At 45.5% G+C, this 72089-nt stretch overlaps 2 protein-coding genes and 1 pseudogene across 2 annotated transcripts; 2 read left to right on the plus strand and 1 right to left on the minus strand.

Annotated features, from left to right (window-relative positions):
• Nucleotides 1–32120: 32120 nt before the first annotated feature.
• On the plus strand, nt 32121–32935 carry LOC123165994 (uncharacterized; annotated as a pseudogene).
• Nucleotides 32936–34868: 1933 nt separating this feature from the next.
• LOC123165993 (uncharacterized) lies at nt 34869–35764 on the plus strand. Its single transcript, XM_044583755.1, has one exon. The coding sequence runs from the start codon at nt 34869–34871 to the stop codon at nt 35598–35600; it is 732 nt and encodes a 243-aa protein (XP_044439690.1). The 3' UTR covers nt 35601–35764.
• Nucleotides 35765–36674: 910 nt separating this feature from the next.
• Nucleotides 36675–39874, minus strand: LOC123165992 (protein HIGH CHLOROPHYLL FLUORESCENCE PHENOTYPE 244, chloroplastic). Its single transcript, XM_044583754.1, has 7 exons — nt 39360–39874; nt 39166–39264; nt 38860–39054; nt 38349–38441; nt 38146–38241; nt 37763–37903; nt 36675–37062 (listed from the first exon to the last, which is right to left on the minus strand). Exons 1-7 carry the CDS (start codon nt 39843–39845, stop codon nt 36886–36888), a joined length of 1287 nt encoding a protein of 428 aa, XP_044439689.1. The 5' UTR covers nt 39846–39874; the 3' UTR covers nt 36675–36885.
• Nucleotides 39875–72089: the final 32215 nt, after the last annotated feature.

Below are 72089 nucleotides of genomic sequence, written 5' to 3' on the forward strand. Positions count from 1 at the left end.
AAGTAAATTCATTTTTCATTTCAGGGCTGGGCATCCCTAATATCTTTGTCGTACTCTCGTGCAATGACAAGTGAATAAACACTCATCGTGAGAATAACATATCTAGCATGGAAATATATTAGCCACCCCCTACCATTTCATGAGCGGTACGAGCACACAAAAGAGAAGTTTATTTTGAAAATTAGAGATGGCACATACAAATTTGCTTAGAACAGCAAAAGAATACTGCATATAGGTAGGTGTGGTGGACTCATATGGCAAAACTGGTTTAAAGGATTTTGGATGGACAAGTAGTGATCATACTTAGTGCCAATGAAGGCTAGTAAAAGATTGAGAAACATCCAACCAAGAAACGAATAATATCATAAGCGAGCATTAAGCATAATTAACACCGAATAATGCACCGCAAGTAGGATATAACTTCATTGCATAACTATTGACTTTCATGCTTGCATAGGGAATCACAAACCTTAACACCAATATTCTTACTAAAGCATAATTACTCATCAACATGACTCACATATCATATCATCATATCTCAAAACTATTACAAAGAATCAAGTTTATTTTGTCCAATGATCTTCATGAAAGTTTTTATTATATCCTCCTTGGATATCTATCACTTTGGCACTAGATTTCATATGTTGCTTTTTATAAGCTCAAACAAATATAAGTGAAGATCATGAGCATCATATTTGTTTCTCTCAAAATAATTTAAGTGGAGCAAGAGAGAATTTCTTAAAAAAAATTACTAACTCCCAAATAAATCTAAGCGAAGCATGAGAGCATTTCTTTCAAAAATAACAAAGCACACCGTGCTTAAAAAGATATAATTAAGTGAAGCACTAGAGCAACTCCATAGCTCATGAAGATTTAAGTGAAGCATAGAGAGCAATTCTAACAAGTCATGGCATAATTTTGGCTCTCTCAAATAGGTGTGTCCAGCAAGGATTCATGACTCAAAACAAAAAGCAAAACAAGCAAAAACTCATATCATACAAGACACTCCAAGCAAATCCCATAATATGTGACGAATAAAAATATAGTTCCAAATAAATACTGATGGAGGATGTCACTCGGGCATCCCCAAGCTTAGTTGCTTGCTTCTATTTAGATAATAGCTTGGGATGCCATGGGCATCCCCAAGCTTAGGCTCTTCTTACTCCTTATTCCTTCATCCATCGTAATATCACCCAAAACTTGAAAAATTCAATCACACAAAACTCAACAAAACCTTCGTGAGATCCGTTAGTATAAGAAAACAAATCACTACTATAAGTACTGTTGCAAACCCATTCATATATTATTCTTGCATTATATCTACTATATTCCAACTTTTCTATGGCAAAAAATCTTCAAAGAAAATCATAGAATCATCAAAACAAGCACACAACGCAAAAAAACAGAATCTGTCAAAAACAGAACAGTCTGTAGCAATCTGGATATTTCGAATACTTCTGTCACTCCAAAAATTCTGAAAAATTAGGACCACGTGAGCAATTTGTATATTAATCTTCTACGAAAATAATTGGTATTTTATCACGCTTCTGTTAAAAATGTGAATTATTTTCTTGAGCGCAAAAGTTTCTGTTTTTCAGCAAGATCAAATCAATTATCACCCAACATGATCCCAAAGGCTTTGCTTGGCACAAACATTAATTAAAACACAAAAAACATGCAAACACTCAAGAACAGAAAGCAAAAGACAAAAATAATTTTATTCATTGGGTTGCCTCCCAACAAGCGCTATAGTTTTACGCCCCTAGCTAGGCATAAAGCACGGATCTAAGTGTTGTCATCTTTGTTTCTATATCCATAAGATGCCCTCATGATTGATTCATATGGTGTCCTAATTCTTGTTCTGGGGAAGTGCTCCATACCCTTAATTAGTGGAAATTGAAATTTAATATTGCCTTCTTTCATATCAATCACGGCACCAATAGTACGTAAAAACGGTCTACCAAGAATAATTGGACAAGACGGATTGCAATCAATATCGAGAACAAGAAAATCTATGGGCACATAATTCCTATTTGCAAGAATAAGAACATCATTAATTCTTCTCATAGGCTTTTTAATAGTAGAATCCGCCAAGGCAAATTTAGAGAACACTCTTCAATATCGGTAAGACCAAGCACATCACATAAAGATTTAGGAATTATAGAAACACTAGCACCCAAGTCACATAAATCAAAACACTCATAATTTTTAATCTTGACTTTGATAGTAGGTTCCCATTCATCATGTAATTTTCTAGGATTTGAAACTTCTAATTCCAACTTTTCTTCTAAAACTTTCATCATAGCATCAACAATATGTTTAGTAAAAGCTTTATTTTGTTCATAAGCATGGGGTGAATTTATCATGGATTGCAACAAGGAAATACAATAAATCAAAGAACAAATGTCATAATTAAAGTCTTTGTAATCCAAAAGAGTGGGCACATCACTAGTTAAAGTTTTGACCTCTTCAAACCCACTTTTATCAATTTTCTCAACAAGATTTTCACCCTCCGAATTATCGGGACGCCTTCTAGCTAAAGTTGACTCTTTTTTAGTCCCTTTTTCATCAATATTAATTTTACTAAGCAAAGAATCAATAGAAAAAACAGCAATCATTTTAAGACCTTCAACACTTTTATGAAAGCAATCACTAGAAAATGCTTTTTCTAAAAATTCTCTTCTATCTCTAAGCATAGCGATTCTTTTCTTACTTTCATCCATAGAAACATAAAGAGCCCTAATTTATTCCTCAACCTTAGGCACAAAATTTTTCATCTTGAGATTTTCTGCATCATGAGAAATTCTATCAATACTTCTAGACATATCATCAATCTTATTCAGCTTTTCTTCTATTGTAGCATTGAAAACTTTTTCAGTATTGATAAATTCTTTAATATTATTCTCAAGATCAGAGGTGTTTCTATTATTATTATAAGAAGGATTACCATAGGAATTATCATAATTATTAGAGGAATTACTAGGAAAAGACCTAGGATTAAAATTACCTCTGTAAGCATTGTTATTGAAATTGTTTCGCGAGATAAAATTCACATCTATGGCATCACTATTTTTCTCAATCAAAGTAGACAAAGGCACGTCATTAAAATCAATAGGAGCACTTTTATTAGCAACCAATTTCATAAGAGCATCAACTCTTTCACTCAAAGAAGAAATTTTTTCATCCGAATTAACTTTTTTTACTAGTAGGAGCTCTTTCGGTATGCCATTGTGAATAATTTGCCATAATATTATCAAGTAATTTGGTGGCTTCACCCAAAGTAATTTCCATAAAAGTACCCCCCGTGGCGGAACCTAAAAGATTACGAGAAACAAAATTTAACCCCGCATAAAATTTTGTATGATTATCCAAAGATTTAACCCATGAGTTGGGCTATTCCTTAGCATCAATTTCATCTTTTCCCAAGATTGTGCAACATACTCATGTTCAAGTTGCTTGAAATTCATGATTTGGGTTCTAAGGGAAATAATTTTTTGGGCGGAAAATACTTAGTAATAAAAGCATCCTTGCACTTATCGCAAGAATCGATACTTGCGCGGCAAAGAAGAAAACCAATTTTTTGCACGATCTCGCAAAGAAAACAGAAATAATTTCAACTTCACAACATCATTGTCCACATCTTTTTTCTTTTGCATATCGCATAATTCCAGAATGTGTTAAGATGGGACGCGGCATCCTCATTAGGAGTACCGGAAAATTGATCTTCCATAACAAGATTTAGCAAAGCGGTATTAATATCACAAGACTCCGCAAGTGGCGGGAGGAGCAATTGGAGTGCTAATAAAATCATTGTTGTTGGTATTGGAGAAATCGCACAACTTGGTGTTCTCTTGAGTCATTGTGACTACGCAACAAAATTTGCACCCAAAAAACAGATCTGACGAGAAAACGGCGAACGAAAAAGAGGGCGAATAAAATGACATTTTTTTGTGAAGTGGGGGACAGGAAAACGAGAGGAAAATGGCAAATAATGTAAACTTCAAGGAGATGAGATTTGTGATTAGGAACCTGGTAGATGTTGATGATGTCTCCCTGGCAACGGCGCCAGAAATTCCTTTTGATGTCTGCTAGAACTACGTCGGTATTTCCCCAAAGAGGAAGGGATGATGCAGCACAGCAACGGTAGGTATTTCCCTCAGTGATGAGACCAAGGTTATCGAACCAGTAGGAGAACCACGCAACACCACGTAAACAGCTCCTTCACACAAAGAACATATACTTGCAACCCGACGTAAGAGAGGGGTTGTCAATCCCTCACGGGTAAAAAGGTAGATAAAATTGTAGTAGATTGGATAAATAAATCTCACGTATAAATAACAATAAATTGCAGTAAGTTATTTTTGTATTTTTGGTTTAATAGATCTGAAAATAAAGCAAATAAAAATATATCGCGAAGGCAAATATAATAAAGAAGAGACCCGGGGGCCGTAGATTTCACTATTGGCTTCTCTCAAGAAAAATAGCAAACGGTGGGTAAACGAATTACTGTTGGGCAATTGATAGAACTTCAAATACTCATGACGATATCCAGGCAATGATCATTATATAGGCATCACATCCAAGATTAGTAGACCAACTCCTGTCTGCATCTACTACTATTACTCCACACATCGACCGCTATCCAGCATGCATCTAGTGTATTAAGTTCATGGAGAAACGGAGTAATCAACAAGAATGATGACATGATGTAGACAAGATCTATTTATGTAGTAATAGAAACGATACATACGTGTCCGTTCCCCTTCAGTCACTGGGATCAAGCACCGTAAGATCGAACCCATCACAAAACACCTCTTCCATTGCAAGATAAATAGATCAAGTTGGCCAAACAAAACCCAAATATCGGAGAAGAAATACGAGGCTATAAGCAATCATGCATATAAGAGATCAAAGAAGACTCAAATAACGTTCATGGATAAAAACATAGATCTGATTATAAACTCAAAGTTCATCGGATCCCAAGAAACACACCGCAAAAAGAGTTACATCATATGGATCCCCAAGAGACCATTGTATTGAAAATCAAAAGAGAGAGAGGAAGCCATCTAGCTAGCTACTAACTACGGACCCATAGATCTACAATGAACTACTCACGCATCATCGGAGAGGCACCAATAAGGATGATGAACCCCTCCGTGATGGTGTCTAGATTGGATCTGGTGGTTCTAGAACTTGCGGCGGCTGGAATTGATTTTCGTCGACTCATGTAGGGTTTCTGGAATATTGGGGTATTTATAGAGCAAAGAGGCGGTGCGGGAGGCCACCGAGGTGGGCACAACCCACCTGGGCACGCCCTGGTGGGTTGTGCCCCCATCGGGGCTCCCCCCAGGTGCTTCTCCGGCCCATCGGGTGTCTTCTGGTCAATAAAAATTCCACAGAAAGTTTCGTTGCATTTGGACTCCGTTTGATATCGGTTTCATGCGATGTAAAAAACAAGCAGGAAACAGCAACTTGCACTGGGCACTATGTCAATAGGTTAGTACCAAAAAATGATATAAAATGAGTATAAAATGATTGTAAAACATCCAACAATAATAATATTACAACATGGAATAATAAAAAATTATAAATACTTTGGAGACGTATCAGCCTCACGGGGAGTTTGTATGGAGACATAAGGGAGAGAGGATGGCATCTAGCTACTGCTATGGACCCAAGGTCCTAAGGAAACTACTCACACATGTACATGGTAGCAGTAGGTTATGGATTCCCCCTCCGGAAGCACACCGGAACAGGCCTCCCGATCGGATCCCAGAAACGAGAACCTGCGGCAGCGGAAAAAATCACAAAAAATGGTATAGAAGGTTTCGGGGAATATGGATTTTATGGGCGATAGATGGACCAAAGACTGCCTCAAGTGACACCGTGCCCATGTAGTTTCTGACGATACTGATTGCACGGCCACACCAGTTCGACATTGATGATAGCGTCACTGCACCTCACCGCTTCCCGCTTGTCGACAACCTCCTCGGTGCGCCTGTCAGACAGCCGCAATTGGCGAAGCGCCTCTTGAACAACAAGGTGTTACATCTGTTGCACGAATAGGAGCCAACCACGCCCGCATAGGGGGAGCGCGAGGACTATTGGCGCCTAGCAATGTTGGACGAGCTCCAATCGATTGATGATAACGACACATGGATGCTCACGACACTTCCTACAGGACACCACGTCATCGGTCTCAAGTGGGTATACAAGGTGAAGAAGGATGAGTGGGATGCCATTGTCAAGTACAAGGCCAGGCTCATTGCGAAGAGTTGTGTATAATGTGTAGGGTGGACTTCGAGGAAGTCATGCGTCGGTGGCAAGGCTCGAATCTGTGCGGCTGAACCTCGCTCTTACTGCGCACCGTATTTGGGAGGTCCACCACATGGACGCCAAGTCGGTGTTCCTCAATGAAAACCTCGAGGAGGAGATCTACGCATTATAGTCATTCGGATTCGTTGCTGATGGGCACTAGCACCACGTGTATAAGCTTCACAAGGCCATGTATGCAGTGGCGGAGCTATAGCAAGGCTGAGTGGGCCACGGCCCACCCAGTCCATGAGTTTTTTCTATTGTATACCTACTATTGGGCCATGCAAAATAAACCTAAATACTTATTTCCTTCAGCCGGTCCGCCCAACTAATTGGGACAAGCTCCGCCACTTCATGTATGGCCTTCGGCAAGCACCAAGGACGTGGAACGTCGAGAAGGACGCAAGCTCGGCTTTGTTTGGCTTCACATGCAACCCTCATAGCACGATGTGTAAGCACGAGGGACTAGGGAAGCATTCTCATTGTTGGTGTCTACATCAACAAACTTGTCATCATCGAAGCCGAGCAGTGCAAGGTGCACCGCTTCAAGGAGGAGACAAAGCGGCTCTTCTACGTGAACGACCTTGGGTTGCTACGGTACTACCTTGGGCTGGAGATAAGAGCATCACTAGCCGATCCTGCAAACCGGGTTTTCCAGTATAATAACCACCGATATAGCAGCACACAGGGACCATTTTTTGCCCGGAACAGATCCTCTAAAACCGGTCGTTCGCTAATTTTTTTTGCGGATCCTGCAAAGTACTGGCCGATTCCGCCATACCTACCGGATACCTCCCTCTTTTTGCTGGTTCCCCTATCTCTCCCATGTCTAGGCGCCAAGGAAATTTCAGCTCATGCGTCCTTCACCGCCGCTGCGCGCCGCTGCATCTCCCCCCGTATCTTGCTCCCCCCGGCCGTCCAGTAGTTTGACCACCGCCCACCGCACCTTCTCCACCAATTTTAGAGGCCCGGGGTGCCCAATTTTCTCCGCGGGCGAGCACCCGGTGTCGGCTCCATGGATCCGCCCCGAAGCTTGCCGTGCGGCCTTGTAGCGGGCGGATCCGGTTGGTTCCAACGACGGTGAGCCTCGGAATCGCCCGAGGGAGAGACTCACATGTCGGCGCCGTGGATTTGGGGCCGTGGTGAAGAGGGGGTTTAGCCGATTTGCTCGGCTGGGCCCGGAGAAGAAAAGGGCGGCTCACTTGATTCCAGCCGGCAGAATTGCATCGGGGGAACGTAGGTTCAATGCCTAGCAATTTATTGATTCAATTTCGACTGGCAAGATTCTCAAAAATTGTAGGCGTGCATTTTTTTAGATGGATGCATGGAGTTCCTCGTCGTCGTCTTCGTCAGATGATTCCGACATAGAGGTGATGATTTTGGACGACAACGTCGGCAACCTAGTGTTGTTGCTGTTGGGGAACATAGTATTTCAAAAAAATTGCCTACGATCACGCAAGATCTATCTAGGAGAAGCATATCAACGAGCGGGGAGAGTGTGTCCACATACCCTCGTAGACCAAAAGCGGAAGCGTTTAGTAACGCGGTTGATGTAGTCGAACGTCTTCGCGATCCAACCGATCCAAGCACCAAACGTACGGCACCTCTGCGATCAGCACATGTTCAGCTCGATGACGTCCCTCGAACTCTTGATCCAGTTGACGCCGAGGGAGAGTTCCCTCAGCACGACGGCGTGGCGACGGTGATGATGAACTTACCGGCGCAGGGCTTCGCCTAAGCACTACGATGATATGACCGAGGTGTGTAACTTGGAGGGGGGCACCGCACACGGCTAAGAGAAGACTTGGTTGTCTATGGCGTGCCCCCTCCCCCATATATAAAGGAGGGGAGGAGGAGGCCGGCCGGCCCTAAGGGGCGCGCCCAAGGGGGAATCCTACTCCAAGTAGGAATCGCCCCCCCCTTTCCTAGTCCAAGCAGGAGAAGAAGGAAGGAGAGGGAGAGCGAGAGGGAAAGAGGGGCCATGCCCCCCTCCCCTAGTCCTATTCGGACTCCCCTTGGGGAGGGGGCGCCAACTCCTGGCTGCTGCCCTCTCTCTCCCCTAAGGCCCACTAAGGCCCATTACTTCCCCGGGGGGTTTCGGTAACCCCTCCGGCACTCCGGTTTTATCCGAAACTACTTGGAACACTTCCGGTGTCCGAATAACATGGTCCAATATATCAATATTTATGTCTCGACCATTTCGAGACTCCTCGTCATGCCCGTGATCTCATCCAGGACTCCGAACAACCTTCGGTACATCAAATCACATAACTTATAATACAAATCGTCATCGAACATTAAGCGCGCGGACCCTACGGGTTCGAGAACTATGTAGACATGACCGAGACACATCTCCGGTCAATAACCAATAGTGGAACCTGGATGCTTGATACGTCTCCAATGTATCTATAATTTTTTATTGTTCCATGCTATATTATATTCTGTTTTGGACATTAATGGGCTTTATTATACACTTTTATATTATTTTTGGGACTAACCTATTAACCGAAGGCCCAGCCCAGAATTGCTGTTTTTTACCTATTTCAGAGTTTCGCAGAAAAAGAATATCAAACGGAGTCCAGATGGAATGAAACCTTCGAGAACGTGATTTTCGGAACGAACGTGATCCAGAGGACTTGGACCCTACGTCAAGACATCAACCAGGAGGGCACGAGGTAGGGGGGCGCGCCCTCCACCCTCGTGGGCCCCACGTTGCTCCACCGACGTACTTCTTCCTCCTATATATACCTATGTACCCCCAAACTACCAGATACGGAGCCAAAAACCTAATTCCACCGCCGCAACCTTCTATACCCGTGAGATCCCATCTTGGGGCCTTTTCCGGAGCTCCGTCGGAGGGGGCATCGATCACGGAGGGCTTCTACATCAACACCATAGCCTCTCCGATGATGTGTGAGTAGTTTACCTCAGACCTTCGGGTCCATAGTTATTAGCTAGATGGCTTCTTCTCTCTTTTTGGATCTCAATACAATGTTCTCCCCCTCTCTTGTGGAGATCTATTCGATGTAATCTTCTTTTGCGGTGTGTTTGTTGAGACCGATGAATTGTGGGTTTATGATTAAGTTTATCTATGAACAATATTTGAATCTTCTCTGAATTCTTTTATGTATGATTGGTTATCTTTGCAAGTCTCTTCGAATTATCAGTTTGGTTTGGCCTACTAGATTGATCTTTCTTGCAATGGGAGAAGTGCTTAGCTTTGGGTTCAATCTTGCGGTGTCCTTTCCCAGTGACAGTAGGGGCAGCAAGGCACGTATTGTATTGTTGCCATCGAGGATAACAAGATGGGGTTTATATCATATTGCATGAGTTTATCCCTCTACATCATGTCATCTTACTTAAAGCGTTACTCTGTTCTTATGAACTTAATACTCTAGATGCATGCTGGATAGCGGTCGATGTGTGGAGTAATAGTAGTAGATGCAGGCAGGAGTCGGTCTACTTGTCGCGGACGTGATGCCTATATACATGATCATACCTAGATATTCTCATAACTATGCTCAATTCTGTCAATTGCTCAACAATAATTTGTTCACCCACCGTAATACTTATGCTCTTGAGAGAAGCCACTAGTGAAACCTATGGCCCCCGGGCCTATTTTCCATCATATTAATCTCCCGTCAACAAGTTATTTCTAGCGTCGTTTTTATTTTGCTTTCTTTACTTTGCATCTTTATCATAAAAATACCAGAAATATTATCTTATCATATCTATCAAATCTCACTCTCGTAAGTGACCGTGAAGGCATTGACAACCCCTTTATTGCGTTGGTTGTGAGGATTTATTTGTTTGTGTAGGTGCGAGGGACTCGTGCGTGGCCTCCTGCTGGATTGATACGTTGGTTCTCAAAAACTGAGGGAAATACTTATGCTACTTTGCTGCATCACCCTTTCCTCTTCAAGGGAAAACCAATGCAGTGCTCAAGAGGTAGCAATGCTCATATTGGCTCCTACATATTCTACGAAGATCTTTATCGGTCAAACCGCATAACAACATACATTGTTCCCTTTGTCATCGGTATGTTACTTACCCAAGATTCGATCGTCGGTATCACCATACCTAGTTCAATCTCGTTATCAGCAAGTCTCTTTACTCGTTCCATAATGCATCATCTCGTAACTAACTCATTAGTCACATTGCTTGCAAGGCTTATAGTGATGTGCATTACTGAGAGGGCCCAGAGATACCTCTCCGACAATCGGAGTGACAAATCCTAATCTCGATCTATGCCAACTCAACAAACACCATCAGAGACACCTGTAGAGCATCTTTATAATCACCCAGTTACATTGTGATGTTTGATAGCACACTAAGTGTTCCTTCGGTATTCGGGAGTTGCATAATCTCATAGTCATAGGAACATGTATAAGTCATGAAGAAAGCAATAGCAATAAACTAAACGATCATAGTGCTAAGCTAACAGATGGGTCTTGTCCATCACATCATTCTCTAATGATGTGATCCCGTTCATCAAATGACAACACATGTATATGGCTAGGAAACTTAACCATCTTTGATTAACGACCTAGTCTAGTAGAGGCATACTAGGGACACTTTGTTTGTCTATGTATTCACACATGTACTAAGTTTTCGGTTAATACAATTCTAGCATGAATAATAAACATTTATCATGATATAAGGAAATATAAATAACAAATTTATTATTGCCTCTAGGGCATATTTCCTTCAGTTGCATCTCGTGGACAAATTCGAAAGGGCCCGAAGAGAAAGCCCGGCGGATCCATGGTTGGTCGGCTATGCATTCCACGCAACCGAGCTCTCGGTGACAAGTTGCTCTTGAAGGACTACTTCATCGAGGTACCAACATATCCTGCTCACCTTTTCTGTAGGCGATATCGAATGTGTGGGCCTCTTAATATTCGCCTCGTTGAAGCTTGCAAGCAAAATTGCCTTTTTCACTCGCCGGAGGAATGCCTCCAATTTGCTTGGGTTTAGTGCATATCAAAAAATATCAGTGGCAATGAAAGTGATTGCATATGGCATTCCCGCGACTATACCGATGAATATCTTCGCATTGGCGAAAATACGACCATCAAGTGTGTGTGGATGTTTGCGAAGACAATGATCCGGGTGTTTGGCCCGGAGTATCTTCGAGCTCCAAATGAGGACACAAAGAAGTTGATGGGGATGAACGAAGAGAGGGAATGGATGGGCATGCTTGAGAGTATTGATTGCATGCATTAGAGGTGTAAGGACTGCTCGGTGGCTTGGGCAGGGCAATAAATCGACCACAATCGTAAACCTACCATTGTGCTTGAAGTCGTGGCATCACGTGATTTATGAATTTGGCATTGCTTCTTTAGTTTGTCGGGGTCTCTCAATGATATCAATGGCTTGCATCGATCTCATCTTTTTGCTCAGCTAGCTAGTGGTAAAGCTCGGGCTTGCAACTATACCGTCAATGGCCATGACTATACCATGGGGTACTATCTTGACGACGGTATTTATTCTCTAGGTGCAACATTTGTGAAGACCATTAGTAAACCTAAAACCAAGAAGCGCAATTTTTTTGCCGAAGCACAAGAAGCCTGCCAAAAGGATCTTGAGAGGGCATCTGGTGTGTTGCAAGCTCAGTTTGCGATTGTTCGAGGTCCCGCTCGCTTCTGGGATAAGAGCATCATGACTGCATGTATAATTTTACACAACATGATCATCGAGGATGAGAGTGACTTGAACTTAGAGTTTTATTAAGATAATGTCGGTAGTCGTGTGAAGCCTGCCAGGGACGCAGATGAGATCACTGTATTTCTTGACACCTACCAAAAGATTGAGACCAGTGCTTCACATGGCAACTCTATGGGAGATAGACTCCCATTTTAATTTGAACAATTTGTTGTTGTATTTGTGTGAGATTTGAACAATTTGTTGTTGTATTATTTACTTGAATATGAACATTTGTAATGAAGACGATTGTTGTATTGTGAAATGCCTTTTAGACCATTTGTATTCGTATGTTATTAATTTATATTATGATTCTATTCGGTTTATATTGTTGAAAAACAAGAATTTGCAAAGCTCCGGATTGTGGTACCGCGAGGCCTCCAGCGCCGAACAGGTCTTCTAAACCCGTCACGCGAAAATTTTATGGGATGAGTTTAGAGGACCTGTTACTTACCGGATACCTCCCTCTTTTTGTCGGTTCCCCTATCTCTCCCATGTCTTGGCGCCAAGGAAATTTCAGCTCATGCGTCCTTCACCGCCGCTGTGCGCCGCCGCATCTCCCCGCCGTATCTTGCTCCCCCCCGGGCCGTCCAGTAGTTCGACCACCACCCACCGCACATTCTCCACCAATTTTAGAGGCCGGGGGTGCCCAATTTTCTCCGCGGGCGAACGCTGATGTCTACTATGCAACCTTCTTCTTGTAGATGTTGTTGGGCCTCCAAGTGCAGAGGTTTGTAGGACAGTAGCAAATTTCCCTCAAGTGGATGACCTAAGGTTTATCAATCCGTGGGAGGCGTAGGATGAAGATGGTCTCTCTCAAGCAACCCTGCAACCAAATAACAAAGAGTCTCTTGTGTCCCCAACACACCCAATACAATGGTAAATTGTATAGGTGCATTAGTTCGGCGAAGAGATTGTGATACAAGTGCAATATGGATGGTAGATATAGGTTTTTGTAATCTGAAAATATAAAAACAGCAAGGTAACTAATGATAAAAGTGAGCGTAAACGATATTGCAATGCTAGGAAACAAGGCCTAGGGTTCATACTTTCACTAGTGCAAGTTCTCTCAACAATAATAACATAATTGGATCATATAATTATCCCTCAACATGCAACAAAGAGTCACTCCAAAGTCACTAATAGCGGAGAACAAACAAAGAGATTATGGTAGGGTACGAAACCACCTCAAAGTTATCCTTTCTGATCGATCTATTCAAGAGTCCGTAGTAAAATAACACGAAGCTATTCTTTCTGTTCGATCTATCATAGAGTTCGTACTAGAATAACACCTTAAGACACAAATCAACCAAAACCCTAATGTCACCTAGATACTCCAATGTCACCTCAAGTATCCGTGGGTATGATTATACGATATGCATCACACAATCTCAGATTCATCTATTCAACCAACACAAAGTACTTCAAAGAGTGCCCCAAAGTTTCTACCAGAGAGTCAAGATGAAAACGTGTGCCAACCCCTATGCATAGGTTCATGGGCGGAACCCGCAAGTTGATCACCAAAACATACATCAAGTGGATCACGTGATATCCCATTGTCACCACAGATAAGCACGGCAAGACATACATCAAGTGTTCTCAAATCCTTAAAGACTCAATCCGATAAGATTACTTCAAAGGGAAAACTCAATTTATTACAAGAGAGTAGAGGGGGAGAAACATCATAAGATCCAACTATAATAGCAAAGCTCGCGATACATCAAGATCGTACCACCTCAAGAACACGAGAGAGAGAGAGATCAAACACATAGCTACTGGTACATACCTTCAGCCCCGAGGGTGAACTACTCCTTCCTCGTCATGGAGATCGCCGGGATGATGAAGATGGCCACCGGTGAGGGTTCCCCCCTCCGGCAGGGTGCCGGAACAGGGTCCCGATTGGTTTTTGGTGGCTACAGAGGCTTGCGGCGGCGGAACTCCCGATCTATTATGTTCCCCGATGGTTTTAGGGTATATGGATATATATATATATAGGCGAAAGAAGTCGGTCAGGGAAGCCACGAGGGGCCCACGAGGGTGGAGGGCGCGCCCAGGGGGTGGGCGCGCCCCCCTGCCTCGTGCTCTCCTCATTGATCCCCTGACATGCACTCCAAGTCTCCTGGATTGCTTTCTTTCCAAAAATAACTTCTCCCGAAGGTTTCATTCCGTTTGGACTCCGTTTGATATTCCTTTTCTTCGAAACACTGAGACAAGGGAAAAAACAGGAACTGGCACCGGGCTCTGGGTTAATAGGTTAGTCCCAAAAATAATATAAAAGTTTTTAATAAAGCCCATAAACATCCAAAACAGATAATATAATAGCATGGAACAATCAAAAATTATAGATACGTTGGAGACGTATCAGCATCCCCAAGCTTAATTCCTGCTCGTCCTCGAGTAGGTAAATGATAAAAACAGAATTTTTGATGTGGAATGCTACCTAACATATTTATCCATGTAATCTTTATTATTGTGGCAAGAATATTCAGATCCATAAGATTCAAAACAAAAGTTTAATATTGACATGAAAACAATAATACTTCAAGCATACTAACAAAGTAATCATGTCTTCTCAAAATAACATGGCCAAAGCAAGCTATCCCTACAAAATCATATAGTCTGGCTATGCTCTATCTTCATCACACAAAATATTTAAATCATGCACAACCCCGATGACAAGCCAAGCAATTGTTTCATACTTGTGATGTTCTCAAACTTTTTCAATCTTCACGCAATACATGAGCGTGAGCCATGGACATAGCACTATAGGTGGAGTAGAATGGTGGTTGTGGAGAAGACAAAAAGGAGAAGATAGTCTCACATGAACTAGGCGTATCAACGGGCTATGGATATGCCCATCAATATATATCAATGTGATTGAGTAGGGATTGCCATGCAACGGATGCACTAGAGCTATAAGTGTATGAAAGCTCAACAAAAGAAACTAAGTGGGTGTGCATCCAACTCGCTTGCTCACGAAGACCTAGGGCATTTTGAGGAAGCCCATCATTGGAATATACAAGCCAAGTTCTATAATGAAAATTTCCCACTAGTATATGAAAGTGACAACATAAGAGACTCTCTATCATGAAGATCATGGTGCTACTTTGAAGCACAAGTGTGGTAAAAGGATAGTAGCATTGTCCCTTCTCTCTTTTTCTCTCATTTTTTATTTGGCCTTTTCTCCCTTTTTTTATGGCCCCTTTTTTCTTTTTTTTAGTCCGGAGTCTCATCCCGACTTATGGGGGAATCATAGTCTCCATCATCCTTTCCTCACTTGGGACAATGCTCTAATAATGATGATCATCACACTTTTATTTACTTACAACTCAAGAATTACAACTCGATACTTAGAACAAAATATGACTCTATATGAATGCCTCCGGCAGTGTACCGGGATGTGCAATGACTCATGAGTGACATGTATGAAAGAATTATGAACGGTGGCTTTGCCACAAATACGATGTCAACTACATGATCATGCAAAGCAATATGACAATGATGGAGCGTGTCATAATAAACGGAACGGTGGAAAGTTGCATGGCAATATATCTCGGAATGGCTATGGAAATGCCATAATAGGTAGGTATGGTGGCTGTTTTGAGGAAGATATATGGTGAGTGTATGATACCGGCGAAAGGTGCGCGGTATTTAGAGAGGCTAGCAATGGTGGAAGGGTGAGAGTGCGTATAATCCATGGACTCAACATTAGTCATAAAGAACTCACATACTTATTGCAAAAATCTATTAGTTATCGAAACAAAGTACTACGCGCATGCTCCTAGGGGGATAGATTGGTAGGAAAAGACCATCGCTCGTCCCCGACCGCCACTCATAAGGAGGACAATCAATAAATAAATCATGCTCCGACTTCATCACATAACGGTTCACCATACGTGCATGCTACGGGAATCACAAACTTTAACACAAGTATCTCTCAAATTCAAAACTACTCAACTAGCATGACTCTAATATCACCATCTTGATATCTCAAAACAATCATAAAGAATCAAACTTCTCATAGTATTCAATGCACTTTATATGAAAGTTTTTATTATATCCCTCTTGGATGCCTATCATATTAGGACTAGTTTCATAACCAAAGCAAATTACCATGTTGTTCTAAAAGACTCTCAAAATAATATAAGTGAAGCATGAGAGTTCATCTATTTCTTCAAAATAAAACCATCGTCGTGCTCTAAAAGTATAAGTGAAGCACTAGATTAAACGACAAACTACTCCGAAAAATATAAGTGAAGATCAATGAGTAGTCGAATAATTATGTAACTATGTGAAGACTCTCTAACATTTAAGAATTTCAGATCATGGTATTTTATTCAAACAGCAAGCAAAACAAAAGAAAATAAAATGATGCTCCAAGCGAAACACATATCATGTGGTGAATAAAAATATAGCTCCAAGTAAAGTTACCGATGAACGAAGACGAAAGAGGGGATGCCATCCGGGGCATCCCCAAGCTTAGGCTCTTGGTCATCCTTGAATATTACCTTGGGGTACCTTGGGCATCCCCAAGTTTAGGCTCTTGCCACTCCTTATTCCATAGTCCATCGAATCTTTACCCAAAACATGAAAACTTCACAACACAAAACTTAACAGAAAACTCGTGAGCTCCGTTAGCGAAAGAAAACAAAACACCACTTCATGGTACTGTAATGAACTCATTCTTTATTTATATTGGTGTTAAACTTACTTTATTCCAACTTCTCTATGGTTTATAAACTCTTTTACTAGCCATAGATTCATCAAAATAAGCAAACAACACACTAAAAACACAATCTATCAAAAACAGAACAGTCTGTAGTAATCTGTATCAAACGTATACTTCTGTAACTCCAAAAATTCTGAAATAAATTGTTGGACCTGAGGTATTTGTCTAGTAATCATCTGCAAAAAGAATCAACTAAATAGCACTTTCCAGTAAAAAAATTTAGCTAATCTCGTGAGCGCTAAAGTTTCTGTTTTTTACAGCATGATCATAAAGACTTCACCCAAGTCTTCCCAAAGGTTCTACTTGGCACAAACACTAATTAAAACATAAAACCACATCTAACCAGAAGCTAGATGGATTATTTATTCCTAAACATAACCAAAAAGCAAGAAACTAAAATAAAATTGGGTTGCCTCCCAACAAGCGCTATCGTTTAACGCCCCTAGCTAGGCATGATGATTTCAAAGATGCTCGCATAAAAGATAAGAATTGAAACATAAAGAGAGCATCATGAAGAATATGACTAGCACATTTAAGTCTAACCCACTTCCTATGCATAGGGATTTTGTGAGCAAACAACTTATGAGAACAATAATCAACTAGCATAGGAAGGCAAAACAAGCATGACTTCCAAAATTTCAACACATAGAGAGGAAACTTGATATTATTGCAATATGTAGAAGCATATGATCCTCTCTCATAATAATTTTCAGTATCATCATGAATGAATTCAACCATATAACCATCACATAAAGCATTCTTTTCATGATCTACTTGCATAGACATTTTACTACTCTCCACATAAGCAAATTTATTCTCATCAATAGTAGTGGGAGCAAACTCAACAAAATAACTATCATGTGATTGAAAATTAAGATCAAGATGACAAGTTTCATGGTTATCATTATTCTTTAAAGCATACGTGTCATCACAATAATCATCATAGATAGGAGGCATGCTTTCATCATAGTAAATTTGCTCATCAAAGCTTGGGGGACAAAAAATATCATCTTCATCAAACATAGCTTCCCCAAGCTTGTGGCTTTGCATATCATTAGCATCATAGGTATTCAAAGAATTCATACTAACAACATTGCAATCATGCTCATCATTCAAACATTTAGTTCCAAACATTTTAATGCATTCTTCTTCTAACACTTTGGCACAATTTTCCTTCCCATCATACTCACGAAAGATATTAAAAAGATGAAGCGTATAAGGTAAGCCCAATTCCATTTTTTTGTAGTTTCCTTTTATAAAATAAACTAGTGATAAAACAAGAAACAAAAAGATTTGATTGCAAGATCTAAAGATATACCTTCAAGCACTCACCTCCCCGGCAACGGCGCCAGAAAAGATCTTGATGTCTACTACACAACCTTCTTCTTGTAGACGTTGTTGGGCCTCCAAGTGCAGAGGTTTGTAGGACAGTAGAAAATTTCCCTCAAGTGGATGACCTAAGGTTTATCAATCCGTGGGAGGCGTAGGTTGAAGATGGTCTCTCTCAAACAACCCTACAACCAAATAACAAAGAGTCTCTTGTGTCCCCAACACACCCAATACAATGGTAAATTGTATAGGTGCACTAGTTCGGCGAAGAGATGGTGATACAAGTGCAATATGGATGGTAGATATACGTTTTTGTAATCTGAAAATATAAAAACAGCAAGGTAACAAGTGGTAAAAGTGAGCACAAACGATATTGCAATGCTAGGAAACAAGGCCTAGGGTTCATACTTTCACTAATGCAAGTTCTCTCAACAATAATAACATAGTTGGATCACATAACTATCCCTCAACATGCAACAAAGAGTCACTCCAAAGTCACTAATAGCGGAGAACAAACGAAGAGATTACGGTAGGGTACGAACCACCTCAAAGTTATCCTTTCTGATCGATCTATTCAAGAGTCCGTAGTAAAATAACACGAAGCTATTCTTTCCATTCAATCTATCATAGAGTTCGTACTAGAATAACACCTTAAGACACAAATCAACCAAAACCCTAATGTCACCTAGATACTCCAATGTCACCTCAAGTATCCGTGGGTATGATTATACGATATGCATCACACAATCTCAGATTCATCTATTCAACCAACACAAAGTACTTCAAAGAGTGCCCCAAAGTTTCTACCGGAGAGTCAAGACGAAAACGTGTGCCAACCCCTATGCATAGGTTCATGGGCGGAACCCGCAAGTTGATCACCAAAACATACGTCAAGTGGATCACGTGATATCCCATTGTCACCACAGATAAGCACGGCAAGACATACATCAAGTGTTCTCAAATCCTTAAAGACTCAATCCAATAAGATAACTTCAAAGGGAAAACTCAATTCATTACAAGAGAGTAGAGGGGGAGAAACATCATAAGATCCAACTATAATAGCAAAGCTCGCGATACATCAAGATCGTACCACCTCAAGAACACGAGAGAGAGAGAGATCAAACACATAGCTACTGGTACATACCCTCAGCCCCGAGGGTGAACTACTCCCTCCTCGTCATGGAGATCGCCGGGATGATGAAGATGGCCACCGATGAGGGTTCCCCCCTCCGGCAGGGTGCCGGAACAGGGTCTCGATTGGTTTTGGTGGCTACAGAGGCTTGCGGCAGCAGAACTCCCGATCTATTCTGTTCCCCGATGGTTTTAGGGTATATGGGTATATATAGACGAAAGAAGTCGGTCAGGGGAGCCACGAGGGGCCCACGAGGGTGGAGGGCGCGCCCAGGGGGTAGGCGCGCCCCCTGCCTCGTGCTCTCCTCGTTGACTCCCTAACGTGCACTCCAAGTCTTTTGGATTGCTTCCGTTCCAAAAATAACTCTCCCGAAGGTTTCATTCCGTTTGGACTCCGTTTGATATTCCTTTTCTGCGAAACACTGAAACAAGGGGAAAAACAGAAACTGGCACTGGGCTCTGGGTTAAAATAGGTTAGTCCCAAAAATCATATAAAAGTGCTTAGTAAAGCCCATTAAACATCCAAAAGAGATAATATAATAGCATGGAACAATCAAAAATTATAGATACGTTGGAGACGTATCAAGCGCCCAGTGTCGGCGCCATGGATCCGCCCCGAAGCTTGCCGTGCGGCCTTGTAGCGGGCGGATCCGGTTGGTTCCAACGACGGTGAGCCTCGGAATCGCCCGAGGGAGAGACTCACATGCCGGCGCCATGGATTTGGGGCCGTGGTGAAGAGGGGGTTTAGCCGATTTGCTCGGCTGGGCCCGGAGAAGAAAAGGGCGGCTCACTTGATTCCAGCCGGCAGAATTGCATCCGAGGAACATAGGTTCAATGCCTAGCGATTTATTGATTCAATTTCGACTGGCAAGATTCTCAAAAATTGTAGGCGTGCATTTTTTAGATGGATGCATGGAGTTCCTTGTCGTCATCTTCGTCGGATGATTCCGACATAGAGGAGATGATTTTGGACGACAACGTCGACAACCTAGTGTTGTTGCTGTTGGGGAACGTAGTATTTCAAAAAAAATGCCTATGATCACGCAAGATCTATCTAGGAGAAGCATAGCAACGAGCGGGGAGAGTGTGTCCACATACCCTCGTAGAACGAAAGCGGAAGCGTTTAGTAACGCGGTTGATGTAGTCGAACGTCTTCGCAATCCAACCGATCCATGCACCAAACGTACGGCACCTCCGCGATCAGCACACGTTCAGCTCGATGACGTCCCTCGAACTCTTGATCCAGTTGAGGCCGAGGGAGAGTTCTGTCAGCACGGCGGCGTGGCGACGGTGATGATGAAGCTACCGACGCAGGGCTTCGCCTAAGCACTACAACGATATGACCGAGGTGTGTAACTGTGGAGGGGGCACCGCAAATGGCTAAGAGAAGACTTGGTTGTCTATGGAGTGCTCCCCTCCCCATATATAAAGGAGGGGAGGAGGAGGAGGACGGCCGGCCCTAAGGGGCGCGCCCAAGGGGGGAATCCTACTCCAAGTAGGAATCGCCCCCCCCCCTTTCCTAGTCCAAGTAGGAGAAGAAGGGAGGAGAGGGAGAGCGAGAGGGAAAGAGGGGCCACGCCCCCTCCCCTAGTCCTATTCGGACTCCCCTAGGGGGGGCCACCTCCTGTCTGCTGCCCTCTCTCTCCCCTAAGGCCCACTAAGGCCCATTACTTCCCCGGGGGGTTCCGGTAACCCCTCCGGCACTCCGGTTTTATCCGAAACTACTCGTAACACTTTCGGTGTCCGAATAACATGGTCCAATATATCAATCTTTATGTCTCGACCATTTCGAAACTCCTCATCATGCCCGTGATCTCATCCGGGACTCCGAACAACCTTCGGTACATCAAAGCACATAACTTATAATACAAATCGTCATCGAACGTTAAGCGTGCGGACCCTACGGGTTCGAGAACTATGTAGACATGACCGAGACACATCTCCGGTCAATAACCAATAGCGGAACCTGGATGCTCATATTGGCTACTACATATTCTACAAAGACCTTTATCGGTCAAACCGCATAACAACATACATTGTTCCCTTTGTCATCGGTATGTTACTTGCCCGAGATTCGATCGTCGGTATCACCATACCTAGTTCAATCTCGTTATCGGCAAGTCTCTTTACTCGTTCCGTAGTGAATCATCTCATAACTAACTCATTAGTCACATTGCTTGCAAGGCTTATAGTGATGTGCATTACTGAGAGGGTCCAGAGATACCTCTCTGACAATCGGAGTGACAAATCCTAATCTCGATCTATGCCAACTCAACAAACACCATCGGAGACATCTGTAGAGCATCTTTATAATCACCCAGTTACATTGTGACGTTTGATAGCACACTAAGTGTCCCTCCGGTATTCGGGAGTTGCATAATCTCATAGTCATAGGAACATGTATAAGTCATGAAGAAAGCAATAGCAATAAACTAAACGAGCATAGTGCTAAGCTAACAGATGGGTCCCGTTCATCACATCATTCTCTAATGATGTGATCCCGTTCATCAAACGACAACACATGTCTATGGCTAGGAAACTTAACCATCTTTGATTAATGAGCTAGTCTAGTAGAGGCATACTATGGGACACTTTGTTTGTCTATGTATTCACACATGTACTAAGTTTCCGGTTAATACAATTCTAGCATGAATAATAAACATTTATCATGATATAAGGAAATATAAATAACAACTTTATTATTGCCTCTAGGGCATATTTCCTTCAGTTGCATCTCGTGGACAAATTTGAAAGGGCCCGAAGAGAAAGCCCGGTGGATCCACGGTTGGTCGGCTATGCATTCCACGCAACCGAGCTCTCGGCGACAAGTTGCTCTTGAAGGACTACTTCGTCGAGGTACCGACATATCATGCTCACCTTTTCTGTAAGCGATATCGAATGTGTGGGCCTCTTTATATTCGCCTCGTTGAAGCTTGCGAGCAAAATTGCCTTTTTTTCACTCGCTGGAGGAATGCCTCCAATTTGCTTGGGTTTAGTGCATATCAAAAAATATCAGTGGCAATGAAAGTGATTGCATATGGCATTCCCGCGACTATACCGATGAATATCTTCGCATTGGCGAAGATACGACCATCAAGTGTGTGTGGATGTTTGCGAAGACAATGATCCGGGTGTTTGGCCCGGAGTATCTTCGAGCTCCAAATGAGGACACAAAGAAGTTGATGGCGATGAACGAAAAGAGGGAATGGATGGGCATGCTTGAGAGTATTGATTGCATGCATTAGAGGTGTAAGGACTGCCCGGTGGCTTGGGCAGGGCAATAAATCGACCACAATCATAAACCTACCATTGTGCTTGAAGTCGTGGCATCACGTGATTTATGAATTTGGCATTGCTTCTTCAGTTTGTCGGGGTCTCTCAATGATATCAATGTCTTGCAGCGATCTCATCTTTTTGCTCAGCTAGCTAGTGGTAAAGCTCGGGCTTGCAACTATACCGTCAATGGCCATGACTATACCATGGGGTACTATCTTGACGACGGTATTTATTCTCCAGGTGCAACATTTGTGAAGACCATTAGTAAACCTAAAACCAAGAAGCGCAATTTTTTTTGCCGAAGCACAAGAAGCCTGCCAAAAGGATATTGAGAGGGCATCTGGTGTGTTGCAAGCTCGGTTTGTGATTGTTCGAGGTCCCGCTCGCTTCTGGGATAAGAAATCCCTCAGAAACATCATGACTGCATGTATAATTTTACACAACATGATCATCGAGGATGAGAATGACTTGAACTTAGAGTTTTATTAAGATAATGTCGGTAGTCGTGTGAAGTCTGCCAGGGAAGCAGATGAGATCACTGTATTTCTTGACACCTACCAAAAGATTGAGACCAGTGCTTCACATGGCAACTCTATGGGAGATAGACTCCCATTTTAATTTGAACAATTTGTTGTTGTATTTGTGTGAGATTTGAACAATTTGGTGTTGTATTATTTACTTGAATATGAACATTTGTTGTAATGAAGACGATTGTTGTATTGTGAAATGCCTTTTAGACCATTTGTATTCGTATGTTATTAATTTATATTATGATTCTATTCGGTTTATATTGTTGAAAAACAAGAATTTGCAAAGCTCCGGATTGCGGTACCGCGAGGCCTCCAGCGCCGAACAGGTCCTCTAAACTCGTCGCGCGGAAATTTTATGGGATGAGTTTAGAGGACCTGTTCTGCCAGAAGCTTTGAGGCACCGCAAAAAAAAATATAGGCGGCCCGTAAACGAAATTTTCAAGACATGGTTTTGCGGGATCTGCTAGAGATGCTCTAAATCAGGAGCGCAGACAGACCATCTTAACTCGGTCCGCTTACGCCGACAAGCTAAGCTGCTCGAAAGAGACGGCATGGCATACTGCAACGCCACATACACGACGTTGGATGCGCGTTGTCAGCTCAACAAGGACAACCAACTAACATCGGTGGACGCAACATTTTACTGCAGTGTCATTGCTAGCCTTAGGTACCTCGTCCACACATACCCTGACATCGCATTCGCCATAGGATTACTGAGACGGTTCATGGAGGTGTTGGCCAGTGATCATCTCGCGACCGTCTAGTACCTGCTTCGCTACATTGCCACACATTGATACGAGATTTCCTCAAGAAGGCATGATGGCCGTGGAGTCCATCAAAACGGAGGAGTGGAAGGCGGACATCCTGACCAAGTCCCTCGGGTCGTGTTCGGCTCCAAGAGCAGCACCACAAGGTGGGAATCGTCAGCACGAAGCTCCTTCGACAAGGTTCAGGAGGAAGAGCACTGACCATCAGGACGTCTTTATACGCAGACGATGCTGCCATCTTTGCTAGACCCACGAGAGAGGACATCCAATTTCTTGCTTCTCTTGGCCGCTTTCGAAGAAGTGACCAGCCTGGTTACAAATTGTGCTAAAAGTATGGTGGCTCCCATTCGATGTGAAAACATAAATATGGATGACATTTTGCAAGCCTTCCCGGCGGTGCGCTCCGCTTTCCCGATGCGATACCTTGGTCTTCCGCTATCGGTCAAGCGTCTCAAAAATATTCACTTTCAACCTCTCATTGACAAGGTCGCTAGCAAGCTCCCCCCTTGACAGGGAAGACACGTTGCCAGTGCTGGGCGTGTGGTTCTCGTTAAAGCGGTCCTCACGGCCATCGCGATTTATCACCTCACGCCTCTCGACATCCCTGTGGAGGTTCTAAACGCAATTGACAGCCTTCAGCGTGCATACCTTTGGGCTGTTACGAACGAAGTTTCAGGAGGAAAGTGCAAGATTATTTGAGATCTCGTCTGCAAGCCTAAATAGTTTGGCGGCCTAGGCGTGCTCAATCTAGACAAATTCGCTAAGGCCCTCCGTCTTCGATGGCTATGGTTTGAGTGGGTGGACAAAAGCAAACCTTGGATAGGCATGGGATCTCCATGCACCGGAGACGATCATATCTTTTTTGCTGCTGCTACAACGGTTACTGTGGGCAACGGGTGCACAGCCAGGTTCTGGAACTCGCCATGGTTAAACGGCTTGTGCCCCCGTGACTTAGCACCAAGCATCTTTGCCATTTCATGCAACAAGAATTCGTCCGTCCAGCAAGCCCTTATCAACAACAACTGATCTCTCTCATTGACACTTCCAATGGCCTGTCGCTCGCACACGTCCAGCAGTTTGCTAACATCTGGGAGAAGATTTCCATGACCTCTTTGACTGATGACATAGAAAATTCCATCTTTTGGAAGTTCACCAAGGATGGGGTGTACTCTACTTCCTCAGCATGCAGGGCTCAGTTTGAGGGACTCACTTCGTCGGATCTTGTTCACTCAGTGTGGAAGGTTTGCCCTCCCCCCCCCCCCAAGGTGCAAGTTCTTTGCCTGGCTTGTCCTTCAAAATAGGATTTGGACATAAGATCGACTGATACGCCACGGCTGGCCAAACTTTGGCCTCTGCCCTCTATGTAAGCAATGCCAAGAGTCGGCCGCCCATCTCCTTTTCCAATGCCGGTACACCATCCGCATTTGGAACAATATTCTTCCGTGGCTTGGAATGCATCACATCACTACGGCGGTTTGGCATACAATGACTTCGGTGAGAGCATGGTGGAACGGCAACCTTCAGATTCGCCTTGGATCCCCTAAGGCGCTCGCCTCCCTGATGATGCTTATCTCATGGGAGATATGGACGGAGCGTAATGCCAGATCTTCAGAAACACGGCCATCCCTTCCACGGTTCTTATCAGTAAGATCAAAGCGGAGGTGTCTCTTTGGGCGATGGCCGGCGCGAAGCACATGAGTGTTGTAATATTGCGAGAGTAGACCTCTTATTGTTTTTTTCTTTTAGCCCCTTTGCGGCTTTTGTCTGCAACTTCCTTCTTAATCAATGAAATGGCAAATCTTTTGCCTTAAAGTTCAAGGGGAGAATGCTGCCTTAAAACCTGTTTGGCGGAGTCTGACGGAGCACATTGGGCAGCCTTTTCTCCTGTGCTCGGCCAGACTCCTCCGCCAGACAGAGCACATTGGGCAACCTTTTCTTCCGTGCTCCGTCAAACTCCGCCAGACAGGTTTTAAGGCAGCATTCGCCTCCTGAACTGTTTTTTTTCTAAATAAGGCAAAAGATTTCCAATTTCGTTTTCTATTAGTGATTTCTTTGCAAAGTTTGTTAGCTCATGCGTGGAAAAGGCGGTCTGTGCACTGCGACATTGTAGGATGCCTAGCAGCACCTTGTTTCGTGGGATGGCACGGTTGGTAGTGGAGCAAGAGCTACGACATGATTTCCCTTTTGAACTGAACTCAATAAAAGGGTGAAGAAGGAGCAGAAAAGCTGCGACGTTTACGCAACGAAAAAAAATTCAGTGTGCCTTGCTCGCCCTCTCTCTCTCGTTCGTAGCTCAAGGTTCAGGGTGACACCAGATTCAGTGCATTGCATTTGCATGTCATGCCAGGTGAAACCAGTGCCTCTGCAATTTGATAAACAAAAAATATAGACAAACAACCAGGTCACAATTTGGCGGTGTGCGTCGGAGATCTGCAACTGAATGCCCATGCGGGTTCGCTGTTGCCGAAAGCTGGAGCAAGACAGTGCCAGTGTGGATGCGATTCTGAGAGTACGCGCTACCGATGCTACACCGCGACTAGTTAGTTAATTGCTTAGGCCAACTCCACCGCGCCACCTCATTCTGTTCGGCTGCGCTTGTTTGGATAGAATGCACGAATAGCATGGCCCAACGCGCGGCTTGAAACGGACAAATGTCTGGATTCCATCCGTTTTCTACCCATTCCCGGCTCAAACTTGCGCTGAATTTGGGGTGAAACGGACATCGCGCGGACGGGCTCGCCACACGCCCTTGTCCTCCGTGGCCTGCCTGTCGGGGACACTAGCAGTCCCTTCGCTTCCAACGCCTCCACCCCCTCTCCCCACCCCACCCACCGCCGGCGCCGCCACTATTCTCCGGCCGCCTCCTCACTTCGCACCCCCGGCCGTTCATATCAAATCACGTCTCGACATGGCCGCCACCATGCCCGCGTTTTCGCCGTCGATTGGAGGAGATTTGGCCGTCGTCGTCGTAGCCGGTGGCAGAGGGGATACGACCGCCGGCGACGTACCACGGCGGCCACGGCAGCTTCCGACGAGTGCTCCAGAGCGGCCAGTAGTCGGCCGCCAACCACCCCTGTTGCATCGAGGTGATCATCGCGGCCTCTTTGCCACCACGACCGCAAGGTGTTCGACACTTTTCCCACAAAGGTATGGACAATGGAGATGAATTTTTCTTCCACCACTTCATTTATTCATCGAACGATTCGTCGTCGGATGATGAAGATCTTGTGGTGGCTGCACTGGTCGTTCACGACCACATTGAGCGGCAGCTTCTTCGGTACAGGGGGTTACTCCCTGGCCGTGCTCCCAACCTGAACCGCAACAGGGAGAGAGGCCACGCCCTGCTCTATGCCGATTACTTTGCGAACACCTCCTCTTCAGGCCGAATAAATTCGGTCGCCGTTTCGTATGGCAAGGCATCTATTCAATCGTATCCGAGATGGAGTGGTTGCTCATGACCCATACTTCGAGTGCAAGACGGATGCCCTTGGCAAGCTTGGATTCTCCTCTTACCAGAAATGCACCGCGGCCATCTGCATGCTTGCATATGAAATTCCAGGCGATCTGGTGAATGAGTATGTGCGTATGAGTGAGACCACATGTCTGATGTCAATGTACAAGTTCTGCCAGGACGTGGTGGCAGTGTTTGGCCCTGAGTACTTGAGGCAGCCAACTGCCGCTGATACAGAGAGATTGTTGGCGACCAACGCAGCTAGAGGCTTTCCAGGCATGCTTGGCAGCGTAGATTGTATGCACTGGGAGTGAGAGAACTGTCTATTTGCTTGGCAGGGCCGGTACAAGGGGCATGTCAAAGCGTGCACTGTCATATTAGAAGCGGTGGCTTCGCAGGATCTTTGGATATGGCATTCTTTCTTTGGCATAGCAGGTTCTCACAATGATATCAACGTGCTGCAGCGTTCTCCAGTCTTCGCAAGGCTTGCAGAAGGCCACTCCCCACCTGTCAACTTTGAGATCAACAGCCACCAGTACAACAAGGGATACTATCTAGCTGATGATATATATTCTCAGTGGTCAACTTTTGTGAAGACAATCTCGAACCCCCAAGGTGAGAAGAGAAAGAGTTTTGCCCAAATGCAAGAGAGTGCTAGAAAGGATGTGGAATGTGCTTTTGGTGTGCTTCAATCCCGACGGGGTATCGTTCGAAACCCTGCACTGTCATGGGATGAAGGGAAGCTTTGGGAGGTGATGACTGCTTGTGTGATCATGCACAACATGATCGTCGAGGACGAGCGTGATGACAGGATCTTCGACCAAGGATTTGATTATCAAGGTGAAAATGTTAAGCTCCTGCACCAAGAACCGGCCACGTTTGAACAGTTTGTCCAATTTCATCGTGAGCTGCGTGATTGGCACACTCATTTGGATCTTCAAAATGACTTGGTTGAGCACGTGTGGAGTCACATTGGCAACCAATAGATGTATTGGTTCATTATGTTCATTCAAAACAATTTCGATTTGGTTGTAAAACTATTTTATTAGAGACAATTTCGATTGGGTTGTAAAATTATTTTTATTTTCATATAATTAATATTTGGACGTGCAAACTTGTTTTGATATGAATATATGGGCATTTTTTACCGTGGCGGATAGGATGGAGCCAAAGGATGCGGCCGCGCGCTGGGCGCACGGCCACCGCATTCCAGAACAGGCCTGGACACGACTTCATTGCCCTATCCAAACGGATCGAATCTGAGTAAAGCGGACATCCGTTTCGCGCGCGGCCACCGCATTCCAGAACAGGCCTGGACACGACTTCATTGCCCTATCCAAACGGACCGAATCCGAGTAAAGCGGACATCCGTTTCGGATCTCGCGGTGGAGTTGGCCTTACTTGTCATCAGCCGATCCGTGATGAGAAGTCAACTCTTCCTCCTCCAGCGAGCGGCTCATGAGCCAAGCAAGCATGCATATGCTCGTGCGGATGATGTTGCCTGCGGTAATGGAGACATGGCATGATGGCATTGGCAGCACTATGGTAGAGTAGGCGGCATCTTCTCCGTTGAGCTAGCGTTTCGCCAACACATCACATGGAAGAAGCCGCGGGGGGAGAGATTCTTGCTGCCTGCTGGTCCTGCTCCAGCTCTGCAGTGGCATCTTCCTCCTCTTCCTCGAAGGAGCAGAAAGAAAATTGGACGGCGCATGAATGGAACATCTCGAGGTCGCAACGGGTGCTGGATGCTGTCAGCGCGGCAGCACAGCGATGCTGCACTACACGCACGCGTTGGAGCCTCCAGATGTGAGGTCAACTGCTCACCGGCCACAGCAATGCACACACCCGTGCGATTTGCCGCCAATAATCCAGATTGAGATGGATACCAAATACGAGTACTTGTAAGGCGAAGTAATAGCAATCCAGGTACCCTAACTTGCACAGAATGTGATGATTTAGTCTCAAACTTGCAAAACTTGACTTCACCATACCTCAACTTGCATCTCATGTGATGATTTAGTCCCCGCCTATCACAACTCGACAAGTGGCAGCCAGGTGGCTTGACCGGTCTTCGTCCGCACTTTTGCAGGAAACACCCTGCCGTCTTCTCTAATTAGGCGAAGTATCCAGTGAAAATTGGTATTCAATGCAAAACATCATCATGACTGTTGGATCAGTAGCTAATGGTACAAACTAGAGGTGGACTAATAACCAGCCACTTAAGATTATTTTGCACATAACCCCTTTCCTATGACCCCTGTCCTCACTCTGTTCCGGCGGCGGCACGGCGCACTCCCCATGCCACGATGACTCAGTGCTGCAGCGGCGGTGCTCTCCCCTCGGTCGACGACTCGATGGAGTGGCGCTCTTGCACGTGACGGCGGTGCTAGGGCGCTGCCTCCAAGCACCGGCTACTCGGCGGCCGCAATGCTAGCCACCACGCGACCCAGCCACGGCGGCCGTGGGGCTGCCTTCACGCGACGACGACTTAGCGACCGCGACGCTGCACCCGCACGGGACGGCGGCCGTGGTGCTGCCCTCACGCTACAGCGATTCTGTGGCTAGGTCGTTGCCCAACGCCATGAAGTCTTGGCCCGCAATGTTGATCTCCACACGCCGGCGATTCGCTGGCCGCAGTGCTGCCCCCGTGAATCGTCTGCCGCCTCCACGCTACGGCGATTCAGCGACCTCGGTGCTGGACCGACGCGAGGGCGTGAGCGTGCAGGTGGAAGAAGCCGCTTCCTGACGTGCAGATTTTCTTTTCCGAGTGTATCTGAAATTCTGAATACTGCGATTTTGCTACTGTGTAGATTTTGCTCCAAAACTTTATGAGAGCAAGAAGCTTTTTCGTCATACAAACTCCGCCTTGCTCACTCTGTTCCAACGTTGGTGAGCAAACTGTACTGTCTATCGCTTTTTGTAGCAGATAAAAGCTCAACAATTTAGAATCATCGTTGAGCAAACTGTGCTACAATTTTGAGCCTTGCTCTGTAAATTTGAGCCAGAAGCACTGCACAGAATTATGTGTTCTACCTCTTCACAAATTGTGCCTTGCTCGATGTACGGTTGCTCACATTGTTGAGAAAATTGTAGTGTATATTCAGAAGCATTGTTGATCATACAGTATTGCAGTTTTATCACTCTTCATAGAATAAAAAGCTCATAATTTCAGAACCAAAGTACACTCATTTTTAGCTTCATTCAGAATGTATCGGAACACTACATTCAGCTATATATTCAGACTTTTCTGAACGCAGCTGCTGATCATGGCCACCAGCTCGCGCATCTTTGTGTATGGTGCCGTCCGGGATGGGGCTTGCTGGCTGTGGCATGGAGCAGGCAGGCTCTAGTGTGGCCGACGCGGGCCTCGTCGCCTGCGCAGCCCCGCTCCACCGCGACATGGCCGTCGTCGCCCGTGAGGCTGTCTGGGCCGACGCCGCAGGCACCGTCACTTTCCCCATGGGTGGCATGCCGGCATCCCTGGCCTCGGCTCCTCGGGAGACCTCCCTGCTGAGGGGGCTCCGGCGCAGGGGTGCCGTCGTGGCCGCTGCAGGTGTCCGTGTCGGCGAGGGTTCCAGGGAGATAAGTAATGGAGCAACAGAGAACGCATCCCCGAGTAATTTTACTAATTTATCGAGTAAATAGGGGGACCGTGGACAAGGTCCGCGGCGCGGCCGTGGTAGTGTCCGAGCGCTTCTTGAAGGGTGTACCGGCGGGAGAACCAGGTGGCGATGAGCTGCCGGAGCGTGCCGTTGGGGGTGAGCGCGTCGTCCCAAAGCTCCTGCATCGTGATCGGGCAGGTCCGGTGGCCCAGCACCAGCCACCGGGAGATATGCAGTTAACTGCACCTTAACATCCAGCGTGCGGGTTAATTAGAGAAGACGGCAGGGTGTTTCCTGCAAAAGTGCGGACGAAGACCGGTCAAGCCACCTGGCTGCCATTTGTCGAGTTATGATAGGCCGGGGACTAAATCATCACATGAGGTGCAAGTTGGGGTATGGGGGAGTCAAGTTTTGCAAGTTTGGGACTAAATCATCACATTCTGTGCAAGTTAGGGTATCTGGAGTGCTATTACCTCTTGTAAGGCAGCAGGTAGGTGAAACATGCCAGCAACGCCGCACGAGGAGTGATCAGAAACAGGTTCCGCGTTGAAGCCTGGAGAGATGAAGTCAACCGTCCTTCGACTAGCAAAGGTACTCCCTCCGTCCCATAATATAAAAACGTTTTTGACGGAAAGTGCATGGATGAACTCGGGTACATATGAACCCACTTCGAGAAACATATTTCTAAATGCTAAAAAATCTGAAAATGGTTGCAAGAATACGTCTTCATGTTCTATGTGTGCATAAAGTTTCATGAAAAAATAACTTTTTTTGTGGCGTGTGTAAAAAAGACAAAAAATTATGTCGTGAAACGCTATTTAAAAGCACTGAAATTTGTCTTTTTTACAGAGACAAAATAAAAAGACATTTTTTCACAAAACTTTGTATCCCACACACACATTTGCGAACATGTATGCGTGAAATTTTCTTTTGAATTTTTTTACTTTTTAAAAAGTATTTGAAGTGCATTTTTTAAAAAAATGGGTGCATCATGAGTGCAGGAGGTGCCCTCTCCGTTATTGACACTACATTAATATCAAAAACGTTCAAATATTATGGGACGGAGGGAGTACAGCTCACCGGCCTCATGATCCAGGTCTAAACGCCCGTGCAGATGAGCTTGCCCCCGATAATGGAGGCACAGTTGCCTTGTAAGTTGTAACCTCACTTGCAGAGATGCTACCTGCTGCAGATGGCTGGGGACATAGAAGAAGCACAGCACTCCATCGTCGATGAGATTCTTCTTGTCCATAATGTCGTATATATAGGCAAAAGACATAGCCAGATTTGAACACCATTGCAACACGACTTCTTTCTCTCCTCTTCCTACATCCCCAAAGAAGAAAAGGGACATCAGCTTCCACCTACAGCCATGGCATCCCACCTCAGATCTTCAAGTGTGCCTTCAAGCCCCTGCGCGGGCGAAACCAACGTCGAAGGACAACTTCAGAGCCTAAACACCGCCGTCTCCTCACCCTCTTCGACCATCGAGACAATGCTTGACGGGTTGAGGAGGCTCGTAGATATTTACGACTGCATCGACGGGCTCACAAGCTTACCCAGGAGCCAAGCTCTCATCTGCAAGCCGCGACACAATTGCTGTGGAGCAAGAGCTCGAGCGCTCCCTGGCGTTGCTCGACCTCTGCGACGCGATGCAAGTGAGCTTCTCCGAGCTCAAGGCAAGCGTACAGGACATGCAGCTGGTTGTCAAGAGAGGAAATGATGCGGCTCTTCAGGCCAGGATCCAGTCTTGGTTCCGCCTGATCAAGAAAGCGCAAAAGCAGTTGAAGAAGATCAGCAGAAAGTCTTCTCCGGCTGATGTCGGGAGCTGCAGAGTGGTCAGTCTGTTGGCTGAAGCTAGGGACGTCGCTGTCACAACGATTGAATCCTCGTTGGAACTCCTGTCGAAGCAAATTGCCACGCAGAATTCCAGCAGGTGGTCTCTCGTGTCCAGGGGGTTCCAGAAGAAAAGTGTGGCATGCAAGGAGGAGCAACTGCAGGTGCTGGAGTTGGACATTGTTGATCTTGAGAGCGGAGTCGAGTCTTTGTTCAGGAGATTGATCCAGAGCAGAGTTTCTCTTCTCAATACTCTGAGCTTGTAGAGATCATATACTAACTCTGATCACCTGTGATCGGTGTCCGCCTTTTGGAGGACTTGCTGATCATCAGCACAATTTTGTAACGTGTATACATGGGAGGAATTTGTACATAAACATACTCCATTGAGAAACAAAAACACGGCTTTTTGTCCATTCCCTCGTGTCGACAAGATTGTTTATTCATGGTTTGGTACAATAACCTAAGTTTAGGGCGGATCATTCGAATGATTCGTTCTTCTTTGAGAGAACCAATATGAATTACTTACAAGATGATTATCATTATTGTTTACTATAGACGTAATAGGATTGATTGGTCAAGCTGATCTTTATTCAGATGCCATTTCTCATGCCACCAGAAACAAGCAAAAGATCCTGAGTGTCGGGGTTACAAATATGAGGTAGATCCCAGTATACGAATGGCCCTCCAGAAGGCCATAACCCATCAAAGATACGGCCCAAAAGACATGGGCCAGAGGATATCACCTTTGGCCCATAGGATTCGGAGCCCTAGATATCAAGGACCAAAAGGATGATTCGTAATCCGGCCGAGTCCCTACAGTCGGATTCTACACCCACTGATGGACAAGACCCAGAAGTTGGTCATGAAGATAAAGGGAGTGGTCGGCTAGACCTACAGTCAGCGGCTACCTAGGATACCCTATCAACCATGATGTCTTAATGACAGTGGTTACCCAACGGTGGAATAATCTAGTTAAATACGGCAGTTACTAGCACTAATACCAACCCCCATTATATACCCCCTCCTGGCACAGTCTATATAAGCCGGGAGGGGAGCACCGGGCTGAGGGTTGAGCATTCACATCTTGTGCCTTAAATCAAGAGCTAAGAGCACCACAGGAGTAGGGTATTACCTCCACCAAAGAGGGCCTGAACCTGTATAAACCCTTGTGCATACACTCATCTACACCGCTCGATAGATACGATTGCCTCTACATTCATACCCCTGTAGTATTGTCAGGATTATATCCACGACACTGAGCAACAGATGTTGCTATCATAGCCAAAACATGCCAGCTCAATGTCAAGAGGTTGAGTGTGTAAGCTGCATGAGTTGAGCATAAAAAATACCAACTGAATTAACAACTGCACAAAAACTAGATAACACCTTGTCACCAATAAGACTTGGCTACCAATCCACTATAATATTCTCTAAGCGTGCAACTATGTAAAGATCCGCTGGTAGAGTGAACTAACCTGCTGGCTTTTGTAGGCAATTGTTGGAACATGATAATTCATTGGGAAGATAATTAGTGCACTCAGAAAAATTGAGCTATGCATGAGTGATCAAATTTGTAGGTTGTTGCTTCCAGTACATGGAATTAGCAAACTCCATTAAAATAGTTTAGAGCATGCAACAGAACGAGCTGTCATGCTGATTCTTGCTGCCAAAATCGGAATATAGCATTGTGACTCAGTAGTGGAAAATCAGACAGCACATGGATCATCTCAAGATTGCAATAGATGTGAAATGCTTGTAAGCGCAGCAGGCAGGCGAAACATGCCAGCGATGCCGCACAAGAGGTGATCAGAAACCAGATAAACACGACGTAGCGTTGGAGCCTGGAGAGGTGAAGTCAACTGTTCTTCAACTACCAAAGGCAAAGCTCACCAATGTGGACCAACACACCTGTGCATATGAGTTTGCCCCCAATAATCAAGAAGCTTGGTTGGGAGACATAGGAAAAGCAGCATCCTGTAATGGAGATGGGTGGTATTTGTCACGGCAGCACAACACAGCGTTATCATTGAGATTCTTGCTGTCTAGAGGGTCATGCCATGGCTTCTGCTTCTTTCTGTACATACTTGTATATATAGGGACAAGCCCATAGGCAGAACTCAACACCATCGCAGAGCAGCTTCTCTTATCTTCTATCTCCAGAGAGCAAACGAAAAGACTTCAGCTTCCAACACAATCATGGCACCCCACCTCAGGTCCACGAGTGTGCCTTCCAGCCCTCGATCCGGCGAAACCGATGTCGATCAACAGCTGCATAGCCTAAACACAGCCACCATCTCTCCCTTATCAACAATTGGGACAGTGTGTGTTGGGCTAAGGAGGCTTGGAGACATCTATGACTGCATCGATGAGCTCACATGCTTGCCTAGCAGCCAAATTCTCCTCTGCAAAACGCAGCAAAGGATTTCTGTGGAGCAAGAGCTCGAGCGCTCCCTTATCTTGCTTGACCTCTGCAATGTCGTGCAAGTCAGCTTTTCCGAGCTCAAGGCAAGCGTCCAAGACATGCAGTTGGTTATCAAGAGAGGAGAAGATGCAGCTCTTCAGGTCAAGATCCAGTCTTGGTTTCACCAGATCAAGAAAGTGCAAAAAACGCTCAAGAAGAACACCAAGAAGTCTTCTTCGGCTGATCTGGAGAGCTGCAGAGTGGTCAGGTTGTTGACTGAAGCTAGAGAAGCCGCGGTCACAATGATTGGATCCTCATTGGAACTCCTGTCGAAGCAAATTGCGACATCGAATTCTAACAAGTGGGCTCTAGTATCAAAGGCATTCCAGAAGAAAAGAGTTACATGCGAGGAGGAGCAACTGCAGGTGCTCGAGTTGGACATCGTTGATCTTGAGAGTGGAGTTGAGACTTTGTTCAGGAGATTGATTCAGAGCAGAGTCTCTCTTCTAAATATTCTCAGTTTGTAGACTAGATGTACCAACTCTGATCCCCTGTGATTGGCGTCCGCCTTTTAGAGGATTTGCTGATCACTAGAACAATTTTGCAACATGTGTACATGAAACACACTGTACATAAATATACTCAATTGAGGAACAGACACGGTTATTTATCAAAGTTATATTTTATATTACAATTGCTTAAGTTTTGGATGGTTCACTCAAAAGATTCTATCCTGGGAAGAAAAGACCAAGTTACTTGGAAGATGCTTGTCATTATTGACTATTATAGTCCATAGAAGTGTTTTTCAGAATACAGTTCAAGTGCAACTTAGTTGTTTGGTTTTCAAATAGTCATGTTGCATGTTTAAGAATGTTGTTGATACACTGATACACTCCTTGTGCGGTGGTTCTAAACCTATATAGAAATATGCCAGCTCCAGAACACAAAGTATAAACTTGTATTCCCTGAAAACTAATATAAGATCGTTTAGATCACTAAACTAGTGATCTAAATGATCTTATATTAGTTTACAGAGGGAGTAGTTAGCACACAGCTGGTTCTAACAGAAACATTATCTGTGTCAGTAATTACCAGGCTACACCACATGTATCACAAAGGAAAATGTCCAATTTAAAAACCCAGAGCCAATAAGTTACACTTTCAACTGGAGTCTCGCTGCAATAATCGGAATATAACAAGTGAGGTATTTGATTCTTACTGCAACAACTGGAACATGAATAAATGAGGAACACACTTTAGGCTCCTAAATGCAGAAAAAATAGTGTCCGCCTCTGATACCTTCTTTCAATATCTTTCTGGGTCTGTTGTGACACACATCTGGGACAGAGACTTGACACAAACTCTACGAGATCAAACAGCAAGATTGGTGTTTACCATTCGAAACTTGCTTCCTGTTCATAGGCATGCCTTCTCCAAAGGGCCAACATGATCAAACATGTTTCTTTCATTCTCATGTAGTTGTTTCTGGTTATTTGTCACCGAACAGATTACAAACATATTTACATTCCAGTATATTCTGAACTACTGTTTTTTATTAGTTAACAGTCATGATATAACTCATAGTTTGAGAACAATACGAGTTCACTATGAATTCAGGACTTTTAGACTGCTTTGCATAATTTTTAGATCGACCAAAGTGTCGGGATTCTATACACATCGCCCTAATAAGATTGTGCCTTCTCATACACAACAAAATGAAAAATATACAAGAAAAATTTTAGTCACTCATCTGTGTCTTGGCGCACATATTTGCATCAGAAATATGTCATAATTTTGTTGAAATCCCTCTTTTTAAAAGTATATGTCACTTTGCTTGGACTGTGCCTTGAGACCCTTCAATTTCTTTAATATGTTGGAGAAATAATCTTGTAAATATTTCTCTAAGGTGAGGATATCCTTTGCCTCCACCCCAAGAAGCTGGTATGTCTCATTCATTGGAGCTGAGAAAACAGTGTCGCTGGAGAGCACCTGGATATAAAAATGTAAATATATTGTTAGCCTTCACAGGCTTTGATATATATCTATATCTATACACCACTATATAGTGTACGAATAACTTTGAATATTGGCTGTTGGATGAAGCCAATCCGGCGGTAGAGAGTTGGCAAATCCGAGCATTGTTGGCCATTGGATATCCTCTTCGCTACACTATATTCTGACACGGGTACTATCTAGATGATTCCATGGCTAAGGTTAAGCACAATGCACTATATACACAAAACTAAAAGCACAGACGTCTCTCTTTTGTTCTAGAATCTTCCAGACTTTCTGCTGACTCTTTTCTTCTAGATGAATTGTCATTCCTTTTCTCAAAACACATGCATTTAACATTTATTTTAGATTCTTCCATATTTTAGTTGTCTCAAGATTTTTTTTGGCTCTAAAAGAATTGACATTCATTTTTACTTTATTTTATCTTTTTTTCAAGACTCTCATAGTACTTTCATAAATTTAATTTTGAGTGGGATGGACTACATGTACTAAATCTACATCTTATACTTGATGCATACGTGACTAAATTTACATGTTTACCTGTTATAATGTGATATGTCAATATTTGATCGTACTTTGGTTATCTATAAGCCCCGACGTGCAATACATGTGTACCTTACTAGTATATTACCATTACTGAATTACATGTGCAGTGCACAAAAAGGCCTAGACAAACCTCTGAAAATGCCAGCCTATCAGCCACATCGTTTGTCCACTGGAAGAACCGTGTTAATTGACGAGTAAATCTCAAGACTGCAACAGGGACAGTAGTTACATTGGCATCTTGCCCAGCCAGTCTCTCACATAATGTAATAACCTGGAGAAGGCAAAATAAATAGAATTAAAATATAATAATGTACCAACTTCCATAAGCCATCATTTGGTACATTCTCAAAAGAAAAACAAAATGCATGAATGACTAGATTTGTACATTCCCTATGAAATAGTATGTTATACTAACTACTTATTAATGACAACTCATTAATAAATTTGGTTCAGCAGACCCTACTGAACATTATATATACTTCATTCACTAGAAAAAGCAATAGAGTTAATTACCTCCTGAGTTGTCCAAGCACGTGGTCCAGCAAATGTTAGGAGTTTTTTGCTGGCCTTCTCATTGCGCAAAGCAACAAATGTCAGGCGAGCGACGTCCTATAGTTGCACAGAGAAGGCGCGTCAACAGAAAGCTACTTTGGAGAGAGACTGGTACATAGATATACACAGTTTCATTTTTCCAATGGAAAGGGAGAAAAGATAACCTGGGTGTCCATGTATGCAATCCGAGTCGGAGCATCAGTTCCCCAAACTGACTTCTCTTCTAGTATAGGCACCGCATATTGCCCAATTAGGCCCTAAAACCAAAAAATAGATGGAAATTCATTTCTAGAAACAACTGGCAAACATGAATATGAAAAGATGTATGACATGAGCTTTCAACAACTCCCTCCATCCCATAATATAAGAGCATTTTTGACACCACACACTAGTGTAAAAAACGCTCTTATATTATGGGACAGAGGGAGTATATGTCACCTCAGTGCTTTTAATTTTTACTACTCCCTCTAAAGAAATATAAGGGCGTTTAGATCACTACTGATCTAAACGCCCTTATATTTCTTTACAGAGGGAGTACTTGTTTATGTCTATCATGAACTATGAGCAATACACAGGTAGTTTAGCAAGGAACTGCTTTTGCAATCTAACATCAGCATGAGTAGGAAAGGGAATTTCCTGGCCGAAACAGAAACCCAGGAAAAGGACCGCATCTACCTGCATGAAACCGCACAATCGGATGATGGTGTAATCCAGACCTGTGTCCTGAATAAACCTCTCTGTACAATACTTGATCTCCATCAAGGGGACCTCAGGATGCTTGTCGCAGTTGTGAATGGAGTAGAAGACATACTTCTGAATCCCCATGGCCTTAGCACACTGGATTAGAGCAACCTTTCCTTCCCAGTCTACCTAAATGGAACAACCATCAGCGTCCGAAACACGGAAGTCGTTTAATGACTCACACGGCACAATACCATTCTCCTCTGTATTTTTAGAGATTATTATGCTGATGGCACTTACCGTTCGAATGGGCTCTTCCGGCCGCCCCGTGGCGCAATCAATGACCGTATGAACGCCAACAAGGGTAGCGGGTATCGTCTCTGGCTTGCTGAGGTCGGCCTAATTGAACGCACAGACGATCATGAGACAGAGTCCGCAATTACCTAGAGCAGGAAGAAGCGAAGAGTAAGGTCGGTTGCGCAGTGCAAACCTACATTGACCACGGTGGCGCCCCAGTCCCGGAGGAAGTCGGCGGGCGCCGGGCGGGGCCTGACGAGGCACCTGACGTCGTAGCCCTCGTCCAGCGCCCTCCTGACCACCTGCCGTCCCAGGGTCCCCGTGGCGCCGACCACCAGCACGCTCGTCGGCCTGACGGGCGTCCCCTGCCCAATGCTGATGGGGGCCGCCGCCTGCGCGTTGCAGGTCACGACCAGCCTGCAGCCCGATGAGACGGCACGGGCTGGGTGAGGGCGCGCGCAGGAGGTGGCCCAGGAGAGGGCGGCGCGGCGGCCCGGGGAGGTGAGCCGCGAGGGCAGCGCGGCGGCGAGGCTGGTCGACGTCGCCATTTCGCGCGCGTAGGCTTTGGCGTGGCGTGGCGGAGATGCCCGTGGTTTTGGGTTTGGGCTGGGAAGGGAATGGAGGAGTGGTGGAGAGTGGATGCGGAGCAGCCGATGCCCGTCGCGCCACGTCGTCGCGGCCATCCCGTCATCCGTCTCTGCCCCGTCACGTTCCGTTTCTTACCCGCCACTTGTTGCCCAATTTCGAAAGGAATTTTTTTCTATGAGTGACGAAAGGAAATTTATATGTTAGAGTATCTACAATCGCAATATGCAAAACCCACCCCTAACGAGCCCGCGAACACGCCGGATATGTCCGCAGATAGTGACCGGATATCATACAAAAATCACCCATTGCAAGTTGCAACCTCAAATATGAAATCTACATACTAGCCATGCAGATTAAAAACCTAACTACTACATTACATTTTTTAAACTACTAATCGTCGATGATCTTCGTGTCCGTCTCCGGGTAGATAGGCAACTGTGGCAGCTCCGCCGCGTGCGAAGGCTCCGGTGCATCTCGTCCAAACTAGAGACCAAGAGCTCGTCGATCTCCGCCATCTGCTGCCAGATGAAGCGCCTTTGGACTCCACATAGGCATCATCTGGATGGATTCGAGAATGGCGGTTTGCTCCGCCATCTCCACCGGGCGACCTCAAACTCCGCTATGGCATCCTCCATGCCGAAGCCCGCAGCTAGTTGCTCCTCCTCCGGCCCTGCCGCGTCGTTCGCTTCCGAATCCTCTTCCTCCTCCTACATGGGCTGGGGGTCCTGCTCCGCTTTCGGCTATTGTTGCCCCTCCTCCTCCTCCTCCTCCTCCTCCTCCTCCGGCTCAGGTGAATCTGGAGGTAGACCGGCAGCGACACGAGCAGCGCGCCTGGCCCGGATCTCCTCCTCGATCTGCAACCGATGTTCCGACGTCAACATTGCATAGTTGGTGATCCTTTGCCGGGACATGGTTAGCGGCTACGGAGCGGATGGAAGCTGGCGGCACAGGTGGGAGGAAGAGGGAAGGAATGGGACGGGCTAGGGTTCCGTTGTCGTTGTCTGGCTTAAATAGACGGGCTTGCTCCCTCGGGCAGCACACCATAGCGATGCGACGCGACGCCATGAATGCATCTGCATCAAGAACCGTAGGAGGCGCCCGTCGGACTGCTGGTCTCTGCATCTGACCACGTGGGCCCTTGTGGTCAGTCCGACATGGTGGGCGTGCCCGGGAGCGTCCGGGCCCCCCATATTCGCCCTAGCTTAGAGGCACCTAAGATTTTGGGAAGCAGGGGATAATTCATGGCACATGCTCCCTCCATTATATAGGGCCTATTGTGTTTTTCGAGATTGCCTTTGACTATTGATAAGATTAATAATATATAAGATGTATAATATGAAAATATCATTAGAAGCTCCTTTCACGTAAGAATTTGATGGTATGCTTTGCGTAATTTGCATGTCATATATTATTACTCTAACATGTGATTAAAGGTAGCCACAAAAATGCATTAGGCCCTGTATAAATGGATAGAGGGAGTACCAAACATTTCATTTTCAACAATGACATCTCAAATTATCCATTAAGAGAGAATTAACAGAGGGGCATACAAACAGATAATTTTATGTGTTATTCGATTGTAGACTTATAGTCACATTAATTACGTATTAGCACATTAGATACTTGGACATAGGCAATCAATGTGTTATGTGAGTGAAATCAATGTAGTATACGATGTCCTCGGGTCTTGGTCAATGTTTCTTTTTTCATTAGGAAATTTTTTATTGCACTGTAACGAGACCACACATATTAGATTGATATCCCTAAAAAATATTGGAGTAATTTACATCAATTTGTCTAACATGTGGATCCTCATGCACATCAACATCAGGTGGCATTGTCGACTTCTTTTTCCCATGAAACCACTATTCTCCTCCTCCTCCTTTTCTCCTTCACCATCCATATCGATGACATGGCCGACTCGCAATCCCACCTCTATCCCCACTCATACATCCTTAGAATTTCAAAGGGTTATATTTCACACCATGTTTGCTTTATCAAGGCGTGCCTGCAATTTTCAATCTCTCTTTCCCTCTCGCTCTCTCTCTCCCTCCCTAAACACATTGACATTTTAAATAACGAGGAGTAGATTTAAAGATGAAGTTTTAATTAAACATGATTTTCCATGGTTGTATAAAACTTCCAATGAGTTGTGTTATTTGCTCATCCACTTCTATAGGAGTTTTTTCAGAATAATATGTTCATCTTTCTTTGTCATTTGAAATGAACTTTTTATTCATGTGCACTTACAAAACATGGGTAGTGCTATCTTAGTACTACTTAAATTAAGTATGATCCACACACAGACAGAGCGAGAGACTATAGTATTGACACTTGAACACCTCATCCCTGCCAAATAACAAGCAGGAAAATTAGTGCACCATAAATATAGGTGGTAACCAAGAACTCCCAGTTGATGTCATGTCTTTCGTCACTATAGAAACTTGGTATGAAGTTTCATCTGGTTCTTTAGTACATTCAAATTTATGGACTATGCAATCAATGATAAAAATGTAGAGCCCTTTACAAAATTTACATAGATTGTATTAGTAAATTGCCAAATTATTGGCAGCAATGACAAATAACATCTCTAAAGGAAATATTGTAACTACAAATAATAGAGAATCACCTTTGTGAAGCAAACCAATGGTAGGAGAAGATAGCTTCAGCTGATTGCTTGCTCTCATAGTTACTCCCTCCGTCCGTAAATACTTGTCCGGAGAATGGATGTATCTAGATGTATTTTAGTTCTAGATACATCCATTTATATCCATTTTTACCGAAAAAGGCTTTCGCCCCGCTTTATATATAAAGCCAACCACCCAAACCACAAAAAGGATACAAGAGTCCAGCCACACGCACGCACAAGGCGCGAGAGTTCACACACACGCACACATATAACAAAGGTAGCAAGGTTAATGCTGAGGGCACAACTCAACAAGCCCAAAAAAGGAAAAAGAAACACCGGCACACCGGAGAGAGCTGAAATCCTAGTCTGGCTCTGGAGGAGGAGGCGGAAGCGGGGGCGCCACGCGGAAGGCCATCGCTTGGAGGTCAGCGAGGAGAGTGTCGATGGCGTTCCGGTCCTGGAGGCGGCTAAGCGGACGCCAGAGTTGCAAGAAACCACACATTTTAAAGATGGCGTCAGTAGCACGTCAAAGAGGAGCCCGCTGGATGACAAGCCTATTGCGAACGGTCCAGAGTGTCCAAGCTAGAACCCCAACACACAGCCATCTGATGCGGCGGTGACGGGGGCAGAGGCCTGGATCTCCGCCAACAAGTCAGGGAAGTTGGTGTTGCACCAAGTTCCACCAACAACGTTGCGGAAGCAGGACCATAAGAACTGAGCGGTCACGCACGAGAAGAAGATGTGATTAGCATCTTCCGCCACGTCACAGAGGGGGCACCGGCTGTCTCCAGGTCCGTTACGCCCGCACACCTCAACCCCTGAGGGAAAGCATCCACGAATCCACTGCCAGAGGAAGATCCTGATCTTCAAGGGAAGGCGAATGTCCCAGATCAGACTAAAAGGCTCAGGGGCCGTGGAATGAGCAATCGCTTGATAGAGGGACTTGGTCGAGAAGCGCCCAGAAGTCTCGAGGCGCCACGAAACGGAGTCGTCCGCGTTGTCAACGTCTAGGGTCTGAAGAGCGATGGTCTAGAGGAGAGCATCCCATGTGGCCACTTCGAGGGGGTGATACGTCTCCAACATATCTATATTTTTTTATTGTTCCATGCTATTATATTATCTGTTTTGGATGTTTTATATGCATTAATATGCTACTTTCTATTATTTCTGGGACTAACCTATTAACCTAGAGCCCAGTGTCATTTTCTGTTTTTCCTTATTTTAGAGTGTCACAGAAAAGGAATACCATAAGGAATGAAACCTACGCGATGATTTTTCTTGGACCAGAAGACAACCAAGAGACTTGGCGATGAAGTCGGAGGAGGCACGAGGCGGCCACAAGGACGGAGGGCGTGCCCAGGGGGTAGGGGCGCGCCCCCCACCCTTGTGGGCCCCCCGTGCACCTCCTGACCTAATTCTTTCGCCTATATATTCACCACCAGAGGCATCCATGAAAACACTTTTCCACCACCACAACCTTCTGTACCCGTGAGATCCCATCTAGGGACCTTTTCCGGCACCTTGCCGGAGGGGGATTCGATCATGGAGGGCTTGTACATCAAGACTATTGCCCTTCCGATGAAGCGTGAGTAGTTTACCACAGACCTACGGGTCCATAGCTAGTAGCTAGATGGCTTCTTCTCTCTCTTTGATTCTCAATACCATGTTCTCCTCGATGTTCTTGGAGATCTATTCGATGTAATACTTTTTGCAGTGTGTTTTCTGAGATCCGATGAATTGTGGATTTATGATCAGCTTATCTATGAATATTATTTGAATCTTCTCTGAATTCTTTTATGCATGATTTGATATCTTTCTAATTCTCTTCGAACTATCGGTTTGGTTTGGCCAACTAGATTGGTTTTTCTTGCAATGAGAGAAGTGCTTAGCTTTGGGTTCAATCTTGCGGTGTCCTTTCCCAGTGACAATAGGGGCAGCAAGGCATGTATTGTATTGTTGCCATCGAGGATAAAAACATGGGGTTTTCATCATACTGCTTGAGTTAATTCATCTACATCATGTCATCTTACTTAATGTGTTACTCCATTCTTTATGAACTTAATACTCTAGATGCATGCTGGATAGCGGTCGATGTGTGGAGTAATAGTAGTAGATGCAGAATCGTTTCGGTCTACTTGACACGGACGTGATGCCTATATTCATGACCATTGCCTTAGATATCGTCATAACTTTGCGCTTTTCTATCAATTGCTCGGCAGTAATTTGTTCACCCACCGTATTATTTGCTATCTTGAGAGAAGTCTCTAGTGAAACCTATGGCCCCCGGGTCTATGTTCCATCCACTACTACAAGATGCTGCTAACGTGACACTACAATCAAAGGCCCTTCGAGAAACTGTGTGCGATGCCATAATCACAAACGGTGCTGTATGAAAACCGTCAGAAATGTATAAAACGTTTGCGATGACGGATGCATCAAACACGGTTCAGGTTTTAGTTGCATGTGCGATGAAGGGCATACGGTTCAGTTCAATTAACTGTTTGCAATGAGGAGGAACAAAAGAAACGGGCAGCCAGATGAAGGCGTGTGCGATACACGACATACGGTTCACTGGGATGAACCGTGTGTGATTAGGCAACACAAAAGAAACGGGCAGCCAGATGAAGGTGTGTGCGATATACAACATACGGTTCACTCGGATGAACTGTTTGTGATTAGGCAACACAAAAGAAATGGTCAGCCAGATCAAGGTGTGTGGGATACACGGCATGCGGTTCACTCGGATGAACTGTTTGCGTTGACACAAGAGTACAGAAACGGTTCAACTTAACAAGACGTGTGTGTTGTGCGATGGGATTGCATGCGGTTCACTTGGCCCTTGTCGTCAGTGTGTGACCTCTGTGGCAACCGTTCGCTCCCCAGGCGCCTCTTCGTGTACCGTGGAAACCGTCCACCGACTCTTCGCCTTTCCCTCTCGATTTGGAACTGATGTCGCATGCTAGCTCTTCCTCCCTCCTCCATTTGCCTTCACCCTTCCTTCTGCCATTATTTGATCGTCTTCTCCATGGAGGGAACAAGCCGGAAACGACCCCGTTATTCTTGCCCTGATCTGAATGATGACGCGGTGGAGGAACTCATTGATTGGTGCGACATCATCACGTCGGCTAGCATGGCAGGTTCGTTCAAGACCATTCTCGACTCAACTAATAACATCATTACAAGGAACCCAAGGGTTCAGGAGCGGTTTGATATCCCCTATCTTCTTCTCCGTGACCCTGCTGACTGGCGCGGGGACAAGGGAAGCATCGCCTTGTGTAAGTTGATGCCTCTTGATAATGATACTGTGACGCCCCCGATTTGACCGTACACTAATCATGCACGCAAATGTGTACGATCAAGATCAGGGAGTCACGGGAAGATATCACAACACAACTCTAAAACATAAATAAGTCATACAAGCATCATAATACAAGCCAGGGGCCTCGAGGGCTCGAATACAAGTGCTCGATCATAGACGAGTCAACGGAAGCAACAATATCTGAGTACAGACATAAGTTAAACAAGTTTGCCTTAAGAAGGCTAGCACAAAAGTAGCAACGATCGAAAAGGCAAGGCCTCCTGCCTGGGACCTACTAACTACTCCTCGAAGTCGAACTCCATGTAGAATCATCCTTGGGATCTCTAGCTCCTGGACTCCAGCATCTGGTTGCGACAATCAGGTATAGAAAGGGGAAAAAGGGAGAAAAGCAACCGTGAGTACTCATCCAAAGTACTCGCAAGCAAGGAGCTACACTACATATGCATGGGTATATGTGTAAAGGGTCATATCGGTGGACTGAACTGCAGAATGCCAGAATAAGAGGGGGAGAGCTAATCCTGTCGAAGACTACGCTTCTGGCAGCCTCCATCTTGCAGCATGTAGAAGAGAGTAGATTGAAGTCCTCCAAGTAGCATCGTATAGCATAATCCTACCCGGCGATCCCCTCCTCGTCGCCCTGTTAGAGAGCGATCACCGGGTTGTATCTGGCACTTGGAAGGGTGTGTTTTATTAAGTATCCAGTTCTAGTTGTCATAAGGTCAAGGTACAACTCCGGGTCGTCCTTTTACCGAGGGACACGGCTATTCGAATAGATAAACTTCCCTGCAGTGGTGCACCACATAACCCAACACGCTCGATCCCATTTGGCCGGACACACTTTTCTGGGTCATGCTCGGCCGCGGAAGATCAACACGTCGCAGCCCCACCTAGGCTAAACAGAGAGGTCAACACGCCGGTCTAAATCCTATGCGCGCAGGGGTCTGGGCCCATCGCCCATTGCACACCTGCATGTTGCGTACGCTGCCGGAAACAGACCTAGCCTAGTAGGCGTTCCAGTCCAATCCGGCGCGCCACTCCGTCGCTGACGTCAAGAAGAGCTTCGGCTGATACCACGACGTCGAGTGCCCATAACTGTTCCCACGTAGTTGGTTAGTGTGTATAGACCAAATGGCCAGACTCAGATCAAATACCAAGATCTCGTTAAGCGTGTTAAGTATCCGCGAACGCCGACCAGGGCCAGGCCCACCTCTCTCCTAGGTGGTCTCAACCTGCCCTGTCGCTCCGCCACAAAGTAACAGTCGGGGGCCGTCAGGAACCCAGGCCCACCTCTACCGGGATGGAGCCACCTGTCCTTTCAGCCCCCTCACCAGAATCACTTGCGGGTACTCAACGAGCCGACCCGACTTTAGTCACCACATGTGTCATGTATATAAAGATCACGGCCCAGTAGTATAGCATGGCAGACGGACAAGAGTGTAGAGCCACTCATGGAACACTAGCATCCTATACTAAGCAGTAGGATAGTAGGTAAGGGTAACAACTGTAGCAACAGTGACAGGCTATGCAACAGAATAGGATTAACCGAAAGCAGTAACATGCTACACTACTCTAATGCAAGCAGTAGAGAGTAGAGTAGGCGATATCTGGTGATCAAGGGGGGGGGGCTTGCCTGGTTGCGCAGACAAGAAGAAGGGGTCGTCGTCGACGTAGTTGATCACAGCGGCATCAGCGGCAGTCTCGGGGTCTACCGGAGAGAAGAGGGGGGAAGAAACAGTAAATACATAGCAAGCAAGTGCATAATAGGACAACAGGCAGAGCTAGACGTGTTCTAACGCGGTGTCACGCGATACCGTGGAAGGGGGAAACATCCGGCAAAGTTTTCCCGAAGTTTGCATTTTTCGGACAAATGAAACGGAGGGGGAAAGTTGCAAGTTTGCTATGCTAGGGACGTCTGCCGGACGAACGGACTGCGTATTCGGATTCGTCTCGTCGTTCTGAGCAACTTTCATGTAGAAAGTATTTTCATCCGAGTTACGGATTATTTTATATGATTTTCTAAAGATTTAATCATTTTCTGAATTTTAATTAATTATTTAATTCAACATTATCCAAAACAGTGTTGCGATGACATCAGCATGACATCATGCTGACGTCAGCAGTCATCTGATACGTGGGTCCCACATGTCATAGACTGATTAGGGTAATTAGGGTTAACTAATTAATTAAATTAATTAATTACTGTTTAATTAAATTAACTAATTAATTAGATTAATTTAAACAAGATTAATTAACTTAATTAATTTAGTTAATTAATTAATTTTATTTTTATTATTTGTTTTAATTTTTTTTTATTTTTTTATTTTTTTATTTTCGTTCATGGGGCAGGCCCCACTGGTGATTGACCTAGAGGGGGCCTTAGCGGGCGTGTGTGTGGGCACTGGACCCGGGCGGTGTGCGGCGCGACGGCGCGCAGGGCAGAGGCAGCGGGGCGAGGCCATCACGGGCCGGCCGGAGCAGCGAGCGGCGGCGGCGCGGCCCCGCGTGGGCAGGCGCGCGTGGGTGCGCTGCAGGGGGCGCACGAGGCGCTCATCGCGGGCGCGCTGGTGTGAGGCGCGGGCGACGGCGAGGGCACGCATGGCAGGGAGGGGGCGCGCGAGCATGGCGCACGGCTAGGACGAAGCGGGGCGGCGGTGAGCGCGGACGGGCGCCGGCGAGATGCGGACGTACGTCGGGGGCAGAAGGGGAGGGGGAGCGCAGCTCACAGCGTTGAAGGGGAGGGGTCGGCGTGGCTCAGGTCGGCCGACGAGGAGGAGATGAGGAGGCGAGGCGACGACGTTGAGGTGACGGCGGTGTAGGGCGACGGGGCACGGCCTCGAGGTGATGGAGTCGGCGTGGTTTCGGCGGCGGCCGCGGGTCGATCCCGTGAGGAAGAGGCATGGGAGGTCGGGTGACGGCAGCGGGCATCGGGGCGCCGGCGAGGTGCGGCGGGGTGGCGCGCGGCATCGACATCGGCGGGGTCGGGGGCGCTGTTGCCCCGATCCCGATCCAGACGGGGAAGGGGAGGAGCGGGGCGTGGGGGAGTGGGGGGAGTGTGCGGTCGTGGGGGGAGGGTTAGGGTTACGGGGTGTGGGAGGGTTAAGTGCTGGGGGTGGGCCGGCCCGTTCGGGCGGCTGGGGCCAGCTGGGCCACTTGGCCCAGCACCGGGGGGGTTCTTTTCCTTTTTTTGTTTGATTGTCTTCTGTTTTCTGTTTTTTTCTTTTATTTATTTTCCTTTACTGTTTTATTTTATTTCTTTAATAGTTATAGTTTTATAATAAGTTAAAGCCCACACCTAAATTGGAGTTGTAAAAAGTTTTTAGTGACTAAATAAACTAGTTTAATATTTGTTTATATTTAATAACACTTATATAATTGTTTTTGCTACTGTTTTATTCATCTCATAGTATTTAAACATTTTATAAAGGTGTGGTTTCTCCACCATAATTATCTGTGCAATATTTGGTTCACTTCGAACATTTTTGTTTCGATGTTTGAAAACTTTTGTTGTTTGCCATATTTTGAATTGATTTTTGAATCGGTTTTGTACTAACGAAGGATTAGAAACAGTAACGGAGGTGACGTGGCATCATTAGCATAGTTTTACTGTAGCTTGATTATCCGGGCGTCACAATTCTCCTCCACTACAAGAAATCTCGTCCCGAGATTTAAGAGGTGGAAAACGGGGGGAAAGTCTGGTTACGAAATTCTATCGTGTCTTCTCGGTCTTGGTTGCTCTCTTCGAAGAGGTCGATCCATTATGTTGATGTCTCCATTTCTCTACTTCATGTCATCATGATGAAGTCGGCATCCTTCATTCGAAAACTCCATCATACTTACGAATAGGTAAGGGACAGCTCGGCTACGACAGAATGCTTATGAGGGAAACAATCTGGGGTTAACCCATGAATGAGCATAAGATTATCTCTCGAGTTGAACATATAAAATACATCGAGAGTAAGGTACGAAGGTACAATAAGAGGTTCCAAGCGGATAGATAGTTACTCGAAGTCTGGACCAGAGTGAAAAGGGGGTTCAGAGCAGCGAGAGTAAGTATTGCGTCTGATACCAGAATAGAGCACTAGGAAGGTGACCCGTGAATTACTTACGAAGTCAAGCACAATGAATAGCTTTGGCAACAGGGGTGTACAGGAGAGTCAGGTTTTGATCCTGTGGAACTGTGGGTTATGGGCCCACCATGTGGTTAAAGTAGGAAGGGCGGTGACATCTTGCATGATCATGATAGCAAGGCATGTCAGAGGATAGCCTGTCAGTTATCTGTCAGCAACATCGTCGGTACCAAGGGCGAGGGACGAAGAGAACCATTTTCATGCTCGTTGAAACGAGGCGGACCAATAGGCAAGGTTCTCGTCCATCGGTGGTTACCGGAACGTCACCAACAATAGTAACAGGGTCTTACTGATAGAGTTGTACACCGAGGTGTTTGCACAAGCAGGGAATTAATACTGCTTAGATCGTAATGATCACCAGAAACGTTAAGCCAACCAATGGAAAGGAAAATATGATTATCAGAGTAAACAGAACAATGGAAAGGAAAATGTGTTTAAGCACATATTTCAGGGGTATATCCTTCCCAAGGACAATGGTTAGAAGAGAACCATTTAGGTTAGGGAAGAGGAAGTTCATGACATTACCCAAACAACGATGTTTGAATAATTGATAACGAAATTTAGCATTGTGCTTCAAATGTTTCTATTGAAGATCGGAGTACCACAGACATGCTTCGAGATAGCATTGACATGGTCATTAGGTAAGATCAGGCTATGGATACACAAAGGATCCATCAGGAACAACTTATAGAGTAAGTCTTACAATTTCCTCATGGAAGAATAGCTAACCTTGCTAAAAAGGAAAACTTATAACAATAGGTCCTCCGGCCAGGTGTGTTAGGCATGACATCACCTTAACGGGTCATAAATAGACCAATGTTATAACTCTTGGAAATATGTTCCAACCATCATATCTGACCGAGATTCAGATCTGATTGGTGTCAGGATAACTCAGACTCAGGATGTCTGAGAAGAAAAGGTGTAACACAAATTGTCGAGATGAAATTGTAAGATTTTTGGGATTTGAACTATGGAAGCGAGTTCCGAAACAAGAGTTCATCATTAATCAAGGAGAGGATGAGGAGGTGGCTGATGGACTCAGCGACATTCCATTGAGATTTCCAAAAGATGGATTTCCACAATTATGTGTACAAGGAGATAGCTTTTGTCAGTTCAAATGATATAATGAGGTATGCTCGAGGAAACATACACGATTGAACATTGGTTGACGGTGCACCCGAAATATGGACTAGGCAGCACAATCAATGTTCGAATGATAATTCAATAAGCCATAGACGTAGAATGAAACTATAGACCAATAACTTCAAAGCAATAGGGTTGCTAGAAGTTTAGAATCCGAACAACACAGTTCACCTGTTGGTATCCCGGTTAGAATCAACACGTGAACCTGGAAATGAATGGAGATGGTGAGAAGTAATACTATATCAGGAATTCTTAAGAGGTGGGGCAATCCTCACAACATCCTTGACATGAAGGATAGTAATACTTAAATGTTGAACATAACATAAGCTAGATAGGAAAGAGCTCCATAACATGATCAAGTCTGAATTGGAGGGGGGGCAATAACGTTGCCGATGATAACACAAATCAGCGAGGGGTAAGGATGGTATTTCTCATCCTAAATTTCGACTGATATCCTGGAAGAGCTCAAAATGTTGGTGCTGATCACGACACATTTGTCGAGAGATTTCATGAAGATGTAATCTATCGGCGATGACATCAAGTTAGGGGAATGATGAAAGCGAAAGGTTATTGGAATCACGAGTAGGACACAAACTCGAAATAAAGTTTGCTGTTCAAGGAGAAGTGATATGATGAGGAAGATCGATTGTAAGAATAGCTCACCGTCGCAATTTGTGCGCGGGGAAGGACCAGGTAGCACAGTTAAAATCGGCACGATAATGACATAGCCGAGCAGGCTAGGGATGATGTGATCGAGTACGAACTCGTAAGCAAAGGAGATTACTAAGAGTTGTTTAATCGTGATGCAGACTCGATTCAGTTATCGATGTCCTTGAGTGTTTAATAACTCGGAGCCCGTGAAAAATTGGAATCAATGAGAATGTAATACTTGATGGAGAACTCATAGGAAGTTATGCAGTTCCGTGATAATCTCGAGATACCAGGGGGTAATACTCGACGACAAACCAAAGTAGAGGTTGGACTGGGGTATTGCTCTTACAGAAGACAAGTGCTTAAATTTGTACGAGAAATGGTATTTAAAGGAGAACATGGTCGGAACCACGATTGAAAAAGGCCAGATCCCAGATATAAAGATGGACTTATACCCATGGAATAATTAATTTAAGAGAAGCTTTAATGATAAGATCTACATCGTGTCCATGGGCATGAACACAAAGTTCAAGGTCGTCTCCCACTTCTCCAATGCATAACCTTTCATTCACTGCTCTACTAAAAATAATTTGAGTGCAAAGACCTACCTGGTGAATTACCAGAGGAGTATGAACCTTGGAAAACTTTCGGGTTCACACAGATTAAGGAAGGCATAGGTTCAACCCATCAGGGCAACTTAGAAACATATGCCACAAGCTTCAAGAGTAATTATCACCAGCTCAAAAGCAAAGCAAGGTTGACAAAGCAGAGGATACAATTTACCAAAGGCATTATGTATCAGGGAAGAACTCACAAGGTGATTAAATATGAGGGCACTGTCGGATAATAATCTAACAAAGGATTTGGTTGTCCACAAGGGATCAGATGTGAGCATCGGTACTCAACTAGAGGAAGAAAGAATGCAAGGGGATCAGATTATAGAAACAACTGACTAACTCAAAGCTCAAGTGCAAAGGAATTATGATTTCCAAATCAAGGGATCAGAAGCAAACGCTCTGACTAAGGATGGATAAGTTGAATAGCCTTAGGGGTACAATCGATGGCAATTCGATTGGTCGATACCAGCTCATGTTTAAAATGACGTTTGAGCCAGAAGGAAGAATTCTAGGATCTGATTGAGGATTGTGAGCATTCGCAATATTTTGAATCAACAGACTCAAAATGATAATGACAAGGAATGACAATAAGATTACTAGACTTATGGGATTAACCATAATGCAAGCAAGCAAGAATTTCAAGAGCAATAGGCTGCTCAGGATTTTCGGAAGTTCAAATAGTATTTCAAAGACTTTTGTGAATTACTTGAATCAACTAGGGATGAGCGGATACTCGATAAGGGCGAGAAATTATCCGTAGGGGTATTCAGGTGGCAAGGAACTGCAATGCAGTAGGCACAAAATATTCTCGGAACAATAGAGAGAATTTCGGGGTATATTGTAATAACAAGATCAACTGGGAAACATTGTATGAATGGCGAGGATACGTGGTTATCCATAGGAGTTTATCGATGGAAGGGAATTGCAAAAGCGATGAACACAAGTTCTCGAGTTATCAGCGGAGAGTATCTTCAGGGTCTTCACGTGCAGCAGACGATCATCAGTAATAAGGGGCTCTCCGGGTGAAAGTGATAATGAGATCCTAATGTTAGATTTAGCAAAATTCACTTAACCCGAATAGAAGAGAGATCAGAGTCCCAGAGTATAGACAAGGAGTAAAAGATCCTAATACCACCCAATGGCGACGTGGGCAGGTAAGACACACAGCCATGTTAGTAAAAGTTTTTGCAATGTCTAGACTCGACTTCGGCCAAGGAGTTGGAAAGGGGGATTCCTACAGGCAGTTGGCTCTGATACCAACTTGTGACGCCCCTGATTTGACCGTACACTAATCATGCACGCAAATGTGTACGATCAAGATCAGGGACTCACGGGAAGATATCACAACACAACTCTAAAACATAAATAAGTCATACAAGCATCATAATACAGGCCAGGGGCCTCGAGGGCTCGAATACAAGTGCTCGATCATAGACGAGTCAACGGAAGCAACAATATCTGAGTACAGACATAAGTTAAACAAGTTTGCCTTAAGAAGGCTAGCACAAAAGTAGCAACGATCGAAAATGCAAGGCCTCCTGCCTGGGACCTACTAACTACTCCTCGAAGCCGAACTCCATGTAGAATCATCCTCGGGATCTCTAGCTCTTGGACTCCAGCATCTGGTTGCGACAATCAGGTATAGAAAGGGGAAAAAAGGGAGAAAAGCAACCGTGAGTACTCATCCAAAGTACTCGCAAGCAAGGAGCTACACTACATATGCATGGGTATATGTGTAAAGGGTCATATCGGTGGACTGAACTGCAGAATGCCAGAATAAGAGGGGGAGAGCTAATCCTGTCGAAGACTACGCTTCTGGCAGCCTCCATCTTGCAGCATGTAGAAGAGAGTAGATTGAAGTCCTCCAAGTAGCATCGTATAGCATAATCCTACCCGGCGATCCCCTCCTCGTCGCCCTGTTAGAGAGCGATCACCGGGTTGTATCTGGCACTTGGAAGGGTGTGTTTTATTAAGTATCCAGTTCTAGTTGTCATAAGGTCAAGGTACAACTCCGGGTCGTCCTTTTACCGAGGGACACGGCTATTCGAATAGATAAACTTCCCTGCAGGGGTGCACCACATAACCCAACACGCTCGATCCCATTTGGCCGGACACTCTTTTCTGGGTCATGCCCGGCCGCGGAAGATCAACACGTCGCAGCCCCACCTAGGCTCAACAGAGAGGTCAACACGCCGGTCTAAATCCTATGCGCGCAGGGGTCTGGGCCCATCGCCCATTGCACACCTGCATGTTGCGTACGCTGCCGGAAGCTGACCTAGCCTAGTAGGCGTTCCAGTCCAATCCGGCGCGCCACTCCGTCGCTGACGTCAAGAAGAACTTCGGCTGATACCACGACGTCGAGTGCCCATAACTGTTCCCACGTAGTTGGTTAGTGCGTATAGACCAAATGGCCAGACTCAGATCAAATACCAAGATCTCGTTAAGCGTGTTAAGTATCCGCGAACGCCGACCAGGGCCAGGCCCACCTCTCTCCTAGGTGGTCTCAACCTGCCCTGTCGCTCCGCCACAAAGTAACAGTCGGGGGCCGTCAGGAACCCAGGCCCACCTCTACCGGGATGGAGCCACCTGTCCTTTCAGCCCCCTCACCAGAATCACTTGCGGGTACTCAACGAGCCGACCCGACTTTAGTCACCACATGTGTCATGTATATAAAGATCACGGCCCAGTAGTATAGCATGGCAGACGGACAAGAGTGTAGAGCCACTGATGGAACACTAGCATCCTATACTAAGCAGTAGGATAGTAGGTAAGGGTAACAACTGTAGCAACAGTGACAGGCTATGCAACAGAATAGGATTAACCGAAAGCAATAACATGCTACACTACTCTAATGCAAGCAGTAGAGAGTAGAGTAGGCGATATCTGGTGATCAAGGGGGGGGCTTGCCTGGTTGCTCAGACAAGAAGAAGGGGTCGTCGTCGACGTAGTTGATCACAGCGGCATCAGCGGCAGTCTCGGGGTCTACCGGAGAGAAGAGGGGGGAAGAAACAGTAAATACATAGCAAGCAAGTGCATAATAGGACAACAGGCAGAGCTAGACGTGTTCTAACGCGGTGTCACGCGATACCGTGGAAGGGGGAAACATCCGGCAAAGTTTTCCCGAAGTTTGCATTTTTCGGACAGATGAAACGGAGGGGGAAAGTTGCAAGTTTGCTATGCTAGGGACGTCTGGCGGACGAACGGACTGCGTATTCGGATTCGTCTCGTCGTTCTGAGCAACTTTCATGTAGAAAGTATTTTCATCCGAGTTACGGATTATTTTATATGATTTTCTAAAGATTTAATCATTTTCTGAATTTTAATTAATTATTTAATTCAACATTATCCAAAACAGTGTTGCGATGACATCAGCATGACATCATGCTGACGTCAGCAGTCATCTGACACGTGGGTCCCACATGTCATAGACTGATTAGGGTAATTAGGGTTAACTAATTAATTAACTATTAATTAAACTAATTAATTACTGTTTAATTAAATTAACTAATTAATTAGATTAATTTAAACAAGATTAATTAACTTAATTAATTTAGTTAATTAATTAAATTTATTTATATTATTTGTTTTAATTTTAATTTTTTATTTTTTTATTTTCGTTCATGGGGCGGGCCCCACTGGTCATTGACCCAGAGGGGGCCTTAGCGGGCGTGTGTGTGGGTGCCGGACCCGGGCGCGGGGCGGTGTGCGGCGCGACGGCGCGCAGGGCAGAGGCAGCGGGGCGAGGCCATCACGGGCCGGCCGGAGCAGCGAGCGGCGGCGGCGCGGCCCCGCGTGGGCGGGCGCGCGTGGGTGCGCAGCAGGGGGCGCACGAGGCGCTCATCGCGGGCGCGCTGGTGTGAGGCGCGGGCGGCGGCGAGGGCACGCGCGGCAGGGAGGGGGCGCGCGAGCATGGCGCTCGGCTAGGACGAAGCGGGGCGGCGGTGAGCGCGGACGGGCGCCGGCGAGATGCGGGCGTACGTCGGGGGCAGAAGGGGAGGGGGAGCGCCGCTCACAGCGTTGAAGGGGAGGGGTCGGCGTGGCTCAGGCCGGCCGACGAGGAGGAGATGAGAAGGCGAGGCGACGACGTTGAGGTGACGGCGGCGTAGGGCGACGGGGCACGGCCTCGAGGTGATGGAGTCGGCGTGGTTTCGGCGGCGGCCGCGGGTCGATCCCGTGAGGAAGAGGCGCGGGAGGTCGGGTGACGGCAGCGGGCATCGGGGCGCCGGCGAGGTGCGGCAGGGTGGCGCGCGGCATCGACATCGGCGGGGTCGGGGGCGCTGTTGCCCCGATCCCGATCCAGACGGGGAAGGGGAGGAGCGGGGCGTGGGGGAGTGGGGGAGTGTGCGGTCGTGGGGGGGGGGGTAGGGTTACGGGGTGTGGGAGGGTTAAGTGGTGGGGGTGGGCCGGCCCGTTCGGGCGGCTGGGGCCAGCTGGGCCACTTGGCCCAGCGCGGGGGGGGGGGTTTCTTTTCCTTTTTTTGTTTGATTGTCTTCTGTTTTCTGGTTTTTTTCTTTTATTTATTTTCCTTTACTGTTTATTTTATTTCTTTAATAGTTATAGTTTTATAATAAGTTAAAGCCCACACCTAAATTGGAGTTGTAAAAAGTTTTTAGTGACTAAATAAACTAGTTTAATATTTGTTTATATTTAATAACACTTATATAATTGTTTTTGCTACTGTTTTATTCATCTCATAGTATTTAAACATTTTATAAAGGTGTGGTTTCTCCACCATAATTATCTGTGCAATATTTGGTTCACTCCGAACATTTTTGTTTCGATGTTTGAAAACTTTTGTTGTTTGCCATATTTTGAATTGATTTTTGAATCGGTTTTGTACTAACGAAGGATTAGAAACAGTAACGGAGGTGACGTGGCATCATTAGCATAGTTTTACTGTAGCTTGATTATCCGGGCGTCACCGATACGTATAATGTTAAGATGCCATCGCTTGAGGGCAAGGCTTGGGCAGGCGCAAATGGAGATTGGGTTGTTTATATTGGGTACAACTGCGAGTGGGAACTTGTGAATGTGTACACTCGTCACCGGGTTCCACTTCGAAAAATCTCAGACGACTGCCCAAAGGTTGAGTACATCGGTATTCTATGTGAGTTCAAATACGATCATGCTGACTGTCGTCTATGGAAGATAGTAATTTGTCGAGTTCCCAACCGCTCTTGGGGTTATAGGAATGCTTATGTTGTCGCTATCTTCGACAAGCTTGTTGCCGTCCTTCATGGTTCGACTCGATGGATATTGCTCAAAAATCAGCTTCTATACACGGATGAGTACTATGATGCAATTCAATACGAGGGTCTTGTGTTTGCTGCCACCACTCGTGGCACTGTTTTTGCATGGAATCCTCATGATTTCGGTACGTTTGTCTTCCACCGTAATTATAATTGTTTCATCCACATGCATGTGGGTTAGCTAGTTTCCCTTTACTAATTAACCTTCTTGTGTTTCAAAGGTCCTGTGAACATTCCACCACCTATACTTGAAAATTTTATTCACGAGCATGAGGACGAGCAGGACCCATATACTTAGTGGAGCCTGGGAACTTATTCCGATGGATCACCTATTCTTGTCTGTATATGGGGCACTGCTAATGTTACTAAGGAAGCAGGTGTTGTCTCGTATGGTCGCACTCTCCGGACCTATTCCAACATCTGTTGCAGGGTATTCGGGATGGATACTGGTGTACTAACGCCAACACCTTCTCCCTGGTTCAGTATTGAAAGTCTTGGAGGAAACTCACTCTTCCTTGGACAAAACTATCCAATGATGGTGGAAGGCGATCCAGCTGCTGTTGACACAACGTTACTACCATTTATGAGAAGCAACTGTATCTATACCTCAGACATTACTATGCTTCCCTACCGTCTCAATATGGGTATTGAAATAGGCCGCTTCAGCCTGGATGATCAGTCCTGCGTTGGTCTCGAGATTGACAGTAGCTGGCCCTTCCCAGAGAATCACTTCTGGTTCAAAGCAAGCATTTCCAACACCGACGAGTGGTTGAGCTGAAGTTCATCTCATCGCTTTGTTATTTGTTGTGTGAGAAAAACTTTACTAGAATGTTTTGTTGGAAATGATCTTAATCCAACGTGTATCCTCGTTGTCGTTGTGGGTTGATGACTTGTTGTATGTAATCAATGGTACATTTGCATATGCGTCCATGAACTCACGCCTGCTAGTGGTGTCCATATGAACAGTGCTAGTGATTTTAGTTGCAAAAATTAGATAGTGCTAGTGATTTGTAGTTGCATGTTTTGAAAAATCGCAGTGTTACAAGGTTGACAAATGGCAATGTTACTAGATAAACAAATCTCAATCTTTCCAGTTTGAGAAATGGCAACATACCCAAAATGACAGATATGCAAATCTTACCCAATTGTTTGTACGTGTTTGCGTTGAAGGGATGCAGAAATCCTGCTTGGCATATTTTCCCTTGGCTTCCTGGGGAAGCTGTCGGTTTGCATACGGGTGTTCTAACTAAAACGTTTGCGATGAGTGTTTTATATTTAAAAATCGTTGACGTTTTTTTTCAAAAGAAAATCTTTTGATAAGTCTGTACATTAAGAGAGAAAAACGCAAGTTCATTCAAACTATATCTTTCATTCAGTCACACGCGAATTTATATTCATATGATCGAGAATTCGAGATACAGTATTAAACCCCAAAAAAAACTATTTCCAGCGGTGGTGGAGGCAGCGTGCCGCGCCGTCGTTGTCGTTTTCGTCCTCCGGGACGCCTCTCAAAATGTTCTTCACTTGTAAATCAAACATCATGTCATCGCGCGATTGACGGGCGGGGCACAGGAGGACGACAACTGGCGCCGCTGAGATGTAGCAGTCGACAGCAGCGTCCCATGCCGCTGAGGGGGGGGGGGCGCACGGGCACGGGCGCGGCGGGTGCAGCCAAACGCACGGGGACCGGCGCCGCGGTGGGTGGAGGGGCACGCACGGGCACGGCAGATGCAGCCAAACGCACGGGAGCCGGCGGCACGATGGGTGGAGGGGCGCGCACGGGCACGGGCGCTGGCATGTACACGAGCTCACGCGGGTCCGCGGAGACCTCGCTGACGCCCGCGGCTTCCAGCTCTGTGATAGTGCTCGGCGACCAGCCCGTCAATGCTACGGGGATGGTCGCTGGCGCGTGGATGGGAGCTGGGACGGGAGCGGGGGCAGCAACCGCCGCGGCCAGCTCGTTCTGGGCCATGTCCATGAGGCCCCATTCCTCCTTATTTTCTATCTCCTCCGGCTCGGAGTCGACTTCACCAAACTTGAAGACTAGTGGCAGATGATCATTCTGCGCCATGGTGGTGGAGGTCTGCGGGGGGAGGGGAATGGGAGGCGAACAGTAAGGCCGCCCGTATTAAACAGCAGCTCGGGCGCCATTAATGGAGAGGAAGGCGGGCGTCCATGGAAGTCAAAGGGCTCGCTTCCCAGTGAGCCTGTGCAGCGTAAAGCTCGCACGCTTCTCGGTGAGCCTGCGCATTGGAGGACAGCTTGCACGCCTTTCGGTCAGCCTGCACACGGACTGCGCTCGCACGCCTCCCGTTCAGTCAAGGTGAAGCAGCTGTCCGCACGGCACCTCCTACAGCCATTAAAACCATGACATGTGGCGTCACGTGAATGGTTAACAGAACACACACGTTTTGAATTATACAAACGTTTGAGATATTAAGTGGCAGCTATTTTTTCAAAATGCCTTTGTTGGCTATCATTATTCGAGTGCGCCTTATCTCAAAATGGACACGAAAAATACAACATCATGTTGGGCGCCATTCCATGATAGAATGCCAAGTTTCATGAATTTCAGACGAGTTTTGGATTTACTAGAATTTAAAAACCAGGCATCTCAATGTTTTGTCGGCAATCAACGGTGTACTGGTGTTTGAAATTCATTCCCATTTATTGTGTGGGACCTAAGCATGCACCCAAGGACACAGATTTTATTTTTCAACCAATTTATATGCACTAGAGCATGTGCATGTAGTTCAAATTTGAATCATGCACATAAATGCATTGAAAACTCAGTTAATGCATAAAAATGTCCAAAAGAACCCCGAAAAATCACAAAAATTGACACAACAGTCCTGTTGTTCTATGTTGACACGAGAAAAAAATTGGGAAGCAATAAGAGGCAGTGGATATCGTTTCGTCCCCAAAGGTGGGACGTTCCCTTCTGAAACCATGATGCTTGTTGTGACAAGCTCTGTTTGTGAGAAGCATATACCCAAACCTGCCCCAAACGGGACAAAATTTTTACGACGGCATGTTGATGCCGCTCCATGAAAGCATGCCAAGTTTCATGAATTTCAGACGAGTTTTGGATATACTAGAATTTAAAAATGAGGCATCTCAATGTTTTGCCGGCAATCAACGGTGCCCTGGTGTTTGAAATTCATTCCCATTTCTTGCATGGGACCTAAGCATGCATCCAAGGACATAGATTTGACTTTTCAACCAATTTATATGCACTGGAGCATGTGCATGTAGTTCAAATTTGAATTATGCACATAAATGCATTGAAAACTCAGTTAATGCATAAAAAATGTCCAAACGAACCCCGAAAAATCCCAAAAATTGACACAACACTCCTGTTGTTCTATGTTGACACAAGAAAATTTTTGAAAGCAATAAGAGGCAGTGGATATCGTTTCGTCCCCAAAGGTGGGACGTTCCCTACCGAAACCATGATGCTTGTTGTGAGAAGCTCTGGTTTCTGAGAAGCGTATACCCAAAGCTGCCCCAAACGGGACAAAAAATTTACCACGGCATGTTGATGCCACTCCATGAAAGCATGCCAAGTTTCAAGAATTTCAGACGAGTTTTGGATTTACTAGAATTTAAAAATGAGGCATCTCAATGTTTTGCCGGCAATCAGCGGTGCCCTGGTGTTTGAAATTCATTCCCATTTCTTGCATGGGACCTAAGCATGCACCCAAGGACACAGATTTGATTTTTCAACCAATTCATATGCACTGGAGCATGTGCATGTAGTTCAAATTTGAATTATGCACATAAATGCATTGAAAACTCAGTTAATGCATAAAAATGTCCAAACGAACCCCGAAAAATCACAAAAAATGACAACACTCCTATTGTTCTATGTTGACACGAGAATTTTTTTGAAAGCAATAAGAGGCAATGGATATCGTTTCGTCCCCAAAGGTGGGACGTTCCCTACCGAAACCATCATGCTTGTTGTGAGAAGCTCTGGTTTGTGAGAAGCATATACCCGAACCTGCCCCTAATGGGACAGATTTTTTAACACGGCATGTTGATGCCGCTCCATGATAGCATGCCAAGTTTCATGAATTTCAGACGAGTTTTGGATTTACTAGAATTTAAAAACCAGGCATCTCAATGTTTTGCCAGCAATCAACAGTGCCCTGGTGTTTGAATTTCATTCCCATCTCTTGCATGGGACCAAGAAATTCACCCAAGCATGTGATTTTTAACCAACTTTAGTGCATTGGAGCATGTGCTTGTAGTTCAAATTTGAATTACGCATATAAAATGCCTAGAAAACCCAGTTAATGTATAAAAAGGCCAAACGAACCCCGAAAAATTCCAAGATTGAACACAACACTCATGTTGTTCTATGTTGACACTAGAAAATTTTGAAAGCAATAAGAGGCAACGGATATCGTCCCGTCACCAAAGGTGGTACTTTCCCTATCAAAACCATCATGCTTGTTGTGAGAAGCTCTGGCTTGTGAGAAGCTTATACCCGAACCTGCCCCAAAAGGGACAAAGTTTTCACCACGACATGTTCATGCCACTCCATGATAGCATGCCAAGTTTCATGAATTTCAGACGAGTTTTGGATTTACTAGAATTTAAAAACCAGGCATCTCAACGTTTTGCCGGCAATCAACAGTGCCATGGTGTTTGAATTTCATTCCCATCTCTTGCATGGGACCTAGAAATTCACCCAAGGACACACATGTGATTTTTCAACCAACATTGGTGCATTATTGGAGCATGTGCTTGTAGTTGAAATTTGAAATATGCACATAAAATGCCTAGAAAACCTAGTTAATGTATAAAAAAGGCCAAACGTACCCCGGAAAATTCCAAGATTGAACACAACACTCCTGTTGTTCTATGTTGACACTAGAAATTTTTTGAAAGCAATAAGAGGCAACGGATATCGTCACGTCCCCAAAGGTGGTACGTCCCCTATCGGAACCATCATGCTTGTTGTGAGAAGCTCTGATTTGTGAGAAGCTTATACCCAAACCTGCCCCCAAATGGGACAAAATTTTCACCACGGCATGTTGATGCCGCTCCATGATAGCATGCCAAGTTTCATGAATTTCAGACGAGTTTTGGATTTACTAGAATTTAAAAACCAGGCATCTCAACGTTTTGCCGGCAATCAACAGTGCGATGGTGTTTGAAATTCATTCCCATCTCTTGCATGGGACCTAGAAATTCACCCAAGGACACACATGTGATTTTTCAACCAACTTTGGTGCATTGGAGCATGTGCTTGTAGTTCAAATTTGAATTGTGCACATAAAATGCATAGAAAACCCAGTTAATGTATAAAAAAGGCCAAACGAACCCCGAAAAATTCCAAGATTGAACACAAAACTCCTGTTGTTCTATGTTGACAATAGAAAATTTTTGAAAGCAATAAGAGGCAATGGATATCGTCTCGTCCCCAAAGGTGGTACGTCCCCTATCGAGACCATCATGCTTGTTGTGAGAAGCTCTGGTTTGTGAGAAGCTCGTACCCAAACCTGGCCCAAATGGGACAAAATTTTCACCACGGCATGTTGATGCCGCTCCATGATAGCATGCCAAGTTTCATGAATTTCAGACGAGTTTTGGATTTACTAGAATTTAAAAACCAGGCATCTCAACGTTTTGCCGGCAATCAACAGTGCGATGGTGTTTGAAATTCATTCCCATCTCTTGCATGGGACCTAGAAATTCACCCAAGGACACACATGTGATTTTTCAACCAACTTTAGTGCATTGGAGCATGTGCTTGTAGTTCAAATTTGAATTATGCACATAAAATGCCTAGAAAACCCAGTTAATGTATAAAAAAGGCCAAACGAACCCTGGAAAATTCATTCCCATTTCTTCCATGGGACCTAAGCATGCACTGAAGGACACAGATTTGATTTTTCAACCAATTTGTATGCACCATTTTGTAATTCAAATCAAGTAGATCCCACACAGTTTATTCTCACCAACCATGTGAGATGTAGTACAAAATATTTTGGAGCACCGTCGGTGTATAGTACGCCTATGGCTTACGCGAGAAGGTGCGTCGGCTACAGTCCACAGCCGGCGTGTCAAGCACACTAGCTCGCTCCCCCAAAACTCCCGCCTCTGCATCCCTCTCTGCTTCAGTCCCTTGATTCAAATTTTCAGTAGCCCCGGCATTTTACTCCCGCCTCTACATCCCTCACAATCTCAAAAATATCTGCTCGCCCTTGATCCAAATTTTCAATAGCCCCGCCTTGTTACTCCCGCCTAGTAAAATTTTTAGTTGCCGCAGTATTTCCTCAAACACAACCTCCGCTCACACAGACACACAACCCTCGAAACCATTGGTAGGTTGCCGCCATGGCCGGTGCCTCCATCCTCAACCTCTGCCTTTTCGCCCGACGCCGGCGAGGTGGCCGCCGAGGTGTCCCTGTCGTCCTCCGCGGGCCCGATCCACCGTCGCCGGTCCCCCGATCCGCCCGCCGCCGCGCCCCTACACCGGTTCGAGGACTTCCCTGTCCTCCCCCGGACCCAGCAGCCGAGGAAGTCCTACCTCGGGGTCCGGCAGCGGTGGCGGGGGACGTGGGTCGCCGAGATTACAGATCGAGAGACCCACATCCGCCGGTGGCACGGTAGCTTCCACACGGCCGAGCTCACGGCCATGGAGTACGACAGCTAGCAGGTCCGCTACCACGGCGCAGCGGCTAGGCTCAATTTCCCCTTCGGCACACGTCTGGTCCACCTCATTCCGCCGGAGCCAGGGGTGGTGAGCTCGGCTATGGCACGGGAGGACCGCGAGGCGTGGGAGCATCTCGAGGCCAAGGCCGTCGATGAGGCCTACATGCAAGAGCTCCGCCGGCAGCACCCGGAGCTCATGGAGGCAGAGCGGGCGATCTTTGCCGGCGCGGAGGGTGGCGAGGTTATCGCGCTCTCCTCCGATGATGAGGTCGAAGCCGGCGAGGATGGCGGCGTGGAGGGCGGCGAGGTTATCGCGCTCTCCTCTGATGATGAGGTCGAAGGCGGCGGTGACGGCGGCGCGGAGGGCGTCGAGGTGGGCCCCCAGGACGAGGAGATCGACGTTGACGAGTGGAGGAGTGCCTTCCCCAACGACCCCGACGACGGTACTGGCCCGGACCCGGTTCGCGGCACACCGTACATGATGAGGAAGGATTGGCTCGACCTCTACTTCGACCGAAAGTAGTTTAGCTTAGTTTAAATTTATGTTTTATGTTCGGTTATGCAAAACTATCTATGTTTATGTTTTAATGCATGCTACTTTCGGTTGAACCTGCTTTGAACTTGATCAAATTGAAGTTTACAACCTTAAGTTTAGGGGGTTGACTAGAAAAGGCCAAAAATTGCTGAAGTATATATATATATATATATATATATATATATATATATATATCTCCACTAAGGGTTTTAGTCCTTTAACCTTTTAAGGATCGCCTAGAGATGTCCTTATGACTTGTTTATTTCAGTTCTTCACAATGTGATGCTCTATATGTGCAACTATTTGCTGTGCAGTTCAATTTCATCAATAACAATTTCAACAATACCACTATGAATTATGATATTTGGTTGCTATTAAGGATATTGCAGTTAACTTGCCTTTTCGTTTTTCAATTGTTGTTTAGCAACATGCATTGTACTGAATGACTAAATATGCAATCCCAGGCTACATAGCAACAAGGAAGAGTGTTACCTTAATGTTCTGATGATGTCTAGATATACTTGTAATAAAATCTTATATAATGGGATGGATGGAATGTTGTACTACATAATTTTTCAATTGCTGTTTAGCTTCTAATATTAACTTGGTGCTTTTAGGTACATATATCATTGCCAAAGATCCACACTTCGACCCTTTCTGCGCATGGGGCAATGAGATATTCATGAACCAACATCAACTGAGGAAACTGATAAAGATTGTTACTAAAATGGGTCAAAAGATGTCAATCGAACTATTTGTTTACACTTTATGCAAGACAACAGTGAACTGCAGGATGGTAAGTAAGAACCCTGTAGCCTTCTTTTTACTGCCCGTAATGAGTTGTGTTAGATGACAATATCTGAATCTTTTTTCTTTTGTAGTGGATTCTGAAGCAGTTTACTCAAGATTACCTCTCAAACTACATAATTGGCGGCCGACCATCACAAGGGGTTGGACTAGAGTCCTGCATGCCTTCTGCATCTAGGAGAGCACAATAGGGCCATTCCGCTTCACCTTGTTCAACAACTGGAATGGCTGTCGCCTCTTTATTTACCATCTGTAATAGTACAAGTATAGAACCCTGGTACATCATTCTTTATTTGGTGCTTCTATAATTTTTAAACATATGTACCTGTGAATCGAATAATGCATTGGTTGTTTGAACCTGATGGATATGAATAAAGCTATAGCCTACTTTCAAGTATAAATTAGGTATAATTTTAAATAGCAGCAATTAAATTAGGGCGAAATTACGTTGTGCAGGTCATTACGGCACACACGGTTGGTAAAACACAAACGTTTGCGATATACACCACAATCCGAGACGGTTCATAGAGAGGAAACATGTGCAAGCATGCACACAGTTACCATTCGCAAAGCGTGTGTGATGTCAGACACTATCACATACGGCGCGGGAAAACTAAATGTGTGTGATTGTCTACCTATCGTACACGGTTTATAATCATGAACTGTTTATGATGTGCCAGGCATCGAAAATCTCCCGTGCCTGGAATCTGCCTGGAAAGCTCCCGTGCCTAGAATCTGCCTGGTTTTAGGCAGAACCACAAAACTCCATTGCGATGGCAATGCGAGCACAAATGAGTAGCAAGGATGAAGCGTTTGGGATATTCGAGATATCGGAAACGGTTATATAGGGACAACTGTATGCATCAAGGCTCCCTATCCCCGACGGTTTCTGGGTCGTGTGGGAAGGACCCCCCTATCGCCCACACTCACTTGGTGACGGTTCCAAATGTCGTCGCGGAAAGGGGTAAAAAAACGTTTGTTTAGGACCGACGCGCACCAGTGATCATATTAGTTTCCGATCTACTATTTTGCAATCTGTTACTTTCCGTTCTATAAACCAAAAATACCAAAAATATTTATTTTACCGTTTATCTATCTCTATTAGATCTCACTTTTGCAAGTAACCGAAGGGATTGACAACCCCTTTTATCGCGTTGGGTGCAAGTTGTTTGATTGTTTGTGCAGGTATTCGGTGATTTGTGTGTTGTCTCCTACTGGATTGTTACCTTGGTTCTCAAACTGAGGGAAATACTTATCTCTACTTTGCTGCAACATCCTTTCCTCTTCAAGGGAAAAACCAATGCAAGCTCAAGAAGTAGCAGGGGGCAAAGGGTCTACGGAACATGAGGTGCCCTAAGTCAATAAGGGCCACCTCCACGGAGACCCGAGGGTCAACCGCGATGGAGAATAGTTCTGAGAAACGGGCGGCGAGGGGAAGATCCCCCACCCACCGGTCAAACCAGAACAGGGTCGAGGAGCTAGAGCCCACCGAGATGGATGTACCAATGCGGAGGATTGCCATCAGTTGGACCACGGCCTGCTGTAAGTGCATCTAGTGCCCCTTAGTGATTTTGGTGTATTGAAGACTTATAGGTTAAGGGACTAATGTGTTTGTGAGTGTACACATGTCTATAGGTCTATGAGGAGTTTGATATTTACAGAGAAAGTCGACCCCTAAAACTGAATGTCTTCAACTGAAGACTTTGGCTTTCTGAAGACTTTGAAAGTGAAGAAATTGGTGTGACCGTGAAGACTTGATATTCGTGCGAGGAACATGAAGCGTGGAGACTTTTGTTTTTGTAGTTTCGTTTTCTCTTTCTTGAGTCATAGGAAACACCGTACTGTTAAAGGGGGTCGAGGTAAAAGTAAGGAAAAGTTTCCAAGTGATGCTCATCTCAAAATCCTACACCTACCAATCCCTTCGAGTGAAGCCATTGGAAATATCATACAGTTCAGTCAATTTATTTAGTGACAGAGACGAAAATCTTCTGGTTTCTGAGGAATTTGTTCTTACTGAGGAGTTAGGAATTCGCCAGTGTGGATTGCCTACAAGTGAGGAACATGATAGCCCTGAGGAATTTGAGAGCTCAAATTTCCGACCGTTGCTGTGCTATGCGCCAGCTGTCCCAAAATATCTACCCACCTAACGGTCATATCATTAAAGGGCATTTATGTCTTATCATGTCGGGCTGCTCCCTAGGCTAGAAATAGCCGCCCCCTACAACCACTAGCTGGTTGGCTGCTCCGAGAGAAACTAACACTTGTCATTGAGAGCATCCCATCCTCCGAGGACTTTGAGCAAAAATCATCAAGTGAGGAAAACCCAAACCCAAAGTGATTGAGCATCACTAAAGAGATTGTTCCTGTGTGGATCCGACGCTTGTTACCTTTGAAGACTGTGCATCTTCCAGACGGTTAGGCGTGATGGTCTAGAGCATCCAAGAGGAAATTGTGGATCACCGAGTGACCGAGTTTGTGAAGGTTTGGGAGTCACCTGAAGACTTACCACGAGTGATTGGGCGAGGTCTGTGTGACCTTAGCTCAAGGAGAATATGGTGAGGACTGCGTGTCCTTAGGTTTAAATAGCTAGACGGTCCAACCAGACGTACGACTGTCACAGCAGTTGGAACTGGTCTACCAAATCACTGTCTTCACCGAGCTAACTGGTTCTATTTCCTCAACCCTTTCATTTCCTCATTCTATGCTGTTGTACCTGATCTTACTGTTTGAAGACTTTCTCAATTTCCTCAGTTCAATTTCTTCAGTCAGTTTGTCTTCAGCCTGCTTATCCTGTGTTTACGCTTCCTGTACTCTTTGCTTGTCTTCATTTCATCATGTTGACTATGCTACTACTTTGTTATGCTTATTTTTGAGTACTTATTCCACTGCTAGTTGTTTGTGACTTAGGAATTTCCCCACCCTGAAATTCCCCAGTGACGAATTTGTAAAAAATCACCTATTCACCCCCCTCTAGTCGATATAACACACTTTCAATGGGTATCAGAGCTAGGTACTCCCTTGTTCTATGTGATTTTGGTTAACTGCCTAGAGTTTTAGTTATGTCGACTGCAGGTATGATCAAGGTCTCTGCAGGGTGTCGTACCTTCGATGGGATTGACTACCCCTACTGGAAGAATAAGATGCGAATGCATCTTGAGGCAATTGACAACGATCTGTGGTATGTTGTGGAAAATGTTGTTCCCTCTGTCACTCCTACCATCAACGCTGCTGACGTGAAGAGATTCAAGCAACTCGACTCTCAAGCGAAGAACATCATATGTGCCCATCTGAGCAAAGGGCAGTATGGCAGAGTGAGTGCTTTGGAGACAGCTAAGCTTATCTAGGATAGGCTGTCCAAGGTCAATGAAGGAGTCTCAACACAGCATGACTCTCGAGTTGATGTTCTTCGCAATCTCTTCAATTGCTTCAAAAGACTTGACAATGAAGATGTTCAGCAAACCTTCGATCGCCTCACTAACATCTCAAATGAGCTTCAAGCGCTTGGTGCCACTGACATCACCAACCATGAGGTGGTGAAGAAATTGCTGAGATCGCTTGATTCCTCATTTCCCACCCTTGCACTGATGATACAAGAACATGGAGACTACAAGTCACTTGATCCCGCTGATATCCTCGAGAGGCTAAACACTCATGAGTTCCAACTTGCTGAGAAGAGAGATCTCTATGGACCGAGCTATGGCAGATCACACGCTCTGAAGGCCAAGGCAGTATCTGAATCTAAAGGTGAGGATTCTGGTAGCAGCCTTGGTGATCCTGAAGAACTGAGCCAGGAGCTAGCAATGATCGTGAGGAAATTCCAGAAGTTCTCAAGGCGTGGTCGCTTTGGCAAATCCTCAAGAAGTGATGATGTAAGATCAGATTCCTCATCCCGTGACTACAAGAAGAGAACTTGCCACAAATGCAAGAAACCTGGTCACTACATTCAAGATTGTCCTCTGTGGGAAAAAGAATCAAAGAAGAATAAATACAAGGATTACAGTTCTGATGACTCAAAGAAGAAGAAGAAATCTTCAAAGTCCTCATCATCAAAATCCTCGAAGTCTTCATCTCACAAGAAGAGCGGCTCCAAAAAGGATCGAGCATTCATTGGCAAGGAAATGGACTCTGAAGCTGAATCTGAAGAAAATGAGGAAGAGGAGGCATCTGAGGAGTCGGAATCTGGTGTGGCGAGCCTAGCCCTCGCTGCTGCATTCGTCAGCAAGTCCATCTTCAACTCTGAGGAGAATGGCCTCCCCAATAAGGCTGATGACGACGATGATGACTACGCTCCCACCTATTGCTTCATGGCAAAGGGTGCCAAGGTACTCAAATATCCCTCCTCTGAATCAAGTGAGGATGAATCTGATGAAAACCTCAAGCCTAGCTACTATTGACTTGCTAAGATTGCTGTGAACCAACAAAAGGCTTTTGAAAAGGTTCAAAATATGCTAGAAAAAAGCGATGACCTGTTGGGTGAAGAAATGGATCGCAGTCGAACCTAGACTGATAATCTTCAGAGACTTCGGTCCAAGTTTGATAACCTTCAGATTCATCATAACACTCTATCTGATCATGAGAAGCTTTCTTATGCATTTCTTCAAAGAAATCAAGATCTTGACAAGCTAAGGGAGAGTTATGAAGATCTTCAGAAGGAGCGTGATTCATTGCTTGCTCAACAAATCAGTGCCGCTCAGGAAGAATTCATTCCACCATGTTTGAAGTGCATTGAACGTGAATCTTCTAATTCTTCACCTAAAAGCTCAAATGCTTCTATTGCTGCAAATTCAACTGTCTCTGCTATCACTAATTGAGGGAGTCCTGGATTATGGGGTCCTCGGGCGTCCGGGCTATGTGACCTGGGCCGGACTGATGGGTCGTGAAGATACAAGATGGAAGGCCTTTTTCCGTGTCCGGATGGGACTCTCCTTTGCATGGATGGCAAGCTTGGCGTTCGGATACATATTTTCCTTTCTCTGTAAACCGACTCTGTACAGCCCTAGCCCCCTCCGGTGTCTATATAAGATGGAGGGTTTAGTCCGTAGAGGCCATCATAATCATACATGCTAGACATCTAGGGTTTAGCCATTACGATCTCGAGGTAGATCAACTCTTGTAACCCTTATACTCATCAAAGTCAATCAAGCAGGAAGTAGGGTATTACCTCCATTAATAGGGCCCGAACCTGGGTAGACATCGTGTCCCCCGCCTCCTGTTACCTTCATCCTCAGACGCACAATTCGGGACCCCCTACCCGAGATCTGCCGGTTTTGACACTGACATTGGTGCTTTCATTGAGAGTTCCACTGTGTCGTCGACAGAAGGATCGATGGCTCGTCTGATAATCAACAATGATGTTGTTTTCGGGGAGACCTTCCTCCCCGGTCAACTTTTCGTGTTCGGCGGCTTCGCTTTGCGCGCTACCTCAGTTGGTTGCCTTGAGCAGATCGAGAGCTACGCCCCCGGTCATCAGGTTAGATTCGGGAGCCTGAATTATGTCGCTGATATCAGAGGAGACTTGATCTTCGAAGGGTTCGCGGCCTCAACCACCGCTCTGGCCTTAGATCCAGAGCAAACTGCTAGGTCCGAAGATGGGAGTTTGGAACCCACCGGGCTTTCTACAATTATGGAGCTTACTACCGTAAATCCAGATAGGGTTGTGTCGTCAGCAAGCCCGGAGTCTAGTCGGACTCCCCTCGTCCTTGAAAGGCCGGAAACGTCCCCGGATTCTAATTCCGGACTCTCGAGGTCTGCGGCAAGCGAGCGCGGCCAGGTGGCTTTTGCCTCACTTGGCGCCGAAAACTCCGGTCTCCCCGTCCAATCCTCGCCTTTAAGCAAGGCTCTAGACCTAATGCGATCCTTCGCCATTACAGAGGAATCACTGCGGAACTACGCCTAGCCCAGACTAGGGGCTGAGAGCGGGCAATTTTACGTCCCACCCACCACCCACTTCATAGCCACTGTCGAGGACTTAACTGACATGTTGGATTACGCCTCCGAAGACATCGATGGTATGGACGAGGATGCCAGAGACGAGCACGACCAAAGCCCGCCGTTCACCGGACGCTGGACGACCACTTCCACATATGACGTGTACATGGTGGACACACCCAAAGAGGATGACAGCGATGGTGGGAATGATCAGTCGAGGACAAGCCTTCTGAGGCACCACCAAAGCATCGACGTCAGCGGCGCCGCTCGAAATCGCGTCGCAAAAAAACAGCAATACCGGCACCGGAGACAATAACACTCCGAAGAATGCTGAAGATCAAGAAGCCCCCGTCGAACCAACACCAGAACAAGATGATTGGGAGGAAGGGCAAGTTAACCCCGACGAACCGATCAGGAACGAGGACTCGGAAGATATAACTATCTACCACTCTCCGAGGATGACGTGAGCCTCGGCAACAAGGACTTCATCGTGCCAGAGGAACCCCTCGAACAAGAACGCTTTAAGCGCCAGCTAATCGCAACTGCTAGAAGCCTAAAAAAGAAGCAGCAATAGCTCCAAGCCGAATAGGATACGCTCAACGACAAATGGACCAAAGTCCTGGCAGCCGAATAATACGACCTCGAACGCCCAACAAAGAGCCACCTGA

Source organism: Triticum aestivum, chromosome 7D (assembly GCF_018294505.1).
Source record: "Triticum aestivum cultivar Chinese Spring chromosome 7D, IWGSC CS RefSeq v2.1, whole genome shotgun sequence".
In the NCBI taxonomy this organism is placed as follows: domain Eukaryota; kingdom Viridiplantae; phylum Streptophyta; class Magnoliopsida; order Poales; family Poaceae; genus Triticum; species Triticum aestivum.

Coding starts and splice junctions, on each gene's coding strand:
- LOC123165993 (XM_044583755.1), top strand. CDS start 34,869: ATGGCACCCCACCTCAGGTCCACGAGTGTGCCTTCCAGCCCTCGATCC.
- LOC123165992 (XM_044583754.1), bottom strand. CDS start 39,845: ATGGCCGCGACGACGTGGCGCGACGGGCATCGGCTGCTCCGCATCCAC. Junction 39,055..39,165: donor CGGAAGAGCCCATTCGAACG/GTAAGTGCCATC, acceptor TGTTCCATTTAG/GTAGACTGGGAAGGAAAGGT. Junction 37,063..37,762: donor ATAGGCTGGCATTTTCAGAG/GTTTGTCTAGGC, acceptor TTTTATATCCAG/GTGCTCTCCAGCGACACTGT.